The sequence below is a fragment of the Elephas maximus genome, chromosome 6, assembly GCF_024166365.1.
Source record: "Elephas maximus indicus isolate mEleMax1 chromosome 6, mEleMax1 primary haplotype, whole genome shotgun sequence".
Lineage (NCBI taxonomy): Eukaryota > Metazoa > Chordata > Mammalia > Proboscidea > Elephantidae > Elephas > Elephas maximus.
In genome coordinates, this window is record NC_064824.1 from 44285796 (window position 1) to 44357884 (window position 72089).

The following is a 72089-nucleotide window of genomic DNA, read 5'->3' on the forward strand; positions in this document are numbered from 1 at the left end:
ATATTATGTACACAATTAAGACCAGGGTAAATAACAAAAAATTATCAAGAAAAAGAAGAGTAGAAAGGTAAGAGTCTTTAAGTTACTTTGTAAACAAGCAAATAAAGGTTTAAATATGCAAACTCCAAGACAAAAAATGTGAATGTTTTAAAGTGGATTGACTTTTGCCCCAGTTCTGAACCATGTTGATACACAAAATAAAAGTGCTAATTAGCATGAGTCTTAACAGCACACCACCCTATGAGTCATTTTATGGTGTTTTTAACAAGCAAGGTCATTAATATATAATAACACAAAGCAAATAAATAATTTAGACATAAGCCTCCTGCACACGTTTGGGGGTTCCTTTGAATGACCTTTGAAAGAAATGACCTATTAGCATAATTGATTACCAACCATAGTGAAATCAGGTAGCAACTCTCTTCCCATTGTGTAAAGGGGGTAAGGCTATACGTCAGAACAGAGTCCAAGGTAAGGAGAAGGAGATTGACAACACCATAACTCACCTCCTCCCCCTTCCATTTCGTCACTCTTGGACTTCAGTGCAGAGCCCAAGAGCTAGTACCTGACTGGAAGGGGGGGCTTCTCTCTGCTCCTTGAATTGGGCATTGGCAGGTAAAATGTATCACTGTGCCTGTGAGGTTACAATGCAGCAGTCTGTCTGTTTACTGGCAGAACTTAGTGAGGAGTCTTGGGCCCAGTTTGAAATCTTCCCCAAAATAACAAGTGTGAATAAGTTAACTTTCCCTCTTTTGTACCATGACATGGAGGTTAAGTCACACTCTGGAGTTCAATAGATCTACGTTCAAATCCAAGTTACAACCATTCATCAGAAACTCTGGACCTCAGTTTCACATCTGTAAAGTGGATATAATAAGAACAGTTTCCTCATAGGGTTGTAAAAAAAAAAATTTTTTTTTTTTTTTTGAGGGTTAAATACAATAATGCTTCTAAAGCTACTTAGCCAAGACTGGCCTGACATATACTAAGTACTCAATATATACTGATTATTATTATTATTAAAAAACATAATTATTAAGGTTATCTTTACAGCTCTGGTGGTACAGTGGTTAAGAGCTACAGCTGCCAACCAAAAGGGTGGCAGTTCAAGCCCACAGCTGCTCCTTGGGAACTCTGTGGGGCAGTTCTAATCTGTCCTATAGGGTCGCTATGAGTCAGAATCAACTTGATGGTAACGAGTTTGGTTTTTTTGGTTATATTATTATTAATATTATCTTTATATTGTTACTACAAAAGCAGCAGACCGTCATGAAAATACACACCTTGGCTGCCAGCCACATCTTTCTACAATGGGGTAAAAAAGAAAAAATAACTAATACCTCCATTCCTAGAGTTGCCTTGATCAGAACATTTTTTAGTAGGACAAAGACCAATGGATGAAATAGTCAATAAAGCAAAGAGACCCAGGATTTTATCACAGATATTATTAGAGGCCAGCTTTCACTATCTTGTTTAAGCCTGGAAGGTAAACAGAACTGCCTGTGGAAAATGCCTCTGACATTTCATCCCTGTAAGTATAAAAAAGTTTGTATTAAAAGCTGCACAGTCACTCCAGCGTTGAAAGATATTACCATTCAGAGAAACTGGGTAAAGGGTTCACGGGAGATTTCTCTATTACTTCTTACAACTGCATGTTAATATACAATTATTCCCTCCTACCACCACTGCCGCCAAAAAAAAAAGTTAAAAAAAGAAAACTGCACAATTTCAAAATATTCTAGCCAGAGCATGGGATCATAGAACGTTTGAATCAGAAGGGACGTGGGAGACAAACCCTCTGATCCAATCCTTTCTTTGATGGATTAAAAAACTGAGAACTAGAGAGACACAGCTTGTTAGCTGGTTAGTAGCTTGGAAATCAGGGCCTGTTTCACAATCCACTGTTGCTTCCACTCCATTCGTGAACTCGTATTGTGAACCGTGCGGTGAGCTTACCCTCTTGACATAGGCCCAGAAAATGAGTGTCATCATCTTTAATTCACACATAAAAGAGGAAATGTGCAAAAGCTCCTCATTGCATAAAAAGTTTACAATTCTATATTTCTACCTGCTTTTTCTTCTAGTATACGGCACATAGTAGGTACACAATGGCTTCCTAACCAAAAAAACTCACTGTTGTTGAGTTGATTCCAACTCATTGCGACCCTATAGGACAGAGTAGAACTGCCCCACAGAGTTTCCAAGGAGTGCCTGGCAGATTCGAACTGCAGACCTCTTGGTTAGCAGCCGTAGTACTTAACCACTACACCACCAGGGTTTCCTAAGGGCTTCCTAGATGATGAAAACAGTTATCACTCTTAGCTACTAACCAGAAGGTTGGGGGTCCAAGTCCGCCCAGAGACACCTGGTGATATAATTCTGCAAAATCAGCCGCTGAAAACCCTATAAAGCACAGTTGTGCACTGACACACGTGGGGTCACCATGAGTCAGCATTGACTGAACAGCAACTGGCACTGGTAGATGCTATTAGCACTTTTATTTATTCACATGGTTCAGAACCGGAGCCAAAGTCAACACACTTCAAAACGTTTGTATTTGATAACAAACTAACTAATGAAGAAAGGAAAGCCATTGATATTACAAAGGAAACCACAGGTAACAAGTCAGAGAGACAGGGGGCAGATTATTGGATTCAGGGGTTTATGACAGAGTGGTTTGGAGGACACTTAAGATACAAAAGGACTCCCTGGGTGGCACAAACAGTTAAGCACTCAACCACTAACTGAAAGATTGGCAGTTCCAACTCATTCAGAGATGACTTTGAAGAAAGGCCTGGCAATCTACTTCCAAAAGGTCGCAGAACGCAATTCCACTCTGACACCCATGGGATGGTAACTGGTTTGTTTATTTATTGATTTTAATATTCAGAAGACAGGAGAAGAGGCTAGAAAAATAAGCAGGGGCCAGTTCCAGAAGAGCTGGGATGGGAACTTGGACTTTACCCAGCAGGCAGCTCACAGTTATTTACTAAAAGCTAAGTAAGACTGGGAAACCTGGTGGCGTAGTGGTTAAGAGCCATGGCTGCTAACCAAAAGGTCAGCAGTTTGATTCCATCAGGCACTCCTTGGAAACCCTGTGGGGCAATACTACTCTGTCCTATAGGGTCTCTATGAGTCCCAATCGACTCCACGGCAATGGGTTTTTTAAGTAAGACTAGTACCCTCCCTCAAGGGCTTCATTGCATGCAGGGAAGATCATCATCTAAGCAAATCATTTCAGTTCAGTGTGTATAATAACAAAAATAACAGAGGTGATAGGAACTATCATTGTGCGGCAAACACTGTGGTGATAGGAACTTGGGTGCTTTACTTCGTTTAATTCCCATCACAAAGCTGAGTGTTCTGTTGCTATCTTCTATAACTGAGGAAAGTGAAGGTTAGAGAATTGCCCAAGGACACAGATCTAGAAAGAAGCAGAGCTGGGACTTGAACCCAGATCCACAGGACTCCTAAAGCCCAATCTAAGCTAATACACTATGATGTTAAATTGGTGAGTTTTCCAGTTATCTTTTGTTTGTGTTTCAATTCCAGGGGGCTTTTAAATAATCATTATCCTTTCACCACAGGGGGTAAAGCTTATACAAATGCCGACTGAATGAAATTCAAGAACGGTGTGTTTGTCAATGGCCATTAATCAATCTATAGCCAACAAGTAAACTATTTGCAAAACAATTAACTTGTTGGAAAATGTGTAAACAAGACAATTCTAGCTATGGCAGACATTAGCCAAGAGGTAAGCTATGAAGAGCACAATATTAGGGCTCAAAAGACCTGTACACCACCTCCATTTAATTGTTTTTGTAACGTACCTATTGTATAACCAAAATCCACTGCCGTCAAGTAGATTCCAACTCATAGCGACCCTATAGGACCGGGTAGAACTGCCCAATAGGGTTTCCAAGGAGTACGTGGTGGATTCAAACTGCTGACCTCTTGGTTAGCAGCCATAGCACTTAACCACTATGCCACAAGGTTTCCTACCTATTGTATAGGTAACGAGAAACCAAAAAAGCCAAACCCTTTTCCACGAAGTTGATTCCTACTCATAGTGACCTTATAGTACAGGGTAGAACTGCCCCATAGGGCTTCCAAGGCTGCAAATCTTTATGGAAGCAGACTGTCACATCTTTCTCCCACAGAGCAGCTTGTGGATTCAAACTTTCAGTTAGTGCACTTAACCACTGCGTCACCAGAGCTCTGTACACGTAATGAACTTTCTTAGAAATTCAGTCCCCTGCAACCCTCAGGTAATTGGGAATTATTCCTTTCTTCCTGATTCACACACACAAAAAAATCAGTCTCACTAATAATAAATTGCAGGAGAGCAGGTTATATATAAACAATGAATAAAATTGTTTTTAGTTCAAATGTGTTATTTGTATTCCGTGACAGAGTGGTTTTGGAAGGCAGCAGAATGACCCACTCTGGAGAATCAAACTCAGAATCCTACTGGGCTTTGGGGACCTGTGAACCACCCCACGCCTGTTTGCCTATGCACATGTCAACACACATATTATGGGGGAAGGGTCCCTCCGTAACCCAAGCTGTTGCCATCGAGTCAATTCTAACTCACAGTGACCCTAAAGAACAGTAGAACTGCCCCTTAGGGTTTCCAATGAGCACCTGGTGGATTCAAACCATAGACCTTTTGGTTAGCAGCCGTAGCTCTCAACCACTAGGCCACCAGGGTTTCCGAGGGTCCACGGCTTCATCAAATTCTTACAGAGATCTATCCCTCAAGAAAAATTGAAAATAAAAATACCCTTATGCAAAGGAGTAAACTAAGGCTCAGGGGTGTTAAATCACTTACATGGGATCACACAGCCGTTTATGGAACACCCAGGACAAAAGCTGACTGTCTCCCAGCCCAGAGCTCTGTCTCCTCCATCAAAAGTTTAATCAACTCTGTCTCTGGCAACATGAATATGGCCCGTAGTTAATGCAGATAAAGACCAATGTCTAGAGAAAGCAAACATCTCCCTACAGCTCCATGGTGCAGCCTGATACCTCCAAGAATTCAGGAGATATGAAAGTGCCACTTTAGGCCATATGTTTTAAAGTCAATGTTTATAGTCTAACAAGCATTTATTTATTTATACTTTAAAAGAAATTCATCATTCAAATACTCTGGTGGTATTATATTTAAATAGAATGTAAAAGCCACTTGCCTTTTCTCCCTCCCTGCTGCCCTGATTGGCCACATTCTACAGCAGCAATAACACAATTCCTCTCCCCACCAAGAACCCTGCTGCTATTTGGAATGTAATTGCCCAGTACCCCGCAGAGATTGCATTCCCTACAGCACCAGCAAAGCTTTTCCCGTGGAGACAGGGCAAAGTACACTGAAGGCTAATCCGGGGGATGTTAAGGATCTGTTAAAATAATGAACTTTATTTTTTCAAGTGAAAAGGGAAATTAAGGGCCTGACTTTCAGCTTTATTTCCATATTATCACTGGACTAGATCTACATTTTTTAGCCAAGTTTATACAACCATGGGACTCTTAGCAGGAGCCAAATATGCGATCCAACCGATACATTGACAATCTTACTGACACATGACTGGAGTTTCTAATTCTCATTAAACCATAGAGATGCAACCCTTCTATGAAGCCTAAACCCATTGCCATAGAGTCGACTCCGACTCATGGCAACCCCGTGTGTCAGAGTATAACTGCTCCATAGGGTTTTCAATGACTACTTTTTCAGAAGCAGATCTTCAGTCCTTTCTTTCAAGGTACCTCTAGGTGGAATGGAACCTCCAACATTTCAATTAGCAGTCAAGTGCACTAATGGTTTGCACCATCCAGGGACTCCGTCCATGGAGCTTACACCCCCACTTTTACTTTCCCTGAAGTCAGAATTTGGTAATCTCAAAATGAGCTGGGGAACACAGAGGCCAGGTTTCCCCCACCTGGTTCTATTACTACCACCATTACCACCTTGTGTTGTCCTGAGGCATTAAAACAAGCGGGAATCAGGCAACAGCATTGGCCAGAGACCAACAATCTCATTAACCATGATGGTCTTTGCTCTAACTTGACCTATCCAGTCCGACTTTGTAGGTTTTACACATCTACAGGATTACTTTTATTTGGTGATTATATTGGACTAGTGCATAGAGAGATCTATGCTTGTGTATTAGTTTTCTAGGCTTCCTCTAACAAACTATCACAAACTGGGGGCCTATAAGAACAGAAATTTATTGTCTCACAGTTCTGGAGGTGTTATGGATTGAATTGTACCCCCTCCAAAAATATGTTGACGGGGGAGGAACAATTCAGGAAAGGAGGGTGAGAATGATTGCACAACTTGAAGAATGTAATCAATGTCACTGAATTGTACATGCAGAAATAATTAAACTGGTGTATTTTTGCTTGTGTATTTTTAAAAATAACAAAAATTTTAAAAATAAACAAATAAGTTATGTTGAAGTCTTAACCCCTGTACCTCCAAATATGGCACTTTTTGGAAATAGGGGTTTTCTTTTGTTACATTGATGAGGCTGTACCAGAGTAGAATGGATCCTACACCTAATCCCTTCTGAGTGGTTTTTTATAAAAACAGCAGAATAGACAGAGACACACACACACACACACACAAAGCAAAGACAGATGCCATGTGAAGATCCCTCTACAAGCCAGGGAATGCCAGGGAACCCCAGAGCTACCAACAAGGAAGGACACTACCCTAGAGTAAATGGCCTGATTTGGACTTCTAGCCTCCATAACTATGAGAGAATAAAGTCTTGTTCTTTGAAATCATCTATTTGTGGTATTTTTGTTATGGCAGCCCAAGACAACTAAGGCTAGTTCAGTGTCAACAGGGTCGTGTTACTCCAAAGATTCTAGGGAAAGATTCTTTCTTAACTTTCCCACCCTCTGGTAGCCCCGGACAGTCCTTGCCTTGCACCTGAAACATAATTCTGCTGTGGCATGACCATCCTCCCTCTGTGTGTCTCTCTTCTCTTTTGTAAGGACACCATTCATATAGGATTAGGGTCCACTCTAGTATGACCTCATGCTAACTTAGTTGGTAACATCGTCAAAGACCCTATTTCCAAACAAAGTCATGTTCACAGGTACTGGAGGTTAGGACTTCAACATATCTTTTTGGGGAACATAGTTCAATCCCTAACAGCTTGCTTCCAGGGTTGCCAAATACCTATGCGTATTGCTTAGACGCGGCAGATTGACAAGAGGATGTTCTATGCGTTTGTATTTTAAGTGATAAGGAAATATAAGTGTTGTTTGCTGCCATGACGGTCAGGGAGTTTTGGTGGCATAAATGTCTCCAGAAAGATGAGCAAATTGGCCCTTTCAGAGAGCAGGATTGCCAAGAAATCTGGAGCGGGGGGTCAGCTTCAGGGAAACACAGTCTGGCCTATAAATTAGGCAAATCACTTCCCCTTATAACTGCACTTTAGAAATTGATTTTTATATTAAAATGGACAGATAGATAAGACATTCAATGAGCATGTCTCACCTTTATCTCCTTTGGTTCAAATTAACCCCCTGTTTAAAATTCTGGGCACCACTGAAAAACAAATTTTACAAAACAATTGAAATTTCCTAATCCCTGATTAGAATCAAATCATCCTGCCTTTTCTACTGCAAGCATCAAAAAACTTTTTAAAAGATTTTTTTGAAGGAGGGAAGAATTTGTTAGAAAGTGTAATTCTCAGAATAATAGAAAAATCTTTAAACTTCTGGGCACAAAAATTTCACTTCGCAGTCACAAAACCAAAAACCAAACTTGGGATCTTCCAACCTCAAATCAATTATTTTGTTTTCTTGAACAATTTATAGGCAGTCTCCGGGTTATGAACAAGATCTGTTCCTAAGTCTGTCTTTAAGTCAAATTTGTAGGTAAGTTGAAACAGGTGCTTAGTCAAGTGCTTGTGTCAAGTGCTTGTCTTAGCATATAGTATATGTCATAGATTGAATCATGTCCCTCAAAAAGTGTGTGTATCAATTGGGCTGGGCCATGATTCCTGGTATTGTGTGATTTTCCCATATGTAGTAAATTCTGCCTCTATGATGTTAATGAGGGAGGATGGGTGGCAGCTGTGTTGGTGAGGCAGGTCTGTTGAGGATTAGACTGTGTCTTGAGGCAATCTCTTGAGATATAAAAGATAGAAGCAAGCAGAGAGACAGGGGGACCTCATACCACCAAGAATGCAGCACAGGGAGCAGAGCACATCCTTTGGACCTGGGGTCCCTGCACCTGAGAAGCTCCTCGACCATGGAATGATTGAGGACAAGGACCTTCCTCCAGAGCTGATAGAAAGAGAGAGCCTTCCCCTGGAGCTGACACCCTGAATTTGGACTAGTAACCTACTAGACAGTGAGAGAATAAATTTCTCTTTGTTAAAGCCATCCACTTGTGGGTATTTCTGTTATGGCAGCACTAGATGACTAACACAGTATATATTTTACCTTTTGTCATGGATTGAATTGTGTCCCACAAAAAATATATGTTAACTTGGTTAGGTCATGATTCCCAGTATTGTGTGGTTGTCCTCCATTTTGTGATTGTAATGTTATGTTAAAGAGGATTACTGTGGGATTGTAATACCCTTACTAAGGTCACATCACTGATCCAATGTAAAGGGAGTTTCCTTGGAATGTGGCCTGAACCACCTTTTATTTTACAAGAGATGAAAGGAAAAGGAAGCAAGCAGAGGGGGGAGACCTCATACCACCAAGAAACAGTGCCAGGAGCAGGGTGCATCCTTTGGACCCAGGGTTCCTGTGTGGAGAAGCTCCTTGTCCGGGGAGGATTAATGACAAGGACCTTCCTCCAGAGCTGACAGAGAAAGCCTTCCCCTGTAGCTGATGCCCTGAATTTGGACTTCTAGCCTACTAGGCTGCGAGAGAATAAATTTCTCTTTGTTGAAACTATCCACTTGTGGTACTTCTGTTATAGCAGCACTGGATGACTAACACACATTTCTATACATATAAAACACTTAAGAAACACTTCCAAATTCTACCATGTTTTCAAGAGTGTCACAGAGTAGTTCATGCATTCATTATTATGAACCATTGTAATTAACTCAAATGTTTAATATAATAGACTTTATGGCAGTCCATTCTTAAGTACGAGTTGTCCATAAGTCAGATGGTCATAACCCAGGGACTGCCTGTAACTGGCACTCACCCATTAAGAAATCAGTCAGTTTTCCACAAATAACTTATTGAATGCCTACCAAGCACCACATATAGTAGAAAATAAGCACAAAGTCTTCCTCATCGAGGTCATGTAAGAAATATAAAATACACAAATAATTATGAAACATACTATCATATATATTATCATGAAGAAATATAAAGACAGGTAAGGAGATAGTGACAGATGGTGTCAGTTAACATAGAATTATCAGACAAGTCCTCTCTGAAGAAGTAACTTTTGAGTAAAGACCTGTATGAGTGAGACAGCAATGCCACGTGAACATCTGGGGAAGAATATTCCAAGAAAACAGAAAAAATAGCAAGGACCAAGACCTTTGGACAAGAAGGCTATTTGTAAGAAGACCAATATGCTTGAGGCCAGTCATGTAGCTTCTTGTGCATGACTTACTAATACTATGTTCTAACTACTAGGTCCACACATTTTCATTCTAATATCTTTTTTTTTTTTTTACTACTACACTGTAGAGTGATCAGATGACCTCCACCAATTACCAAAATATAATTATGATTCTCAGTTGCAAATAAGAGAAACTACCTCTAAAGACTTTAGCAAAAGGAAACGTATTAGAAAGATATGAGGGGGCTGACAGAATTGATAGGAGGCTTAAGAACGGTGGGGAGCCACAGATGCTCCAGAGAGCCAGGAGGCCAACTCCATAGCCGTGCTCTCAGTACAGGGTGAGTCTGAGAAGCACAACAGGGCTCTGACGAATGATCCCCACTGTTCCTTCCATTGAGTTCTGCATGCTCAGGAGTCAAAAAGCCCCAAAAGGAGCATCAGATTGGTCAAATTTAAGGACCAGTAAGGTGCGAAGAGGAAGAATCTGGACACTTTTAGCTTCCATAACAGAACAAGAATCAGAAAGAACCTTTCCCCCAAGATTACTCACGAAAGAGATTAATAATGCAAAAAGAAATGTGTACTATCATGAAGGGGTAAACGACGGGAAGTCAAAGAAATCTCAAATGTCCTCTATACCAACCGTCTCTATGAGTATCAAAATAGTCAGCTATTCAACTCAATTCCTGCTTAGAATGATGGAATACGGTAGGGTTTGGTTGCACAGAGTGAGGGAGGGTGTGAGGGTAAGAGAAAAGCATGGAGTTTTTTGCTGCCTTGAAAGGAGATCAGCCACTTGTCTGAAATGGGTCAGGATCATTGCATCTCCCACGTTGTGCCAAACCATAGGTATAATTACTTCCAATTACCTCTGATTTTCACAAGGGAAAACCAACAATAATCAAAGGGAAGTTAAGAATCCTCCCAAGCAGTATATTTTAACGTAAATGATTATCATTCTATGCTGATTTCCTAGCCCTCGAGCACTTTAATTTGACTTGTTATTAATAATATAACAAAAGGTTATGTTGCCCCTACTGTAGGCTAGCGTTTTACCAAGTATTTTACATACATTATCCCACTTATTCCTTAGAAAAAATCGTATAAACTCAGTATTATTTTTCCACTTAACAAGCAGAATCACCGCGGCTCAGAAACTTAGAATTTGAACCTAGATTTATTTGACTCCAAAGCGTCTGTGCTTTCCACCACGCTATTGGAAAAATCAGGGGACCTGACATCAGAGTACTTGAATGCAAGTCCACAATTAACAGATGTAGGCCTGTGACTTTGGGCTAACTATTGTGATTTCTCTGTGCCTCAGTAGCCTGATCGAGAAAACGGGGATAATTAACAATTACTAGTGGTTTTTTTGCGTTAGGAGGACCACATGTGAAAATTATAAAATGCTATACAAATCAAACTTATTATCATTACCTCAGTATGTAACACAACTGAAGACAATCAGGAGACAGGCCTAGGCACAGAGAATAATCTGGTTGTACATGGAACAGGGGCTAACTAACCAATAATCAAGGTATGGGTGTGTTGCTGTGATACTGGAAGCTATGCCACTGGTATTCCAATACCAGCAGGGTCACCCATGGTGGACAGGTTTCAGCAGAGCTTCCAAACTAAGACTAGAAAGAAAGACCCGTTGGTCTACTCTGCAAAGAATTAGCTCCTGAAAACTTTAAGAATAGCAGTGGAATGTTGTCTGATACGGTGCCAGAAGATGAACCCTTCAGGTTGGAAGGCACTCAGAATATGACTGGGGAACACATAAAGATCAATATCCTATGGATTGACACAGTGGCTGCAACAATGGGCTCAAGCATAGCAACAATTGTGAGGATGGCACAGGACCGGGCAGTGTTTCGTTCTGCTGTGCATAGGGTCGCAATGAGTCGGAACCAACTCAATGGCACCTGACAACAACAACAACAACACAAGGTATTGGTGGGCTTCCAGTAAACAAGGTATGCATGGGCTTACTTGTGCTTACTTACTAATCTGTAGTACACAACTTCACCTGTTTACAGATTAGTATGTAAGCACAGGTAAGCCCATGCATACCTTGCTTATTGGGTTATTTGTTCCTGATGTGGAATGCTGGTAGGGGAGGGGAAGGGGTCCCAAACTGCAACGTTGCTCTGACCAGCTCTAGCTGAAGACAGGACGGAGGAGTAGGAAATATTTTGAAAAACTGTACCTAATAGCATCTGCAATTTAGGATATGATTTTGCGGCTGCCTTGCTGTTACAGGAATAAATGAAACAAAATTATTGAATTTAAAGACAATCTCGTTACTCTTGATAGGTTTGGCTGCCTGATAACATTTTGGAACTGCCAGAGGAGGCAAGGTTACATTTTTATAACTTTGAAACTGTCAGGAAAGTGGAGAGTAAAATTAAGTTTGTTCCCTTTTACAGCTACAGGTAGAGGGAAATTGCACTGTTAGATGAAGGAGAAAGCATATGACAGCTCTAATATTACAAATGAGTATCTCCGTGAGCACTGAAAGTTTGTATACAGAGGACGATTTTTTTCTCTCCTTTGGTAGGATTATAGAAAACTGATATATTGCAGATCAGAACCAAAAGAGAAAAGTGGAACCAACAACAATATACTAACCACTCAACAGAAGTACAGATGCAAGAGGTGGTGTATTTTTCTCATTTAAAGACACTTTGGTTTGAAGGAGACGTGAAAATAGAAGCGCCCGAATTGATGTTTACATAGAATTACTTCCAATTTACACTTTACCAAATCTTCCTCTTTTTTATTGGAGTTTGTGAATCATGATCTTAACATGAGTATTTATTTAGAAGTATTGCACACTAAGTATTTACATACACCCTTCTAACACCAAAACAAGGAGCCCTAGTGGTGCAATGGTTGAAGAGCTCAGCTGCTAACCAAAAGGTCGGTGGTCCGAACCCACCTGTTGCTTTGTGGGAGAAAGATGTGGCAATCTGCTTCTGTAAAGAATATAGCCTTGGGATTCCCATAAGGAAGTTCTAGCCTGCCCTATACGGTTGCAATGAGTCGGAATCGACTCAATGGCACACAACAACAATAACACCACCAAAAGCTATGTTTAAAACGATACACCCCTTCTCTCCAATTACAACGAAGAAATGTCCCTCTTCCCTTCGGAGGGCAAGACTTACACATGAGCCCTGGATCTCAAACCCCCCAAACCTCCCAGAAGCCCTATCTGCAAGCCCTTCTTTCTCTAGCATCTTCAACAGAGAATATGGATTCTATGCTGTCTTTTAGCTACTGTATTTCCCTTCTAATAATCTTCATAGCCAAGAGTTTCAAAAGATGGTCTCAGCTTCCTTATCTCTCATGTACTCTACAGTCTATTTCTATCAGGCATCTTCCCACACCAAAGGCATCCTCTTGCTAAAAATTATTCACATTGCCTGATTGAATGAGACATTCTTCATCATTCTCAACTCCTGAGCAGCATTTGATACTTGTGACCATCCCCTCCTTGAAACTTTTTTCTTTCTCTTGGCTTCCTTCACAGCAGACCGCCCGGGTTTTGCTATCATCTCTCTGGCTATTCGTTAATCTCTGTTGCTGGATCCTCCCCTTCCACAAGATATAATTGTCCTGTCCACTGTTTTCTTCTCACGTTATTTTCTCTCCATATGCAATCTCATCTACTTCTATCGCTTTAAATACCAAATACATAAAATGGCTCCAAATTTTGTATCTCCAGCCCAGCCTCTGCTTTAAGACATAAGATCTGCATATCCAACTAACTATTTGGTGTTTCTACTTGGCTGTCTCACAGGTAACTCATCATTATCATGCCCAAATGCAACTTTCAATAGCCTCTCTCACCTTGTATTGGCTACTCTTTCAATTCATCCCATTCCAGTACTTGACTTCATTATGTATGTCCTGTTGTCCATGCCAATAACCTCAGAGTAACTCTTGACTTTAGAGGCTCCACATCTACTCTGTGGACTCTATTTCAAGAATATATCTCACTCCTCTCAACTCCACTGTTGTTGTTTGCCATCGAGTTGCTTCCGACTCATAGCGACCCTATGAGACAGAGTAGAACTGCCTCATAGGGTTTCCTAGGCTGAAATCTTTATGGGAACAGATCACCAGGTCTTTCCTTTTGCAGAGTAGCTGGTGGGTTTTAATCTCTGACCTTTCGGTTAGCAGCCTAGCACTTAACCATTGCACCACCAGAGTTCCTTTCCTCAACTCCACTACTAGCATTCAAATTATTAGTATCCTGGGCAGCTACAATGACCTGACAGTTGGTTGCCCCACCTCCACTTCCTCCAAAACTTTCTACACATGGAGGACAAGTGCTTTTAATAGCAACTCAAATCATGACACTGCCCCACTTAAACAGTTTCTGTGGTTAAATTATACTTAGGATAAAATTGTTCACACACCTAAGAGGCCCTGTATGCTCTGGTGACTGCTACCTCTTAGTGTTCACCTTAAGCCGTTCTCATCCTCCTCTGCTCCTACTACTCTGACTTCTCTTACTTTCCCACCCAGGACTTTCACGCATGTGTTCCAACTTCCTGAAATACTTCTCACCCAGTTTACCATACTCATCCTTCAAGTTGTAAGTCAAAACTAACATGCATAGGGACGACTTCTCTGAGTCCACCCACCACCTATTAGATTTCCTGAGACAGTCTTCTATTCCACCCTTTACATTTCCTTCATAGCATGCAGCCCTGTTTGCCATTATGTATTTGGCCAAGTATTTAAGTTTCTTCTCACTGTCTCTTTGTTCAGCAGGGGCAAAGGCTGCATTTCGTTCATCACTGTATCTTCATTGCCAGCACAGGGTCCCACCCAGAATTAAGCAAGGTTTAAAAGTCCCAGGAATTTTTAAAAACTCAGTTACCACTGTAGGGTTAAATCTTGGTCCTAACTGCCTTTTAACATCTATGAAAAGGTTTCAGACCCGGAAGAATAAATACTGATTGAAAAGTATGTAATAAAATAAATTACAAAATTTAAATCTATGTGCTCAATTAAATTTCTATGAAACACAATATTACATCTATACATTGACTACAGTTTCATTCAACTCTGACATAATTTACATATAAATTATATTTAATATGGAAAACCTTGTGGCATAGTGGTTAAGAGCTATGGCTGCTAGCCAAAAGGTCAGCAGTTTGAATCTACCAGGCACTCCTTGTATACCCACCTGGGCGGTTCTACTCTGTCCTATATGGTCGCTATGAGTCAGAATTGACTCGAAGGCAATGGATATACTTAATATAGAAAATGAGTGCATTTGATATGATGTAAGGTAGAGCCTCCAAAATTAAGATGCCTCAGGCCTACATCATTCTTAAAATAACCCTGGACTGTCCACACTACTGAACATCCAAATGAAAAGGGAGAGAAAAAAATCCACATTTTATTGATACCATATCAAGCAAGTAAATACTTGAAAACACTTCAGGTTCAGTGCTTCAGTTTTCCTTTGAATGTTTGAGAGGATATTGACAAAGCCTAATTCTAAAATAATATCAAATTAAGAAATAATCATGTTATATGCAGACAACCAGAGAGAAGGCCTTTGCAAATTTATTTGACCCAGTCTGATCCCAGAACCCACGCTCTTAACCACTCTGCTTCTCTGAGATACATTAGGTGAGCGTTAAAAGAGATACTGTAAAATAGTAACTCACAATGGCATTAATAAATGTGAGGTCCTTCCCTGGGTCTCTTACATGAGAATGTGCGAAGCACTGGTTATGGAACCCCAGTGCCTCTCTACTATGTCATCGTTACTATCAGCACTCTCTTCTTCCATATCTACTGACAGCTACACTATGGGAAGGCACTACCTGGTCTTTAGCTATCATAGTATAGATCATGCAAAGAGGTTACAACATGCAAACCTCATAGAGAGCCAACCTGAGACAGCTCTGTCTTCAGTGGGCTTGGAAGAATACGTGTTATGTGAATAATATTAAAGTGAGTCTTCTAAAAAATTGAGAAATTACATTTTAATCATATTTTCAAGTGAATATAATTCATAATTATTTTATTAATATAACTTCTCACTCACTATATAACTCTACTCTTCCACGCAATGATCCAAAAGTATACTGAATTACTTGTCACCTTTTTAAGAATCTTAATCTTTTAAAAGACTAAAAATCATTGAAAACAGAATTATTCTTTCTACAATAGGCAACACGTATTTTTGTTAATCTTAGAGTACACGATGCATAAAGAAGAAAAGGAAATACAAATTTTATTTTACCTTTACTAAAACCTTCCAAAAACCTTTGGAAATGTTTGTCATTCCAAAATATGTATTTTCGACATAATGTAAGCTTTGATTTTCTTATCTTCAAAATTATTGCTATAGGAAAACAATACACATGGACATATTTATAATTTGCATTATTGTCAAGCAAAAATGTGCCAAACATTAATTCTTTAAAATCAAACTCATCTAAGATCTCCGTACAATAATTACACAGGCACAATGAGTGGATAGGTTAGGGTGACATCATTCACAGGTTTTGAGCTCAAGAATAACTTTCTAAAGATGACTTTTGCAGCTGTTAGTAACCATATAAATTCAAGTGATATTCATTACTGCCATCATTACTCTTCATTCGTCTATTTTACTGCTCCTCCTCCTGTAGGATATAAAAAATTGCTCTAGTACCCATCTCTACTACCCACCATGATGTAGAGATGAGCTGGTCAGCTAGACAGGCAAAAATGTGAGTGACTTCTCTGTTTTCACCCCAGAATGAGAGTTTTGCCTCCTGCCTGTACAGCAGTCATGCCTATGCATCACTCTTTGGTCATCAGCCCAGAATACCTTCATTTCCGGCTTTCATTGGAACTCTACCCATAATTGGCTAGTATCCAGGGCCTACCAAAGCCAACTAATGTTCCTGTGGAGGAGCATGTTAACTCTGCAATTCTCTGAGTTCTCCAAGCTCTATTCCAAAACAAGCAGTGCATTAAAATCCAATATCCCTGGACTATACTAACCTACTTCTTGAATTGCAATTTAGTATAATGAAAACTAGCCATCTCAATACATTGGCTAGATCTTTTCCAAAACTGCAGTTGAATATGTTGTCCACTATGTCTCTCAGAGACAATTCAACAGATTCTTTCTTGTTTTTAGCATTAGGAAGTGCACTTGCATATGGGTTCGCTTCCACGTTAGTCAAAGAGAGCTGTGTAACTTTTCATATTTGTTTGTTTGCTTGCTGGCTGGCTTTAGCAGCTAGGAACCAAAGAACTAAATTTACTGCTCAATTCCCATAACTAACTCACTGAATGCTCCTAGTATAATTATTTTCCCCCTCTGTCTAAATTGGGAAACCCTGGTGGTATACTGGTTAAGTGCTATAGCTGCAAACCAAAGGGTTGGCAGTTTGAATCTGCCAGGTGCTCCTTGGAAACTCTATGGGATGGTTCTACTCTGTCCTATAGGGTTGCAATGAGTCGGAATCGACTTGACGGCACTGGGTTTGGTTTTTTGGCTCTCTAAATTGACTTTTTTTTTTCCATCTTTTTCCTCCCTACCACACCAGAAGGATATGGCGCACTCATCAGTAACACTGATTCACTGCAAAACTAGGGAAATGACTAAAAAGGCCTTTGGATTGAGTAAGGATGTCACCTTGAGAGAACAGCAGATTTTCATCAGTAACAGTCATTCCCTACAAAAGTAAGAATTTTCATCTCACCCAAGATTATCCTGACATTTTTCCCTCCAGTCCATTGCTCCCTCTCTCACCTCACTTCAGTTAAAAATTGTTGGTCTAAATCAGGAGTTAACAAATTTTTCTGTGAAGGACTCCAAAAAACCCATTGCCATTGAGTCAATTCTGACTCATAGCGACACGATAGGACAGAGTAGAACTGCCCAAAGAGCTTCCAAGGCTGTAAATCTTTACGGAAGCAGACTGCCACATCTTGGTGGGTTTGATCAGAACAACCTTTTGGGTAGAAGCTGAGCATTTAACCACTGTGCCACCAGGGCTCCTTGTGAAGGACCAGAGAGTATATATTTCAGGCTTTATAGGCCATACAGTCTTTATCACAGCTACTCATCTGTGCCACTCTGGCATGGAAGCAGCCACAGACAATATACAAGAAATGAGCATGGCTGCATTCCAATAATAATTTTATTTATAAAAGCTTGTCATGGATTGAAGTGGGCTTGTGGCCATAGTTTTACTGACCCCTGAACTAAACAGTTTCTAAGATTGCTTTTTAAGTTTTATTTTAATGTTCTATTTTGTTTATGTTTGATATGGTAAGCCACTTAAAAATATTTTATTCAATTAGAAGAGGGTTATAAATAAGGACTGAAACAAAATTCAGGCGTTCTCTATTATAGGTGGAGCCCTGGTGGTGCAGTGGTTAAGAGCTACGGCTACTAACCAAAAGGCTGGCAGTTTGAATCTACCAGCCACTCCTTGGAAACCCAATTGGGCAGTTCTACTCTGTCCTATAGGTTCACTATGAGATGGAATTGATTCGAGGATAATGGGTTTGATTTTCTTGGTTTATATTACAGGTGGCCAAAATATAATTCACTGCAGTCCTAGAAATTTACACTCTATGATGGGAGAAAAGAAGCCTATACAAATAAGTATCAACCACGCATCTCTCAGTTTGTCATACTGTGGTGGCTTGTATGTTGCTATGATGCTGGAAGTTATGCGACTGGTATTTCAAATATCAACAGGATCACCCATGAGGGACATGTTTTAGTAGAGCTTCTAGACTAAGATAGACTAGGAAGAAAAGCCTGGTTATCTACTTCCAAAAACTAAAAAAAAACTAGCCAATGAAAATCCTATGGATCACAACCAGAACATTGTCCAGGTTGGAAGGCACTCAAGATACACAATGGCTGCAGCAATGACTTGAGCTCACCAACAACCATGAAGATGATGCAACACTGGGCAATATTTCATTCTGTTGTATATAAGGTCACCATTATTTGGAGTCAACTCAATGTCAACAACAAATAAGTATAACGCAAGTGCTAAAAGAGAGCTACACACAATGTTCTGTGAGAGTTCACAAGACAGCAGTCCTTCAAGCCCTAAAAGCAGAGAGACATCCTGCTAGAAGTGATACTGGATCAAAGCCTTTTAAAACACATGGAAATTGACCAGGCAGACGTAAAGGGAGTAGGTTTTCCAAAGGGCCATGTGGTCCAACCAGAGGTGAGGAAGCCTGGGGATATTCATTTATAATACACGGTTCACATAGAAGACAACTGAGAGGTCATAATGATAAGATTTGTCAAAGACGCAAGGTTAAAAAGTTTGAAATAATTACTAGACCATAGAGAATCACTGAAGGCTTTTGGGCAAGGAGAGGATTGTATCTTAATCTTTATTAGTTTGTTAGCAACAGATAGGAAAAAAGAGAAACTGAACATAAAACCTTTACAAGAATGATGTTCAAAGGCAGGGAGGGGATGTATGCCTTTCCTTTGGGGAATATACAAATCACCTACAGGGATTTTTCAGCCTATATAACTTGAGTTCAATGATTCTGATCAAACTCGTAGCTGTTGAGTTGATTCCAACTCGTAGCGACCCTGCAGGACAGAGCAGAACTGCCCCACAGGGTTTCCAAGGCAGTAATCTTTACAGAAACAGACTGCCACACCTTTCACCTGTGAAGAGTGCTAGTGAGTTCAAACCACCAACTTTTCAGTTAGCAGACAAACACTTAACCACTGTGCCAGTAAAGCAGCACAGTCAAGAAATCAAATGACATATTGCATTGGGCAAATCTGCTGCAAAACACCTCTTTAAAGTGTTAAAAAGCAAAGATGTCACTTTGAGGACTAAGGTGTGCTTGACCCAAGCCATAGTGTTTTCAATCACCTCATATGCACAGTGAAAAAGGAAGACCGAAGAAGAATTGATACATTTGAATTATAGTGTTGGTGAAGAATATTGACTATACCATGGACTGCCAGAAGAGCAAATAAATCTGTCTTGGAAAAAGTATAGCCAGAATTCTCCTTAGAAGCAAGGATGGTGAGACTTTGTCTCACTTACTTTGGATGTATTGTCAGGAGGGACCAGTCCCTGCAGAAGGACATCATGCTTGATAAAGAAGAGAGTCAAAGAAAAGGAGGAAGACCTTCAACAAGATGGATTGACATGGTAGCTGCAACAATGGACTCAAACATACCTAATGATGGCACAGGACTGGGCAACTTTTCATTCTGTTATGCTAGGGTCGATGGAACCTAACAACAACAACAACGATTCTGATATTAGGGAATACTCCCCACTGATCACTGTTAATAGGGAATCATTGCGTTGGCAAGCCTCTGTTAGAGCACTACATGTCTCAGGCATGTTGAGTTGGGGAATAAAAATTGAAAAATCCTGGATTAGAAGGCTGTTGCAAAAATCCAGTCAAGAAGCAAAAAGGAGGTGAAATGTGCTGATAAGAAAAAAAAAATTTTTTTTTTTTTCTAAGAGTGAGAATAAATATGAGGGTTTAAGACTTTGCCCAAACCAGAATTGCTTCCCACATGGCAAGACCACCCTGAAATACCTGGAAGCTGGAGCGGAATCAACAGAAGGGGGCTGTCAGGAGGAACACAGTCAGGGGAAAAGATAAGTTCAGTCTGAACTTTCAAAAAGATCATACAGGTGAAGAGCAAGTAAAAGGTAGAGTATGTGTGTCTGAAGCTTGAAGGATAATTCAAAGCTGGAAGTGGCAAAAAGGCCATTATCCAAAGAGATAGTCATGGCTGAGGTTCTGCATCAGGTCACAGAGAAAGCATATTCAGAAATGAATAAGCTTGCAGATCACTTCTACATGGTGGCACAAGAAGAGAGTTCCCAGAAGAAGCAGTTAGGAAAAGGAAGGAGAGAAAACACATTGTCCCAGAAGCCAAGAGTCAGCATGAAGGGAATCACTAAGCCAAACAGGTCAAGAAAACCAAGGGCGGGGAATCGGGCCTTTGGACTGAGCAAGGAAGTCACTGGCCACTTTTGGGAGAACAGCAGATGGGTTACAGCAGAACACAGGCTGCAAAGGATGGAGGCGTGAGCTGGGTGAGGAATTGCAAGCAGCAACTGTAAATCCTCTTGAGAAATCTGGGAGTGGTTTGTTCCTGGGATACTATAAATAACAAGAATGCAGGAAGTCAGGAGATGAAAGGGACGTTTTAGTAACAGGAGAGGAGTTTGCAACCGACAGTGGATTAACCAGCCCCAAGGTTACAATCTGCCTATGGTGTAATGGTGCAGGCCTTGAGATGTTTGCCACTCAGAGGATAGTGGATTCTGGCTTCCAGTAATGGGACAGTTGGCCAGGGATCACCATCACCATCATCAAAAGCAGTTAGAAAGCCGAGTGAAAGTTGCATGGTAGGGCATTACATAAAGCATCTTACGCAAATGAGGTTTACATTATGGAGAAGCTAAGAATCTCAGCATGATAACCCAGCTTTGACATGAATATGAAAAAGAGGCACTTGGGAAAACATTTGAGCTAATCGAAATAAAAAAAAAAAATGACTATATATTATGGGCAAATGATGGAAACCATTCATTTTGTGTAGCAGAATGTGAGAACAAAGTTACAATTGGTACATGACTGAGTGTTCCTGAGGGGTGTCTCCAATCCCTTCAGGTTCCAGACAGTGTCATAACCACCAGCCACCCACCAATTAGCCACAGGGCTGCACAGGCCAGCTCACCTCTGCAGCTATGTCAGATTTCTGGGTGCCTTGCTGGCCCTGCTGAACTCTGCTCCAGCCAATTCAACTTCCTATTAATTTCCTTTTCTACAAACTCAACTTTTCAACCTTAACAACAACGACAACATGCCTTTCGCATCATTATAGGCTGAACATAGAAAGATGTCATCACTCATTACCTTTATACTTATTTCAACTTTCTCTTTATAGAAGGTTCCTGTGCCTTTGTGACTTTCTGTGATCAGGGCCCAGCCCCACAGTGTGAACAGAGTTATGGAAGGAAAACTGCACACATGAGAAGGATATTTCTACTCAGATGCCACTTGTTCAAAAGCCCCTGGTCCTTGAAGCACCTGAGAAAGGGAATGCTTGGGGCCCTGGGAATTCCATCCTGTCCAAGATCAAACAATAGTCATCACTCTTTCCTGAAAAGATGAAGAAATAGCTGTCATTTCTGGTCATAAACAACATCTTTTGAAAGCCAAGAGCACGTTTTCAGACTTGCCACAGTGTCTGCAAAGCTAAGTTGGGCAGAACTTAACAGCCCAGGCAATCTTGGCTGCAAGCCTGACTTTCTAGGGTTCACTCTTCCCCTGCTGAAAAGGTTTCTCCTGGTTATTTTCTGGATTGAGCCTCCTAGATGGGGAGGCTGCTGGGTCTTCCCATCCTGAGAGGCCCAGGCCTGGGAGAAGACGTCATGCTGTTTGACAGCTGGAATGGAGTCAGTTGCATAAGGAGGCAGACCAGATTGGGTAATGTGCTGGAATATTCCAAATAGCCATGCAGCATATAGCCCTTTTGCCTTAGGAGGAGACCTTCACAATTCCTCTCTTCCCAAACACAACCTCTGGCACTGCTGTTCCCACCCTAATCCAAACCATCCATTTCTAGACCATCCACTGAAAAACTTCAAGACAACATAGTCAGATCCCTAGCTGGCGCAGAGTTTGTACTCGACTACTAACCTAAAGGTTGGTGGTTCAAATCCACCTAGCAGTGCTGCACAGAAGAAAAGTCTGGTGATCTGCTTCTGTAAAGATTACAGCCGAGAAAACTCCATGGAACAGTTCTGCTCCATAACATACGGGGTCACCATGAGTTGGTAATGACTAGATAGCAAAGGGCTTTGTTGTGGTTTAACAACATAGCTACAATCTCTTAATATCTCCACCCATTTCTATTGGATTCTGTCTTTAGTCTGAATGGAAAGAATACTGACCTCAACATCTAATCACGTCATCTGTACTGGAAACTAGCCACATATCCTTCTGGTCCTACTGAAAGTACCAATAGTCTTCTATGTGGCCTGCGATGGGGCCTTTTATACTCTTTGGCAGAAGTGGATAAAGAAGTAATCTGGTGACCACACAGAAACCACTCAGAGACCACCCAGCAAGTAGCTTAGGAATACAGCTCATCCACAGTTCGTCTCTAACAGGCTCGTAGCACTTTCCCATCCTGTGTGAAGCCTTCAGAGAGACTGGGAGATGTCTTCAATTGTGAATTCATTTGCAGATGATCTACAATCAGCTCTGTCCCTTGGCTTCTTCTGATCCTCACTGACCTGGTCTTGGTACCTAAAATGAAGTAGAAGCTGAGGCCCAATTTACCAGCCCAGTATCTCTCAAATCTATCAGTTCATGGGAAAATTTTAAGCTTCTGCAGAGCAAAAAATAGTATAATTTCAGAAAAAAGAAAACAACAGATTGTCATCCATATTTGCTGAAAATATTTTCCTCAAAGAGTTAATATTTATATTACATAAAAACTTGTATAAAATGATAAGAAAAATATCTAACTACTGCCATTTACCAGCAATTCAACTTTGGGCATGAAACCTAACTTCTCCAAGCCTCAGCCTTCTCACCTATAAAGTGAGGATAGGAATACCAACCTTGCTGAGTGCTGTGTAGATTAAATTATATAACGCATTCAGAGTGCCAAGAAGAGTCTGAACATAATAGCTCCCTTCTTTTCTCCTCGAGTGTTCCAACATCAAATGCGGAAAGGCCAGAACAAACAAATTTTGCATTAGAGAGAACACGATTAGGAAATAAAACATGAGAAAATATTCACTCTTACTAGCTATCTAAGAAATACAGATTAAAAGATACCTTACACATTGCTATAGGGTTGCTATGAGTCAGAATCAACTCAATGGCAATAGGTTCCCCCCCCCACCTTTGGTATACATATTAAGGAGCTATGGTGGTGCAGTGGTTAAGTGCTCAGCTGCTAATCAAAAAGTCAGTGGTTTGAACTCACCGGCCTCTCTGCAGGGGAAAGATGTGGCAGTCTGCTTCCATAAAGTTTTACACCCTTAGAAATCCTATAGGGCAGTTCTATTCTGTCCTATAGGGTCTCTATGAGTCAAAATTGATTCAAAGGAAATGGGTTATATATATCACAGAGTAAAAATTAAACTTAATAATACTACCTCACCATTGTCACTGAGGTTTTCAGGAGGGCTGTGCATCCATTCACTACTAGTGGTGGTACTAACTGAAATCTTTTGGAAAGTCATTTGGCAATACATTTAAAGAAATAAAATGTTTATATCCTTCGACCTGGTGTTATGGATTGAATTATGTCCCCCAGAAATATGTGTTGTAAATCCTAGCCTCCATGCCTTTGTTTTGTTAATGAGAGGACTAGTGTAGAGTATATCTTGAATCAACATCTTTTAGACATAAAAGAGATTAAATAAGAAAGTTAGCAAGAAGAGATGGGGTAAAATAGATGCCAAGACACATGGAGATCTCCAAGGAACCAGAAAGCAGAAGCTGAAGAAACAGGGACCTTCTTCCAGTGCCCTGAATTCTGACTTCTAGCCTCCTAAGCTGTGAGAAAATAAGTATCTGTTTGTTAAAGTCATCCATTTGTGGTATTTCTGTTATAGCACCACTACATAACTGAGACAGAATTTGGTACCAAGAACAGGGTGCTGCTCTATCAGATACCTAAAATGTGGAAGGAATTTTGGAATTGGGTAATTGGTAGAGGCTGGAAGAGTTTTCAGGTGCCTACTACTAGTTAATAGTAAAAGCTTAGATTGCCTTGAAGAGATTGTTGGTAGAATTGTGTACATCAAAGGCAATTCTGGTGAGGGTTCAGAAGAAAGCAAGGAGGGTTATAGAGAAAGTCTCCATTATCTTAGACAATCTATATGTCCCTATCAACAGAATGTTACTAGCAATATGGACATTAAATATGCTTCTGGTGAGGCTTTAAAAGAAAGTGATGAGATTTCTAAGCAAGAGCTTAAAGGGGTCACATGGTTTACCCTTATAGTAAAATGTGAGAGGAAAGAGATGGACTTAAAAATGAACTCTGCAAAATGAAAACAGAACTTAAAGATTTGGAAAACTCTGTTACACAAACTAAGAACATGTGTCCTAGAATGTTCACCAAGGACGTGGTTACACAAAATTTGTTAAAGCGATTAAGTCTATGATTGATGTATCTAACCAACTACCACAGCAGAAAATTCATCAGCTTAGACCAAAGAGGACAGAGAAAGAACAAAAGGAAAGAATGCTGTCTGCCTCTTGGAATTCTATAGGCAGGAAACAGGCCAAAAGGGTTACATCTTTTGGCCTCCAAGAAAAAAAAAAGGACCATCCCTGGAGCAGCTTGCAGATTGGCAGAACTGTTGGAAAGAGTATGGGAAGCAGGGCTTTCTCGGTTTCAAAGGGTGGGGCCTTGGACCTCAAAGGATGAAGCCACAGCCTCCTAGGTTTCAAAGAGTTGACTCTTCACCGGTTGGGTTCCAGAGTGTAGGGCTGCCATTAATGTGCCAGGGGGATAGTACTGCTGCCCAAAGCTGAGGGGGTAGGGCTACCATGCCTAAGGGCAGAAGAACAGGGATTACCAGGGCCAAGAGGGTGGGGTCACCACTTGGATGACAAAAATGGGGCCACCCAAATTAGAGGGAGCAGAGTTGCCATCTCAGTGGCCCTGGAAGGCACTGCTGAAGCTTAGTGCCAAGGGGCCTCCACCTAGAATCCTGAGGGCATGGCCAACACCCAGAGTTTGAAAGGTGGAGCCCTTGCCCAAATGGTCTCAGAGAGCAGGGGATTATTTCAAGCCTTGAACCCTAATGTCAATTGCTCTGCTGGGCTTGGGACTTACTTGATGCCCATTATCTGATATTTCCCTCCAATGTTTCCCACTATAATGGAAATGTCTACCTTGTGCCTGTTACACTATTGTATTTTGGAAACAGATAACTTATATTCTAGATTTCTCAGGTTCACAGATGAAGAGAAATTTTGCTCCAGGATTGACTATGCCTAAAGTCTCACCCATATTTGATTTAGATGATTCAGAAAATGAGATTTTGAACTGGGTGTTGATTTAAGACCTTTGGAATGATGTGACAGGGTGAATGTGTTCTACATGTGGCAAAGACATGAATTTGGGGGGGCCAAAGGGTAGAATTTTTTTTTTTTTAAAGGGTAGAATGTTACAGTTTGAATTATGTCCCCCCAAAATATGTGTTATAAATCCTAGCTTCCATGCCTGTGGTTATAATCCCATTTGGGAATGGGTTATCTTTGTTATGTTAATAAGACAGGATGTATTTTGAGTCAATCTCTTTTGGATTATAACAGAGATTAATCAAGAAAGCTAGCAAGCAGAAATGGGGTAAGATAGTTGACAACACACGTGGAGATTTCCAAGGAACCAGGAAGCAGAAACTGAAGAGACAAGGAACTTCCTCCAGAGCTGACAGAGAGAGAAAGCCTTCCCCTAGAGCTGGTGGCCTGAATTCTGACTTCTAGCCTCCTAAACTGTGAGAAAATAAATTTCTGTTTCTTAAAGCCATGCATTTGTGGTATTTCTATTATAGCAGCACTAATAACTAAGGCTCCCAATATCCTATCCTAGAAATTCCTTCTAAGGAACCAGCCCAAAAAATGGACAAAATAACAAGCACAAAGATTCTCATTGCTACAAAATTCTTTAGAGTGAAAAGACCTAGAAACAAATTAGTATACAATATCAAGTAAATGAATAATTTAATTACATCATGGAAAAAGAGCACACAAAGTCCTATCTATAAAATACGTTATTACGTGTGTTCATAAATAGAGAGTAGATAAGAGCATAAACAACATTTTAAGGGATAGTTATCTGAGATAGCAATTGTACTGAAGTAATTTTTGCTTTGGTTTAATTTCTGTACTGTTGTTATAGTATTCTTTGTACAATAAGTAATCCTAGTTTTATAAAACATTGCTCCCATTTCCACAGACTTCACCTCAACTAGGACCACTTCATCCTCCTGCTAGATCAAGTGCTACCTTCCTAATGTTTCTTCTCTCATTGTGTTTCTCCCACCGCCAGTGTAAACAACGACAATGTCCATCACTTAATAGGAGTGTCCTTGTTTGTCCTAGGCGTAGTATGAAACACTTATATGAATTTTTGTCTTATGTGATCCTCATAATGATCCCATGAGGAGAGTACAACAACAATTCTCATTGTTCAGATGAGGAAAGAGGGGCTTAAATCCTCTGCCTGATATCTAGGAGTCCTTATGCCCCGGAATCTGAAATAGAACCTATATGTGTCCAGTCTCAGCTTGAATGTAGATTTTAATTTATAAAATTAAGTTAGTTTAACTAGAAGTGACCACATAGGGTTATCTTCTCATTTCTAAAACAGGATCTACACACTTCAAGGAGCTAAAGAAAAGGTAGTTTTCACAGGTTATTATTATCCCTTGAATCCCATTCTACTCTACAGTCTACGAAGTCCAATTAAAGAGAAAATGGGAAATAATTTTAAGCATAGGTATTTAATAAATATTTGCTGATGGAATAAAAGAGCCCTGGTAGTACAGTGATTAAAGCGTTCGCTTGCTAACTGAAAGCTTGGTGGTTCGAACCTGCCAGCTGCTCCATAGGAGAAAGATGTGCCAGTCTGCTTGCATAAAGATGATAGCCTTGGAAGCTCGATGGGGCAGTTCTGCTCTGTCTTATAGGGTCGCTACAAGTCAGAATTGACTCAACGGTAATGGGTTTTGTTTTGTTTTTTATGTAATTAATGATTTCAATGACCTGCTTAAAGACTGAGCAGCCTTCCTTTTTCCCCTTTTATTGCTCAATCCTTTCCATCCATTCCATCCCACCACCACCCTTGCTAAAACCCATTATTCACATACTTTATCCTCCACCCATCAGGATCTACCTTAAGAAAAAGATAAACTGCTAAGTGTTTGTTAGTGACTTATTTTGAGGCCATTATCACTTGAGGAGGAAAGCTTCAAGTCAAAGAAGCAAATCCCTAATTGGAGAAGTCAGATTTCCAGGTACCAGTCACTGGAGAAAGAAATAGCTAGGGAAATGTGGTCATCAATGAATCCTTGAGATGATAGCTGAAAGAATTCTCCTAATTTGTTAACAACAAAAGGCAGACAACAGGCCTACCTATCATCACATGCATATTTTAAATCATTCTTTTAATGCCATAGGTAAATACAGTGCCTCACTATACTTCGCTATTTTGAATATAGTTTGTTGTTTGTTTGTTTCGTTTTTTTTTAAAGTCTGTGTACGTGTTCATTTTTTAATTTAAAAGCTTCCGATGCATTAGGAAGCTTTGGAATCATAACATTCAGACAAATAAAACTGATAAGTAAAAACTGCCTTGATTATATAACGTCTACAAAGGATAACTACACCTGTGCAAAACAAGGTGGTGGGACAGCTGAAAACAATGTTAAGATGTAAAAAGCGTTATTTTCCAAAGTCATTAAGGTCTCCAGATTGATTAAACTTGACATCCGTCTAACTTAATAGAACTGATCTTAAGGAATTCCGCTCTTCTGTTCTTATCCATTGTTGTTCCAGTTGGACCTTATTAACAGCTTTATTAGTGTCAGACTAGATAAGAGAGATTGGTCTTTCCACCTTTATTCGCAGGGTTTCCTGGTATGTAGATACAGGTGATGAAAAAGATAAGAACTTTAGGATTCTCTCTCTTTCTGATGAATTTTCCTGAGATCATTCTTGAACCTTGATTGGAAACACTGATTTAATTTGACCAGGAGAGTAGCCAATTGCATGGAGTAAAATCTATTTTCTGAATAAAGAGGTTCACCTGGCCCAGGATGGCATTCACATTTCTTGCAGAGGATGATGGAATAGACAGGGGCTCCAGCTGTGACTCAGTTATCTTGAGACAACAGCCTGTTTAACAGGATGGGCAGTAATTGACCATCGTGTTACACTAGCAGAACAATCCATACCAATGGATCGAGCCAGCTCTCCTCCCAGGGAGCTCCATGCGTGAAGCAGATGCCGTAATTATCCACAGGCAGCTGAAACCATACATGCTGGGGTTTTCCTTTGGCTTCTTGGCCAGGAGAGGCACAGAGAAGCATACAATGATATTTTATCTGCATTATCAACACCCAAAGAATATGTAGCCCCCTTTAAACAATGTTAGTCCAGTAGCCATAGAGTCTTTGGGTCAATTTAAATACTGAAATTGAAAAACATTGCCAAAAATTCTTTCCAAAACAAATTCATTAGCAAATACTGTCAGTATTCTCTGCTCACCAACCCCCCCCCCCCACACACACACACCCTACTCCTTCCCTTTCTCTCTCTCTCTCTCTATTTCTCTGTCTTTAGAGGCAGACATTTTGAACTACGTGTGAATGATACGGAAGTCAGAGTAATAGATACTAATCATAGGTTGATCTTGAAAAATAAAATGGGAACCTGAGCTTCCCACATAAAATATCAGTTATGCCCACGAAGCAGAATTGTCACGATGTACCAAAAACCAAAACAAAATGCATTGCTCAAGAGTTGATTGCAACTCATAGTGACCCTATAGGAGAGAAGAACTGCCCCACAGGGTTTCCAAGGATGTAAATCCTTATGGAAGCCGACTGGATTCTTTCTCCTGTGGAATAGCTGGTGGGCTGGAACCACTGACCTCTTGGTTAGCAGCTGAGTGCTTATCCATTGTGCCACCAGGGCTTCCACAATGTACCAGATTTCTCAAATCCTCATTAACGAGAAATATCTAATAAGTACTCTGAATTTCTTCCCCTGAGCCTATTGGAATCTGGTCCCCATTTTTCTCTCCTGCCCCACCTCTGCCTTTACTTCCCCGGCCCGGAGACAGGCAGAGGGAGGGAAGAGCCCCAACTCACACGTGAGCAATGTTCTTCCTCCATCCCTAGCTACTTAACTGCCCACTCATCCTTCACATTGCCTTCCCTCCAGGAAGTACTTCCTGACACCCTATTTGCATTTGGGTTTCTTCTGTGTGTTCCCACAATGCCCTGTGTGTGCCTCTATCATAGTACCGACCATGTTTATGAGAGTAATAGGACTAAATTGTTTGTTTACACACAAGACTGTACCTGAAAAATGTATCACTGGTGCTCAGTTCTATGCCTGGCACATGCTAGACGCTCAGTAATTGTTGAAAGAATGAATGAACAAACGAAACCCAGCCCTTCTGCCTATAATATCCTTTCCCCTCTTCCTTTATCTAGTTACCGAAACTCTACTTATAAACAAGCAGGTAATGAACATAATAAAATTAAATTAAAATAAAAAACAGAAACATTAAACAAGGCAACAATGGTACATGAATAACAAGTAAACAAATGTTGTTAGATGCCTTCCAGTCGATTTTTGACTCAACTCATAGTGGCCTTATGTGACAGAGTAAAACTGCCCTATAGGGTTTTCCAGTCTGTAATCTTTAAGGGAGCAGATCGCCAGGTGGGTTCGAACTGCCAACCTTTGGGTTAGCAGCCAAGTGCTTAATCATTATGCCACCATGGCTCCTTGTAAACATGAAGAGTTCTAAAACTGAATAGTGGTGATAGATGCACAACTCTGTAAATTTACTAAAAGTCATTGACTTTTACGGGCGAATTTTATATTATGGAGATTGTACTCAATACAGCTGTTAAAAATAAGAATAGAAAATAAAATATTTGCACTATAAGATGGTCCAAGGTGAGAGTATCTCAGAAGTGGAAAATTGTCACAAAATGACGTGATAGATGAGAGAAGTAACTTATGGAAATTCCTTACTGAGTTTTTGTTAGTGAAATTGTTTTTTGTCTGGACAGGAAGTTGCTAGAAACCCTCCGTTAAATGTATTTAATGAGAGTGTGAGAGTTCACATGCTGAAACAGGCCTATTCCTAAACTGGCAGAAAGGGGCACCAAGTCTGATTTGTGGTTTAAAGAAACAACACATTATTTTATTAATTCTACTATTATTGAATTAAATGAATTCAAATTAAATAATTTAGCTCCAAAAATTTTGTGTTGACAATAAATAAAACCAATATTTTTTAGATGCAATTTATTGACTTGATTCTTGTAGTTTTCTATTTCTAAGCAAATAAAAGTTTTATCTGTTTTTTTGTTTTTAATCAACTTTATTGTCTTAATTTTGCCAGGTCTTTTCTGCCAGATTGCAGATGAAGTCATTTCTTCACATAGTTTCAAACATCTAAATTACAGAAAAGTAGCCTTGTTTTTCTTTTCGGTTCTTACCTACATTGTGTTGAAAAGGGGCCAATTTTAAACAGATCCTCCTTTATAAATAATAATAAATGCTTTCATTTGTCAGTCAGAATCATGCTGAAAATTCCTTTCCAACCTTATTTTTATGTTATCGCTACCTTTTCTGATAGAATTTATTATTAAGAAAGAAAATCCCAGCACAATAGTCACTTTAGACCTCTCTCTTTTTTGTAGAAATAGCCTGAGGTATAAATTCAACATGCAAATGATTCTTTTCATTACCTACCTGTTAAAACATAGAATAAAAAAAGTTAAAGACAAGGAATTCCTGTCGGAAGCATCAAAGTTAAGTATACTCCTTGACAGACATTTCATAAAATCAGATATGAAGAACAGGAAGGCTAAGTTGTTATAAACATCAGTTGACAATGCCTTGCAGTTCTTGGTGGTCTAAGATCACTGCTTTATATTTCAAAGGATGTGAATAAAGACAGCTTCACAGTTGCTCTTAAGTCTTCATGTCTGAAAGAATTCTTTTAGAGATGTAAAATGGGCCAACTTGATATTTATTACTGAGCCGTCATGGTTTTACAAGACTTCAGTGATTTCCATTAGTAACCATATTTCCAATGAGAATATCTTCTTTATGTTGGGGGGTGAGGAGATGAGAGAGGCACATAGATCATTCACAGCTGTCCTTGTCAGTTGCTTTTTATTTGTGTCCATTGTTGGATTCAATACTATACTGGTATTTCCATACTTGTTACTAGTTGTGTGTGTGTATGTGTGTGTGCGCGTGTGTGTGTGTGTGCTTTCTGATTAAAAGCATGCATTGCATTCTTTCTAAATTATGTGTCACTTTGTTGTGATTGTTATTTCTGGCAATTTAATAATCTGTGAACAGGAAAGCTTTGAAATGACTGTCCACGGTCCTTTGGCACAAACCAATTACCAGGATTCAAACTTCTCTGACAAAAGCTGTAGTGACAGATTTGAGAACAAAGTGGTTTTAAATTGTTATTTTTGAATACTTAACCTTTCCTGTTTTCCATAACTAGATGTTTTCAAGTACAGTATGTGATCATAAAAATAGCATCAGCTTTTCTTCATTCCTTAATACAAAGTGTTTCTTCTAGACATTCTTGTAACTTTTACTAATGAGCAATAGCTTAAATTCGTTTAAATTAACTAGTTCCCATTGTTACAGTAACCTTAGAGATGTACAGGAAAACCTTGGAACCAAGACTGAGTCCTAAAAATAGAAATTCATTCTTGAAGAAACATGTGCAATTGGCTCCGGTCCATGGAAGTTGATTTGGTTCTTTGAGTTTTCTTTAAGGTAAAAAAGGAAAAAGCAGAAATACATTTTCTCAACTTGAGACTGTATCTGGGCGGTGTCCAAACCAGGTTTGCAATGTGATGCTCCCAGGTTTTCCTGCACAAAGCCAGAGTGTTTAGTTAGCTGTGGAAAATTATTATTCATTATACACCTATAGGAGAAGCCTTATGGCTCTACTTAGTACTGGACAGAACATGGAGAAGATGGAGTACGTACTCACTAGAAGCCCTGTCAGGCAAAGAAGCACCTGAGCAATTTGACACAGTAACAAGAGTAGCCAAATTCCTTCCCAACCACTAATTGCCCAAAAGTTGACATCACTTTCCCAAGCCATGAGAGAACTGAAACACTAAATGATATGTCTGACTAATAGGATACAAAGTAAAATAATGAAAAGCACTTTTCTTTGGTTATTCTCAAACAGGCAATAAATATTTACATCCATTATAAAACACCTCAACAGCTCAGTGAGATTGAATGCAATAGAGCTTAATGCAATATAACTCCAAACACTTTACAACTCCAATAGACTTTATAACTGCACCTTGTAGAGTTTACCATGCAAGAGAATCTGTGAGTTGCTGGGTTTAAAAACATGCAAAAGAAACACTGTATAGACAGTTATTTATTAAAATAACATTTATATCCAGCTTCATCCAGATGCCCTCGAGAGATCAGAAAAAGGGACTAGGTGTGTTTCCTGAGGGTTATTGGGCCAGTGACCCACATACCTTATAAAAAGGAATATGCCTGTACTTAAAGCAAAACACCTTATGTCTCATGAACCTTAAGTTTAAATAGCTCTTTATGGTTCACCAAGCATTTTCTCATTATTTTCATACTTGATTGTCAAACAATTAGACAAGTAAAAATGGAGGAGGGAGGAAACCAGTACAAAAGGGAAGGGATAGACCTTTTGTGAATACCTACTATGTACCAAACACCACAGGAACATTGGTTGAATTCTGATAATCATGTGGGGTGCATGTTTTCACCTACAGCTTACAGATGAGGAAACTGAGGTTCACAGAGGTTAATTATCTTGACCAATGTCATATTGGTAATAACCAGCAGGATTGGGACTTAAGTAGTTATACTTATTCAAGTAGTTATACCATTGTATTGGTTCTTGAACAAATACAAAGTTTTCATGGGAGCAGCAAAATGAGAAAAATAAAGACAATCTAGCAGATCTTTCAGTAAATCAAATGTACTCTTTTTTTATCCTGAGATTTTAGCCTTCCTAATATATTATTGCTAACATGTCTTTTCTTTTATGAAGTGTTGAAGCTTTTTTGAAGAATCCTTTAGTGGTTGATTTTTTAAGTACCCTTCTTTGGCAGAATAGAATGTTGGAAAACCCATGTAAGTCTTCCATATTGTTTGTTAATTCCATGGGTCCATGCAATACAGAACTCTGCAAACCAGTGTTACTGTGGTTTTCTCCATGCAGTGATCCAGTGCAGCCCTATCAAGTATGATCGATCACAGACTTGAGTCCTCTACATTGTAAACAAATGATGGGTAAAAGAGTCAAATTCTCTTTGATTCTTGGATTATATTTGAATGATTCACAAGTGGGTGAGCAAAGGGAGACTTTATCTGCAGATCCATTTACTACTTGCCCAGCTGCTGCCATTGACATGTGAATGGAGGACTGAAAACACTGTATGAAGGAGTTGTTGAGTGTCTTTCTTCACTTTTTATTTCCTAACCCTAATGGATTTCAGACTAAGTTCCTTAGAGCCCAAGAGTTCTGTTGAGGCACTTTAAGACCCCCTAGGTTTGCAGAATATACACACATACATATGTGAATGTGCGTGCGTGCGTGTATGTGTGTGTGTGTGTGTAGTAAAACCCACCAATCTTAGCCAAGTGCTTATCAGTCTGCAGTGCCCAGATGCCAAAAAATCTACAAACCTAGTTACAAGATTTGGGAAACTATTTTTAATATTTTAATATTACAAAAATGCTAACAGTCAATTTTAGCACAAAAAAAATTGATGTTTTAAAAAGGTTACTTGTTCCTGAACGTTTGATTAACTAATCTGCATTAAAGAAAGGAAGCATGTGATTTATGTTGCACGAAATATCTGACCAGCAATTACACAGGCCTTTGATGACAAAAAAGAATAAAGACATTCATATTTGAAATAATGAGGTTAGTTTGAAAGACCAAATTTATTCAAAACACAGGATCTATAGCGAAAGAAAGACCATGGAAAAGTTGGCAGATTCTCTCCATCAGGCTCTGTTCCTTCCCAGTACTCATTTCTGCCATCTCTCATGATCCTCACTAAACTTTAGAAGTTATGCAGAGCAAGTAGACTGCAGATGTGAAACTGACATTCAGAGAGTGTTCTGACTGGGACCCTGAGCTAACATTTGGTAGATCCAGGAATCTGATGGTTCTTAGAAACCTCCCCTTTTGGAGAAGTAAACATGCATCTAAGAGCACTGTGTAACTGTAAAATGGGACTAGAGGTTAATATTAATAAACTTGTTAACAGAGCCCCTGGTGGCATAGTGTTTAGGAGCTATGTCTGTTAACCAAAAGGTTGGCAGTTTGAATCCACCAGGTGCTCCTTGGAAACCCTATGGGGCAGTTCTGCTCTGTCCTATAGGGTCGCTATGAGCCTGAATTGATTGATGGCAATGGGTGATGGAGCCAATAGTAACTATACTACTTGACAGAAATTTAATACAAGTATCACAAGTCGTATGTGAAGAATATTATTAAAATAATTGCATTAGGATTTCATAGAATCCACCAGCAGATTTTCCCCTACTCTGACAACAAAAGAAGAAAACTTTTCTACCGTGAGCCAGGTAAACGTCACAAAAGGGCTTGTTCTCTGAACTTGATTTCTATATGGGACGCCCATGATTTGAGTAGCTTACAAGCATTTTTATAATGTTTCCCGCTTCAGGAAAGAGAAGGAAACTCACATTTTTTAACTTATGACTATGTATTAACCTATAGGGTCACTATGAGTTGGAATCGACTCGACAGCAGTGGGTTTAACCGAATTTGGAGCTCTGGTGGCACAGTGGTTAAGAGCTATGGCTGCTAACTAAAAAGCTCAGCAGTTCAAATCAATCAGCACCACCTTGGAAACCAATGGGGCAGTTCTACTCTGTCCTATGGGGTCACTATGAGTCAGAATTGATTTGACGGCAACAGGTTTGTTTTATTGTTTGTTCGTTTTTTAACCTAGTTTAATCTTTACGAACTGGAATATGCAGGGGAAATGGTTAAGTTATTAATTTATGGTTATTTTTCTGTTACTGTTGTGGTTGTTATTTCAACATGGTTGGCCAGTTGTGCTGTTTCAAAGCAGCCATTGACTGAAGACACCTTTTTATTTTTGGAAAAGTAGCACTACCTGCCATCTTGTCTGAGAGGACACTTACCCAACCAACTTGAATGAGACTTTTTCGTACGACATTGCATTGATCCTTACAACCATATGATGAAGTAAGGAGTGTCCAAATCCCTTTTGCCTGAGAGGTGGGCCAGAGTCAATCATTGGGGGTTTCGTGTGGCTGGAGTAGAGACTCAGAGAAATTAAGAACACATTCAGAACCCAAAGTCAAGAAGATTAGAAAGCCAGAAAAGGACGTACAAATCGGTCTCCCAACCAAGAGAAATCAGAAAGCCAGCAGAAATCAGAAACAAGGATCAGTGGGCCAGGACGATGGCAACAGGGAAGATGACCCGCCTGATATCGGGGACACTGTGATGGACAAAGTAAAAGAACACAATTAAAGTATAAATAGACTTTCCACCCCATCTCCAAGGCCCATCCCACTACTTTGGCCCCTACCCCATTCCTTACTCTCATCCTTTTAAGGGTATGATGTTGAAAAATAGGATCTGTTTACGTAGATGTTGCTCTGGGTTGGAAGCAAAAAATACCATTGACAGCCTTTTCCTGAGGATCAAAAATAAGGTAGGAATCTCTTTTGCATTAATCTCTAAATAATGTTTTGAAGCAGAAAGTCGAATGTTTTATTTCTTAAGGTCATAAAATAATGTGAAGCTTTTGGCCACTTTCTGCTGTTACAATGTGGCCTGATTATATTATTTGCACTTTACACTTCAAAGTGAGCCCAGCACTGCAATGGACACTTCAGGGAGCCACGGGTGGAGGGAGTTAGTTAGAAGTTTCCAGGCAAAACCTGGGGCACTGGCCCCTTCCTTTTTGCTCTATAAGTTGTGCCTCTGGTAATCTCTTGCCCAAGGAAATTCAGAAGGATTGATTGGTCTTACTGTTTCTCCAGCTTGGAAAACTAGACATATTCCCAGCCCCCAGGTCTGTTTTTTCATCTTGTAAATTCCACAGTTTTACATATATGCTAAATGTCAATGGCTTTCTGCTCTATTTTGCTGGCTTTGTTGAATAGTGGTTCTACCAGGGGTAAAATTGAACTTTGGTACAGAAAAAAAGATGGTGGGTTCCATGCTAGCTATGGTTGGTTTTCGTCTAAGCTAGCCTGCTACCACATAAATTCACTCATTTCCAGAGACCACCTGTCTGGACTACATGGCAAAGTCCTGCTCCTCCCATTTATATCACTGGATTCCTAGTCTCATCATGAGGTTCCTGGGTGACACACTGTATGCTCGGCTACTAACCAAAAAGTTTGAGATTCGAACTCCCCCAGCGATGCCACGAAAAAAAGTCCTGGTGATTTGCTTTCGTAAAGATTACAGCCAAGAAAATCCTGTTGAGCTCAATTGTACTCTATAGTACATGGAGTCACTGTGAGTTGGAATTGACTCAACAGTAAAAAATTAGTCTTTTCATACTCAACACACAAATCACCGACCCCCCTGCCCTGGGTTTTATTACTTAGCTTTCTATATACCAAGCATTTTAGAATTCATCGAAACTTCCCTCTCAATTGCTTTACCTGGAATAGGAATTGTCTCTATTGTTTGCTTGTATGTACTTCCCACCAAGACGAATGTGGGAGAAGCCACGCTATTTAAATAGCAAAGGACAAGTCCATAGATGGGGCAACTAATTGAACCTCCACTATACAAATTCAAAAATGAGGGTCAGAGAAGTGCAGTTACTTACCGAAGCCAAACAATTGCTGAAGAGAAGGATTTGGGCCTAGAACCCAGATTTCCTAAACAAGTAATGCAGCCCTCTCTATCCATGATAGAGTGCTGGTTAAGAGTTCAGCTGCTAACCACAAGGTCAGCAGTTCAAATCCACCAGATGCTCCTTGGAAACCCTATGGGGCAGTTCTACCCTGTCCTATAGGGTCACTATAAGTCAGAATGGACTCAATTGCAGTGAGTTTATCCATGATAGTACCCAGGCCTATGTTCACTTTGCAGAATTTCCTCGAATTTTCAGTGTTTTTCACAGAATAATTTAATAGAGTGGAGAGAGTGGAAGCCAGAAAATAAGTTTTTTTGAGACAGTTAAACCCTTACAAAGGGCAGATGCCTCTGCCTCATCTGCTCCAGTAGTACAACATGATCCTATGAACTTTCTTTGAGAAATTAAAGAATCTTCTTCTATCTACAATTTGGAGAAAAGGAATCTCACTGGGCCTGGAGGAAGTGGGCCCTCTCCCCAGTCCCAAGGTCAGGCTCCCCAGCAAATCAGCCTAAGCCCAATACTAGTTCTTGGGATAAAGTTTCACACATGCCACCTCTCAGTTTAAAGGTGTTGCTGTCAAATCAAGAACTGAAATAAAAACATTTATCCTACTGTAAATGGCTTAGAATATTCCCTCTTCCATTACAGAGGAACCACAATGATGAAAACCAAGAATAAGCTTAGATGCTAATCAAAAGGTCAGCAGTTCGAACCCACCAGCAGTTCTGCTGGAGAAGATGTGGTAGTCAGCTTCTGTAAAGACTACAGACTTGGAAACCCTACGGGGCAGTTTTACCCTGTCCTATAGGTTGGCTATGAGTCAGAACTGACTTGAAGGCAATGGGTTTGGTTTGGGTTTTTGTGATTTAATTCTTAGCTATTGGCGGCTACAGGAAAGGTCATTGATCACAAAAATACACACCAAGAGTCTGGAAAAATCACTTGACATGCACAGAATCTTTTGGCGGCTGAGATTTACAGTTTTTCGTTGTTGTTGCTGTTTTTAAATTCAAAGGTCATGAATGCAGATAGCTTTTCAGTTGTCCTTGTGTTTCTCGCCTGAAAGAACCTTTTAAGTGCTCTTGAAATGGTTAGATGAGTAGCAGAAGCAATTGCAGCTTTTCAACCCTGATCACAGCCATTCTAAGATTTTGATGAGTAAAAAACATTGGGCAGATTGTAAGTCAATAGTGGCCCTCCAATTTCTAAAGTTCTTTCAGAGTACAAACTATGTTGCTTGTACTCTTCTGGCATGGTTTTGCTCATTTGCAGGAAAACCATATTTTGCACCACATCCTCACATATTGATATGTTGAGGAAATAAACAGCAAACATCACTTCCCATCCATCTGCTAAGCTTGTTAGAAAGATGAACACCCAGCGTTCAGATGTTTTTCACTCAGGTTTGAAATTTCACGTTCAGCAAAATTTGCTTTTACTTTTCAAGACAAGTTTTAATCTAAGACAAGAGGAAATTCTGCTCCTTTGTTGATAACAAATGATACCAATAAAGTAGCAAGGCCAGCCACACTGGACACTGTCAGTATATATTTACAATTGGATTTCTATTGAGACTCTAGAAACATAGGCAACAATTTTGACAAAAGACAATTTTCTCCACTTTCTTATAAGCAAGTCCAGCAGTTATTGTTCATGTGGTGATAATGTTAAGTCAAAGCCCCAGATGAAAGGCTAAAACCAAAGGCAAGGCAATTAATCTACCTTTTCTAACAAACTGTTTTCAGAAGATCTTTACACTCATGCATCAGTACCCAGAATTACAAAAGCTCTTCCTGGGTCCCAAATATTTTAAAAGCTTGAAGCAAAGCGATAAAAGTCAATTGAACAAGCAAAAACCTGGCAGTCTCGTGCCAACTGGAAAGTGAGCCAAATGCTCCTGAGTAAAAAGCAATGAGAACGGAAGGTTCGTGCATCACCAGGTTGGTCTCTTCCAATGTTTTTGCTTCCTTTTCTTTTTGGAATTCCAGCTCTTCACAGGAAGTTTGCCCTTCTCTCCTGCTTTTGATCTTACCCTTCACATGGGAAAAGGTGGAGCCCGGTGATTTTGCAAATTAGATGTCAACAGGAGAGAAAACAGCAGGAAAGCAGATGTTCAACTGAGCATGTCTAAGTTACACCCAACACAAACCATTGGAGTCCAAGGCAACATAATACTTTGAGAATATCAGTGTTGGTTTTCTTTGTGTAATTAATTATACAATGAATATATTGTGTATAGTTTTCTATATTGACATGAAGAACCTCAGTAGAGTACAACCTCACCTGCTATTTTACAAAATTCAATCTATCAAAACCCTATCAAGGGGCAACAATTCCTGAAAGCAACAAAATGACAATGTAAAAAAGCCATAGTGGGTTCTAATGAAGAAGCAAAGAATACAAAAAAACAGAATTACAAACAAGAAAGATTTCAGAAAGGGGTCTAACCCAGTGACCCTTAAACTGTAACGTGCACCCAGATCACCTGGGAATCTTGTTATAATGCAGATTCGGATTCAGTAGATCTGGGTTTCTAGATACATTCACATATTTATGTTCGTCTATCCTCACAGCCTTCTCCCTTTCTTGCCTGTTTACTCAGAGGAATCAGTATCCACCCTCTGCTGCTATGACTTCAATTGCCAGCGGTTCCCAGTTTTCCACTGAGGGATTTCTATAAAGCTTCCATGTGATGCAGATGCTGCTGGTCCACATTTTGAGCATCCCATCCCTCAGGGACCAAGAAATTCAGACCATACAACTGTCTAAATGTAATTGTTTAACAAATAATTTGTATGAAATAAACCCAGTAAGTATTGGTATTGTGAGAATACAGATGAAGTATAACAAAGATTAGCAGGCAAGGTTTATATAAAATGTGTAAACTTTTATAATCAACAGCCATTTATTGTGGTCCTAGTATGTACAAGGCAATGTCGTATGAGCAATAAAGGATAAAAGCATTTCAAAAGACATAGTCCCTATTCTTGAGCTGTTTATGGTCTAGAACTCTAGTTCATCAATTTTCCTCACCTCTTCCCAAACATGTTGCACCTCTTTAGGGAGAAACCCTTTAAACTAGTTATTGGGTTCCATCCTTTCCTGCCTCTTCTGAGATCTTGTTCTACCATTCTTCCTCATGCTCCTGTATTGTTCAGCTGTCCTCTCAGCCTCCTTCCTATTTTGTCTATTTACCCTCCTTAAAGTAATTGTATCCACTCTCTACTGTCATGGCATCAATTTTCAGGGTCCTAGTTCTCCACTGAGGCCAGGGTTTACTCCTAAAATAAGGTCCTTATTGCTACTTGACTACATGGCTTGTACAATTTAATCATTGTCATATCCCCAGAAGGTCCTTCTTTTCTTTTCCCATTTTCCAGTATCCAATCCTTCGTCTCCATCTCCCAGTCACAATTCAGGCCTTATTACCTCTTCGTCTCCTAACTGGTCTCTCCGTCCCCAGTCTTTCTCTACTCTGGTCCATAATCCATAATCTGTACCAGAGTTCTCTTCCCATGAAGTAAGTCTAACTGTATCAGTTCTTAGAAATTTAAACATGCCAAGAGCAAGAAGTACAAACTTCTTTGTTCCACATCACAGATAAGGATCCTGGCAAGCTGGTCCCAGTCTACCTCTTTCATCTCATTTCCCACATCCCCCAAGCCACATGCACGCAATCTGTGCTCAGCCCCACTACCCAGTTCACCAGTCACCAACGACATCATGCCTTTCATGACAATGCCTCTGCACATCTCATTCCTTCTTCTTGGAACAACCGTCCTCCTTCCCTGCCAGCAAAATTTCAACCATCCTTTAAGACCCAGCCCAGTCCTTGTGAATCCTTTTCTGTTGGAGTTAGGTATCCCCTCCTCTAAGACACCTACGGCATTCTTTTCTTACCTCCCTTAGGACACATACCCAGTCGAAGAATGCTGTTAACATCTGTTTTCCCCACTAACACAAGAACTTGTTGAGATCAAACACAATGGTTTACTTTTCTTGTTACCATTACCAGGCCCAGTACTTGGAGCAAAGCAGATATTCAATAAATAGTTATTGAACGACTGAATAGACATAAAAGAGAATCTAATAATGGGAAACGGCAGATGACAAAAGACTTAGACGCATTAAAATGCTTATAGCCATGCAAGAGAAGGCATGTTTACTGTGTTACAATTCAGTGCTAAAACGCACGCATCATGACATTCAGAGCAGACATTCAAGGACACCTTCATGCGAGAAAAGTGAGTTTGAGCTGGGCCTTGAAGGATACATCACTCTTGGGCAGGTGTAGGAACTGGCATTGTCTGTAAGGGAGTCTATCGGGGTGGGGCAGAGATAGAATTATATTCCATAGGTAATCAGGAGACCATACTGACTAGGAAGGACAGTATTTTTAAAAGAGAAATAAGAGACAAAGTTGATTAAGGTGTACAGAGGTGGGAGGATGGGGTTGGGATAGATTGGCTAAGCTGTGGTAGGATATAGAACTGTGGGCAGCATGTCACACCCTCCTGTGACGCTAACTCACATTTACTATCAGGAGTCATTGCTAGTTTCTGAATATCATTTTGGGGCAATATGAATTTATTATTTTGATTTCTACATCTGCATACCTGTAATCATAAGCTTTCTTAGTAATCAACTTCATAAGAGTTGAAATTCATTTGAAGTTACAGTCAGGTTTCCTTTCTCTAAATGAATCATCCATGGGTACAACAGTTCCTCTTTGGGTCTTTTCTCCCCTGCTCTCTTTCCAATTTTTCATTCTCTCCCTAGAACATAGAAGCCCAATGGAGATTTGCACAGGACTGAAGAATGCTGATTCTCTCAGGAGCCACATTTCCAGATACTTGATTGCTCCAAATGGTAGGCAGAGAAAGAAGACTATCTATATGAACTGAGCCTTGCCGAGAGCCCCAGCCCTACCCCACCTCTGTCTCAATGCCCTCTCAGGCCATGCTGGTCCAACCCTGGGCTGAAAATCCCCACACAACCACTCCACTGGGTTAGAGCACTGAAGGCAGCTTCCAAATGGCTAAGGACACCTGAGAAGACAAACAACGTACAGCTTTATCAGTTATTGTTGTATTCCTGATAATTTGTTTCTTAGGTTAGTCACAAGAGAAAGAAAGCCCTGTAGAAAGGTGGCAAAGGAAAAGCCAGCTTTAATGCATAAGTGAGCAACACTCAATGGTGTAAAAGGGAATCCAGATTAAAAGTCCATCCTCAGATTTTTCTCTCTCTTTCCTTTTTCTTAATTAGAAAACTTTGATATGTAGAGGCCGGAAAACTCCCATCTCAAAATCGAAGTAATTTCCTCTCAAAAGAAGTAGAGGACTGTATTCATCTTTGGGGTAGACTGTTCCTTTGATTTGGGATGATTGCATCAAATAAGCCCCTTCGGTGACACAAATGTAAAGAAAGTTCCCACCCATTATTGTTCTTGGGGGGAACTGTGAAGCAAGCTGAGTGCAAGTGTTTTCAACAGAGAAAATAATTATTCTGTTTGGTAAGTGGTGACAGATTTTAGCCAGATTTTCATACTTGTTTCTTTCAGGGAAATGTTTCTTTCATGGTACTGTTTGATAGAGACAACCTGTTGCTTGGTCTTGTGGATATTCAGGGTGAGTGTGTGTGAAAGTGAGTGCGTGAGTATGTGATTTTGTAGGTGTGAATGTGTGTGTGTGTGTGTGTGTACATTGTGTGAGTGTATGTGTTCTCTTGATGGCTCAAAAGGAGACAAGCTGGGTAGGATGAGAGAAAGTTCCTCCCGCTGAATAAGAGACCGTAAAAAAAACTAAACTAAGAAATCACAGAGAAACCTGGGCTGGACCATTGAGGTCCTGTATATGTAAAAGTGTTTAAGTCTGAAAACCCCAGAAAGAACTGATGTAATCTATGTGGAATCATTTTTCTGTTGGCATAAGAGGACCTGGTCACACTCCCTTGGGGGTAGGGGCTTGAGTTTCTCTCTAAGGAAGAAGATATTCTTTGTCAATCATCCCGGGAAGGGACCATTTGAGACCAGAAATGAGGTGCGAGTAGGTGAACCTTAGTTGAGCACTTTGTTCTCCTTGGGATGCCTGCAGGTATGAACGCTGAGACCTAAATAACTCTGAGCATTCAGGACATGTGAACTGACCCTTCCTCCCAAGTGGAGGGAGACTATGGGATTGGCATTAAAACATTATGAAGGGAATTTTGAGGATAGGTATGGATCTTCACTGGGTTTTGGAATGGGTCTTTGAGGGCAACATAGGTGCCTGGGTGGTGCAAACAGTTTGTGCTCAACTACTAACCTAAAGGTTAGTGGTTCAAACCCACCCAGTGGCACCATGGATGAGAGTCCTGGCGATCTGCTCCTGAAAGATTACAGCCAAGAAAACCTTATGGAGCAGTTCTACTCTAACACATGGAGTCACCATGAGTCGAAAATGACTCAACAGCAACAGGTTACGGCTATAAGTTAATGTCTAGAATGTGTTTGCCTTTGATTGCACCATTGCTATAGTTAAGTCTTGTTAAATTTTCTAGCTTACTCTCAGCTGTGCTTTGGGGGAATCTGAGCAGTGTTCCTAGGACATGCTTAGGAAAGAGCGTAAAGGAAGGAGCAGCTCCCCTCTCCCTGGCTAAGGCCTTTGTGCAAGTGAGCAATATTACTCAAGGAAGGCCAGTGGCTCTGCACAATGTGAGTACCAGTACACTGTGTCTGACACCTTGACAAAGTACTCAGAATGGATGAAATCCATGTGCATGAAGAAAGCACCCAGGCTCATAGTCACTTGGAGAGCAGTTTGAAGAGCCTAGTTCTTTCATTGGCAAGTGGGGGCAAACTCATTATTATTTGGATATTAACAAAAATGTGACCTAGTTTTGACGACAGAGGCTAATGAGGACAAGATATACAGAAAATTAGATGGTCAGATCGTTATTTTTTCTGATTATAAAATTGAAGCACGTTCATATCTGAAAAGTTAGAAAATAAAGGTACCAAAGAGACATCTCTACCAACAAGAGGTAAGCACAGTCACTGGTAACGGTTTTGTAATCTGCTTCTTTGATCAGTCATTTACTCTTGGTTAAAGGAAATACAAAACTCTTTTAAAAGACTATTTTGACCCTGCCCATAGACATCCTTTGATTGACCTCTAAGCCAAAGCGAGAAGGTCTTTTATTTAGGCATTCATCCTAATAAGGCTCCTTAATTTTTAAACAAAGATGTCAACCAACGCTATTTTTACTTTTACTCGAAAATAACACTCTAACAAACAACATAGGAAGACTGCATTCCAGGTGTTTGTGAAAGACAGTGTGAGCTTGAACTCACTACCCTCGAATATTTCTTAAAAACTCCACTGAGAGAAATATTACTGACCAAGAATGTCCTCAAGAAAGTATAGCCCAATGATTCATCTTTATGCTCCAAAGTCTATCCTAATGTGCCCACAGAACCATCTAAACTGTATCCTGTTCTTCTCATTCGACACGGTGACACAAACATTTTCTTGAGTTGTTAAATAGTTTTTGACAATACCACTTGTAATGGGTGCATGATACCCATTTGCGGAATATCTCGATTTATTTGGACATTTAGTTTAATTTTAGTTTTTCATTATTATATATAAAACAGGAATTAGCACTTTTATATACAAATCTTATACCAAGACAATTAGAGAGTGAAACAGAGACAAATGCCAGAGAATGGTTGCTACAGTGAAGGGCCCTTATCACCCAGAAGCCATATGAGAAGTGAAGCCCTTACCAAGGGGGAGCAGAGCTGCAAAAGGGAGAGGAAAGAGAAACAAGAGGAACCAAATTTTGCCCACGTCTCAAATTCTTCCAAGATCAATGTTTCCTTCAACTTATGAGGTGTCGAATACCCACTCACAGTGTCAACAAATTCTATAATCCACTGTTATTCGGTATGTTCAGGAACTACTATATTTATCTTGATTAATCATATATTCTGGCTAATGGAGAATTGCCATATGTGTTATACGCTTGTTCCTACTCTTACAAGAGTTAGAATACAATAAAGTTTACTAACACTAAAGCTAGGCTGAACCAAATTTAAGTTTTTGTCAGTAATTCTAAAGGATCATCAGAATCTGCCCATTAATTCATTCATTTCCCAAATATTCACTGAAGAACTGTAATTACGCATGACATTATATGAGGTGTTATTACGTCAACTACCTATGTCTGGCATGGGCTGCCAGAAGAACAAACAAATCTGTCCTGGAAGAAGTACAGCCAGAATCCTCCTTAGAAGCAAGGATGGCAAAACTTACCTCATGTTCTTTGGACAGGTTGTCAGGAGGGACAAGCCCCGGAGAAGGACATCATGCTTAGTAGAGGGTCAGCGAAAAAGAGGGAGATCCTCAATGAGATGAATTGACACAGTGGCTGCAACAATGAGCTCAAGTATAACAATAATTATGAGGATGGCACAGGACTGGGCAGTGTTTAGTTCTGTTGTACATAGGGTCACTCAGAGTCAGAATCAACTCGACAGCACCTAACAACAACTCATGTCCAATCACTCATATCAGGATGCATTTCATTTTGTCTGACTTTACACAGGATTTAAGAAGCCATGTCATGTAGGAGGGCAAAAGTCACAATTAATAGGCATTCCAGTCCATAAAAAAAATATTTTTAAAAAAGCTGACAGCCTACTTCATAAAATTACCAAACTTATAATCTGATTGTACTTTGTCACACTATTTAAAGAATTCATCCTTCCTCAAGCCCCTCAATTATGCTGAAATAGAGTCAATGTCTAAGTGACATTCAATATGCATTACATCAATATAGCCTATGGCAATTAATATTTTTAATGACATTATAGATATAGATATACATAAAGACACAGATATAGATATATCTCAGTTCACAAGTCCAAGCATGTAAGAAATACCACATTTCTTTATTTTTTGTAAATCAACATAATTTTGAGTCTGAGTTTCCCTTGTGAGTGGTGGGAACTGCACCTTCAGCCATTCTGGGGGTCCGCAATGTTGGCTGAGGTTCAAGGTCTTTCACAATTCCAAAGCATATGGTGTCCATTTGGGTCATTGGTCAGTAGCGGGTACTGAGACACCTTTTGTCCCGGCAGCATAGTCTCCAGACTTGCTACTGTGGTGCTTCCAAGGAGCATTTGGGTCCCGAAATATTGGGCAAAACCAGGAGCCCAAGGCCTATAATCTGTTCTTCTACCAAGTACTGACCATTTTCCCAAAGATTGCTTTTGACCTCAGGATATCGCCAGGGAGCAAGATTTAAAAAAACCCAGTTGCTATTACGTCAACTCCAAATCATGGCGACTCCATGTATGTTAGAGTAGAACTTTGCTCCATAGGGTTTTCAGTGGTTGATTTTCTGGAAGCATATCACCAGGTCTTTCTTCTGAGGTGCCTCTGGTGGACTTAAATCTCCAAACTTTCAGTTAACAGCCTAGCACGTTCACCATTTGCACCATCCTTGGTCCCTTCTTCTGGGACCCAGAGACCCTGCCCTCCTTTCCCCAAGTTCAGAGAGATTCCCTTTGGAGTCTCAGATTTCCCATGTTTTCTCAAAAATAAATTGATCCTCCTCCATGGAGCTTATTGGGTACTTGCTAAGTATAGGCACTGTTCCAAAAATTATGTGTGCATCATCTCTTTGGATTTGATCCAATCTTCACTGCAACAAATTAAACCTTATCGCCAATTTACAGATGAGGAAACAGAAGGAAGCTTACAAAGCCCAGCAAAGGTGCCTAAGATCACACAGCCAGTGAACAACCACTACAGCAGTCACTCCCTATTATTCTCAATCTTACATTTCTATACCTTCATATAACTTTCATACACGTTTTAAAGACAGAAAGATTGACAAACCAAGAATTTTTAAGTGATTTACTAAAGGACACACAATCCAATATTCTTTCTGGTTGAACACCAAAATAATTACAGGATTTAGGCTGTTTAGCACTCAAAACATAAGTGAGAGCATCACAGCAGCGGTAAGACTGTAAATTTAGAGAGATTCATTGGAAGAATAGGGACTTATGAAAAGGACCAAAAAGCTTTACTTTTAAGAAAAATTATTTGTATTTAGCAAATATCTACCAAGTGGTTCCGATGTGCAAAATTCTGTACTAAATGCTCTGAGAGATAAGAAAAAGGTACCACCCCTGTGTTACTGAGCTTACCACCCAGTGGAGGACACATACGTGAACAAGTAAATCAAGGAAATGAATAAAAACTGGGAGGAGGCATGCTGAGAGTGGCAGAGTGTGGGCTGACCGTGGACACAGGGAGCCTCAAGTTTCCAAACTGGCTTGGAGGAGTGTGGGACTCGCGGCAAACAGTGTGGGTGACCCCGCCTTCCTCCTCCTCCACCCAGGGGATGAGAATGCCGGAAGCTCCGCTGTTGCAGAAAGTAAACCTTACGGATTGCCCAGAGTTAGTGACTTGCCTAAGCCATTAAAAGCCAAAAAAAAAAAAAAAAATTATGAGTTATTTTTCATTCTTTTTCTTCCAGGATCAAGTATCAGCATTGTTACATTCAGAAACATGCCACTGTTATACACACTAAAGAAGAGCTGACCCAGCCCGGGTAGGCATAAAACAGTTGTCAGAAGCAGGAAGTCTCCCAGACTCCAGCCCCAAGCTACAGCAGAGTAAATGTGAGACACTGAACAGATTTCTAATGCATTGAGATGCCTGAACTAGCCTTCATATTTACTAGAAAAGAGACAAAGAATGTTGTCTTGACAGAGCCAAAAAGAGATTTCAGGCAGATTTTGAATACTCAGATGAGCTTTTCAAATGACATCTGAAATTTTTAAAAATCATTCCTCAGAACCTTAAAACGACTGCAAGGATTTCTTCCTCATTGCTGACTTCTTTGAGCTCCTTTCGGTTAGACCCAACAGTGCCAGGGGCTTTCCACTGCTCTAACAATTATACTGCTTATGTTCCCCCACCATTTGTTGAATTCCTTACCAAAGAGAAACAATGCAAAGAGCCCCCAGTTGCTTGGGTTTTAGGTTCTGACTGACTCCTACCGCATCTGGGCCAGGATCTGCATTTTCTTTGACTTTTCAGGAGATCCAGCAAATGAAATCCAATACTTTTGTCTGCATCTGCTGCTAAAAGCCTTTTTTCCCTGGCCATGCCACAGCTCCCCGGAGGCTCATTAACCACATTTACATTTGGCTCTTAAAATCCTAAATAGCCCATTTCACGCCTAGCAATGGTGTATTGACGAAAGAAACACTCAGCCTCAGCCAACGGTCTGTAGGAAGGCAATGAGGACTCCTTTGACTCCAGATAGCTCCCACAAAGGATTGTACATGCTGTTAAGGACTTAAAACAGAATCATGCCTGCAACAGACTCTTGTTAGAACAATACATGCACCCCAACACCATAGCTATGTACTGTCTAATGTACCCTCTCATGTGCAGAGGAATGGCAAGGGTCTAAATTTTAGTGAAAATGCACAAGAGATGTTTAAAAAAGAGAAGGAAAGGCTAAGGAGAGAAACTGGAAAGTAGAACAGAAAGGAGCACGAGTGGAAAGAAGAATCAGCACTAGATTTTAGCGTAAATCTTTACCTAAAAGTTTATGGGAAAACGTGAGGAAATAGGGTAGGAGGACTAAGAAAAGTATGTAAATAGTGTTTAGACTAGATGGAAATGAACAAACTAAGCCTAGATTATGGAAAGGTAATGAAGATACAATGGATGCTAGCAGAAATGTTGGCAGTTGGAGTTCACACAGAGAAAGAAAGGCCTGGCAGTCTATGTCCTAAACATCAGCGGTTGAAAATCCTATGGAGCACAGCTTTACAATGATATGGGGTCTCCATGAGTCAGAGACAACTCATGGCAACCAATTGTTTCTTTGTTTTTTGTTTTTTAATGAGGGAACAAAGGGCTCAAATCACCATAAGATTCAGATGGAGAAATTGAGAAAGAAACAGGAGGCCCAATGGTTAAGACTTTCTCTTTGGCACCTATACCTCACATTTAGCACCCAGAGTAAATAATATTTATTTCTGTGACTACATACCCTCACAGGGAACTCGGCACATGGAACAAAGTGTCTCCTAACTCCTTCTAAAAAAAACTCAGTACTCCGTAAGCAATAAACCCTTTTCCTCCTCCCTCTACCCCTAGTAACCACTAATAAATTTTGGTCTCTCTACATTTACCTTTTCTTATCTTTTTATATAAGTGAGATTATACAATATTTGTCCTTTTGTGATTGATTTATTTTACTCAGAGTAATATCTTCAAGCTCCATCCATATTGTAGCTTGTATCAAAACATCACTTCTCATACTGGCTGAGTAGCATTCCAGTGTATGTATGTACTACATTTTGTTTATCCATTCATCTATCGATGGGGCTTTAGGTTGTTCCCCTTTTTGGCTATTGTGAGTAGTGTTGCAATGAACACTGGCATACAAGCCTGTTTGAGTCTCTGCTTTTTAGTCTTTTGTGTACATACCTAGGAGTAGAATTGCTGGGTCATAATTTTTTTTTTTTTTATGGTAGTTCCAGGAAACCCTGGGGCATAGTGGTTAAGTGCTATGGTTTCTAACCAAAGGGTCAGCAGTTCGAATCCACCAGGCACTCCTTGGAAACTCTACGGGGCAGTTCTACTCTGTCCTGTAGGGTCACTATGAGTTGGAATCAACTTGACAGCTCTTGGTTTGGTTTTTTATGGTAGTTCCATTTTTATTTTTGAGAAACAACCACGTTGTTTTCCACAAGGGCTGTACAATTTTCCATTCCCACCAGCAATGGGTAAGCTTTCCAATTTCTCCACATCCTCACCAACTTTTGCTATTTTTCTATTTTTTTGTTTGTTTGTTTTATCTCAGCCATCATCAAATCAAAAAAACCAAACCCATTGCCATCGAGTAGATTCAAACCCATAGGGACCCTATAGGATAGAGTAGAACTGCCCCATAGAGTTTCCAAGGAGCACCTGGTGGGTTTTTTAGCAGCCGTAGCACTTAAACACTGTGCCACCAGGCTTTCCTTAGCCATCATAGTGGGAATGAAATGGTTTCTCACTGTGGTTTTGATTTGCATCTCTATGATGGTTAATGATGTTGAGCATCTTTTCATACATTTAGTGGCCATTTACAAGTCCTCTTTGGTGAAATGTCTATTCAAGTCCTTGGCCCATCTCACTATTGTGTTACAGGTAGTCCTGGACTTGCCATGGAGTTCCGTTCTGAGGACTCTGTCATAAGTTCTAACATAAGTCGAATACCTTTTTTTTGTTTGTTTTCATTATTATTGAATTTTATTACCAATATATTTATAAATTCAATCTTTAACTCTCTTTGGGGGTTGGACCATTACATATAAACTTACAGCTATATTTTACATTGTATGTAGTATGTATTACTAATGATAAGATGTACAAAAAAACCAGATGGTTGTAACTCAAATACTTCGTAAATCGGGCACTACTTAACATTTTGTCTTTTTGTTGTTCTCAAAGTTTATATATATTTTGGTTATTGGATTTTTGTTGGATATATGGTTTCCAAAGGTATTCTCCCAGTCCATAGCTTGTGTTTTCACTTTTTTTTTAAAGTCCTTTGATGAGCAAACATTTTTAATGTTTATGAGGTTACGTTTATTTATTTTGTCTTTCACCATTTGTGCTTTTGTTACTATGTTAGATAATCCATTGTTAAAAGCTAGGCCTGACAGTGTTGCCCCTGCATTTTCTTCTAAGAATTTTTTAAGACACTTTTATTATAAAGAAAGGGGGTTATGGTGGAAAAGAGACCTTTTTACTTTTCATTTTATACCTTTATGTATTTTTTAAAAAATAAGAATAATAGATGTACATGATTAAATTTCAAAGTCAATAAAGGTTATCTAGGCAGGGAGGTCATTTACATTTATCATTTCCTTCATTATGTTTTTCTGTATTAAAAAAAGGAAAACAGCAATAAAAATTTTTTCAGTGACGCCATGAGTGGAATCAGGGAAAGGGGTGTTCACTGCACCACCTTTACCTCCCTCTGCTATACGTAAGCTGATTAAAATTTTATATCCACATAACCAGGTAAACTTCACATTACAGGATAGATATGTTGCTGAAGACAAAAGCATAAATCAACCTTTTGCCCACTGAACATTATTTTGAATGTATCAAGAGCGTTTGCTATTTACAGAAACATTTCACGGAATCCTCCCGTAAAGGTGAATGATCTGGTTTTGCGTATGTAAAGCTGTGGTTTGTGACTCTGTTTAAAACGAAGCTCGCGTGTGGAGTATAGAGAATTGATTATGAACCAGACCAGCTAGCTTGTAATCATAGTTTTGCCGCTTATGACATATATGTGCTTGGCCAAGGTATTCAACTTTTGTGACACTGTTTCTCATCTATAAAATGGACATAATAATAGCAACTGTGAGTCGGAATCAACTCGATGGCAATGGGTTTGGTTTTTGGTTTTTCATCAAATTCATGTGAGGATTAAATAACATAATCTAGTTAAATCACTTGCTAGCCTGGCACACAATCAATCACACAAACAATCGGTGTTAGCTATTATCATTAGTATTACTATTACTGTCAAGCTTACAATAGCTATTAGTATTACAGCAACGTGAAGACTACAAATCAGCCTTCTTCCTCCAGCTGGAAGGCAAGCTTTTGAGGGTAAGACTGGTCTCAATCTCAGCTCTATGTCAACTCCATTGCCAAAACGAAGATACTGGCAATTGAATGACACAACTGCATTAAAAATGACCACAGAAAATCTTAATTAGATTTAACTAACACCTCTGATACCCAACACTGTGCCTGACATTGAGTAAGGGCCTAATAATGAATGAATGAATGAGTGAATGAATCCACATAAATGTGGGGTACTCCCATGGGTGCCTAAGAGATGAACGTCTGACTTACGGACAACCAGTACTTAAGAACCGACGGCCATAAAGCCTATTCGATTACAAATTTAAGTAAAATACCATGGTTTGTAATAATGCATGCACACACTACATTGTGACACTCATGAAAACACTGCGCTGTTTGGAAGTGTTTCTTAAGTGTTTTAAATATATAGAAAGGTAAAATATATACTATATACTAAGACAAACATTTGACTAACTGACTCTAAATAAGGACTGTAAGTGCCTAAACAAATAATTTCTTTTGTAAGGATCAGCACAAAGCTAGTTCCTACTAGGTGGAGGTTAAAGATGTCCCAAATGTCCAACTTTTCCAAACTGCTGTACCACTCCATCATCTCTCCTGAGCACTCTCCCTCCCATCTTTGGGTTCCCTAATTCTCTGCATCGTCTCACAGAACTGACCAACTGTATAAAGGAAATGGTGGTTGTGGAGGCTGGCAACTCCAAAATTCATGGGTCAGGTATAGGTTTCTCCCAACCTGTGTGGCTGCAGGAGCTAATGAACCCAAGCTGGCAGTTCGGTCCACAGGCTGCTGGCTCACAAGGCTGTGGAAGCTGACAAATCAAGTCAGATGATACGGCTCCGGTCCAAGGGGCTGTGGAGGCCAGTTAATCCCAGAATCAGCAGGTCAGGCAGCAGGCCTCTGAGGAGGTCAATTGATTACAAACCGGATGTGGAATCCAGATGCAGAGAGAGAGAGCCTTGCCAGGACATACACATATATCTTAGATGCAGGCCACACCCCAGGAAAGAGTATAAGGGTAAGGCTTGAGTCAGCTCTCCTACAAGGCTGTGACCCAAGACACACCTTATATCAGTCCTGCCCCATCAACATGCAGAGGTCAGGATCCACAACACATAAAATGGAGGACGACAACACAATACGGGGAATCATGGCCCAGCCAAGTTGACACATGACCCCAACCATCCCAGGTTCCATATACCTTTTTCACATAGTCCCACTCAATCTTTGTGTGTAAGCCACGAAGACCATGGCTAGAAGGGCCAAATAAAGTAATTCTTTGCACCACAGTACCTGTTCCAACTTATCTACAAATTCAACTTAAACACAGACTTAGGAATGGACCTCGTTCATAACCCAGGACTGCCTGTATATTCATATAATTAAGTCCTAATTTTATCTTTCTTAACAAGGCCTTTAGGAAATTGGGGGCCATCAAAGCTCTGGCTAAGGGAAGAAAGGCAAAAGCATAATTAGCAAGCCAAAAAGGGTTGATGTTTTCAGTGAGGTTTATGTCTTGTTAAAAGGAAACAATTTGTAAAATCCTCACTAAACACACCTCATCCGTCACTCTCGCAAGCCCTGCTCTCCCCAGAGCTCTCAGAGTGGCTGCCCCCCCCCTTAATTTTTCCACATTGAGCTAATAGACTTTAAGTGTTCTCCAACTGAGAGTGAAACCAGGCCTTTGAAATTGACCTCCCCCACTGATATCTGCTACCAAGGGGTCTCTCCACCCAAAGCATGTGTTTTACAAGATATGCCCCCAAATCTAGCAATTCCCACAGCAATAAAGGCTTGAGCTGCCAAGGCCACAATTTCCACATTAGTTGAAATTACCAGGCCCTTGTTACTTTTATTGAGGCTGATTGCTACTGCCCTGGGCATGGGGGTTGGAAGAATGGGTGTGAATGGGTGTGTGTGGGTGTGGGTGTGTGTATATGTAAATCAGTAAGATTTCTAGTTACCATTCTTCTTAAGGTATATTCTTCATGTGGTTAATTTTTAACTGAAAACAATGCCACTAGTTAGAGAGTATCTGGGTTTTGGAGCAGATGGGGAGTAGAACTTGAGTGGGAAGAACCAGGCTCAGCGCAGACCACAGCCCCTCCCATTGAGGTAGAGAACTGTGGGAGGCAAATGACACGGGTTAGTTCATGGACCCTCTCTCAATCCTTGTGATATACCCATTTTACAGAGGAGGCAGCTGAAGCTTAGAAGGGGGCAAAAACTTCTCCACAGACTCACAACCTATGACAACCAGGGTTTGACCCCAACCCTTGCTCCCTCTTCTTCTCCTCATTACGATATCAGTGTTTTTGTTGTTGTTGTTGTTGTTGTTAGTTGCCATGGAGTCATCTCTGACTCTGGGCCACCTTATGTACGACAAAATGAAACATTGCCCAGTCCTGCACCATTCTCACAATTGTTGGTATGTCTGAGCCGGGAGTTGCAGCTGCCATGTCAGTCCACCTCATGGAGGATTTCCCTGTTTTCGCTGACACTCCACTTTACCAAACATGATGTCCTTTTCTAGTGATTGCTCCTTCCTGATGATGTGTCCAAAGTAAGTGAGAAGAAATCTTGCCAACCTGTCTTCTAAGGAGCACTCTGGCTTATTCCTTTGATACTTATTTGGTCCTCCTTCTGGCAGTCCACGGTATATTCAATATTCTTTGCCAACACCACAATTCCAATGTGTCAATTGTCCAGCTTTCACATGCATAAGAGGCAATTGAAAAGATCATGGCTTGGGTCAGTCTCACCTTCTCACCTTATGTTCCCTACCTTCAAAGACCATGAAATGCAGCCTCCATGTTAAGATGCAAAAACAAAAAGATAATCTGAGTTTACGTTAGAAACCTGTTTCTTTGACTTACTAGCTGTGTGACTTTGGGGCAAATTACTTAACTGTGCTGAGTCTCAGTTTCCTCATCTGTAAAACAGGGATGTAATTATACCCACTTCATAGCAATATTGAGAGGATTAAATGAGGTAATCCTTGAAAAAAAGCTAGAGCTGTCGTTGTTGTATAGATTTTGATAAATGTAAACTACGGTCATATTTTTGCTTTTGCATCTCAACCTGGAAGCTGCGTGTTATGTCCTTTGAAGGTAGGGTGAAGGAGCCCTGGTGTTACAGTGGTTAAAGCACCCAGCTGCTAACAGAAAAGTCAGCGGTTTGAACCCACCAGCTGCTCTGCAGACGAAAGATGTGGCAGTCTGCTTCCATAAAGATTTATAGCTTTGGAAAACCTATGGGGCAATTCTACCCTGTCCGATACGGTCACTATGAGTGGGAATCGACTAGACGGCGGTGGGTTTGGTTTTTTGGTTTAATGTTGGAACCAATACTCTTAACCACTATACCATGCTGCCTGCCATAACCCAACTGTGAAAGATATCCTCCAGCAAACTCTCTCAAAGACATATTTTTTATTGTTTGTTCATTCTTTTTTCTTTAACAAACACAAAATCATACCCTACTGTCTATACCAGCAACTAAGCAATTTTGGACCAAAAAAATAAAACCCCAAAACAAAAAGTCCCCTTTGGCACAGACCACTAGGATCCAATTCCTGATTATGGTAATGATTATCTGCACATACATTATCTGAGAAGCCTGAACTTGCTGTTACACCAAGTTGACATTCTGAAGTAGAAGCCATCCAAAGCTCCTATAAAATATCTGGAAGCAAGTCATACATAGAATTATCAAATGTCCCAGCAGAAAAAGTCCTGATGGGTCCAACCACCACATTTTATAGTGATTAACTGAAGGCTCAGCGTCAACGACTCAGCTGAAGTCACGTGGCTAATTATGGCAGAAGCAAGAGGAGAGCACAGGGCTCGTGGTCCATAGCCCGCAGCCTGCTGGTCTTCTGTCTGTCTGTGCCAGATATGCACAGGGGTGTTCCTGATAATTTGCATTAGTTTGGACACAAAAAGTTGGTGGGTACATCCATTCAGGGGCATAGACATGCTCCAAGACAAGTGGCCTCCCACCTCACATGCTTTCTGAAATATCTTGGTTAATGGGCAAAGCCAAGAAACATCAGACTGGGTAGCTCCAACATTCCAGTGCCAGCATTTTACGCTCAGTCCCAGGAGACTACTTTCACTCTAGAATCCTCGTCTATAAATGACACCTTAACAGCACTTCCTTTCTTCGTTCCTTTCAGTTTGACAATTCAGATATGAAAACATTTGCCAATGATAAGTGTAAAGTAAAAGACTCCAAAGAGAAAAATTACATAGGTTCACCTCGGAGAATATTGTTCTCTTCAATTAGACCCAGTTGGCAGCGTCTGATCAGGAGACTGAGCTGAGCAAATACTCTTAAGCATCACGCTCGGAGATTTCCCAGGTCAGGGCAGGGGGAAGAAGCAGACTGCTTCTTCCTTGATTATCCATAGCAAGTAGGTTGTGGCCTGTAGCAATTTCAATGTCCACCTTTATGACGAATTCTCTTACCCTAGTGGCTTTTCCATCAAGAATTGAGCTTGTTTAAACAAATCAATAATTGAAAGCTCTAGTGTGGAATACAATAGAACTCTACTTAATGGTCACTTGATAGATTAATTTAGATAAAAAGGCCTTTCTGTACAGTTCTCTTCTGAGAAGCTAAAATCACAATCTCATCTAACCTAACTTTCTGAATTCAATCCTGTTGGAGCCAGGATGACAGGTATATTTACGTTCAGGTAGTAAACTGGGAAGATTCAGGCAACTAGGGTCAGCCTGAGTTTTAATCTTCTGACACCAGCTTATTAATGCTTTTTCTACTTTCCCACTTGAGAGTGAGCAACTTATTCCTGGGTAGATAGGATGTATTTACCTATCACCTGTGGGGCACTGGTGGTTTAGTGGCAGAATTCTCACCATCCATGCAGGAGATCTGGGTTCAAATTCTGACCAATGCACCTCATGTGCAGCCACCTTCCGTCTGTCATGCCTTGCATGTTGCTGTGATGCGGAACAGGTTTCAGCAGAGCTTCCAGACTAGAGAGGCTAGGAAGAAAGGCCTGGCAATTTACTTTCAAAAATCAGCCAATGAAAACTCAATGGATCACAATGTCCTAGTCTCCAACCAATTATGGAGATGGCACAAGACCAGGCACAGTTTAGTTCCATCGTGCTTCAGGTCCCCAAGAGTCAGGGGCTAACTAGATGGCAGCTAACAACAACTTATCCCCTGGCTGTCCAAAAGTGCTCTCCGTGTCAGAAATTCTCTCCTTGACCTCCTCCCTCTGAAGAATTCTTTTGAGCTCCAAAGCGTAGCCTCCCAAGGCAGCCTGACACTCCCATGACTCTCAAATCATTCCTCTAGCACTGATGGGTCCATCCTGCCCCCAGTAGGATGACGATGGGGAGAAGGTGTGAGGGGAAGCCAGGGACTGATTGGGTAGGAGCAGCTAAAAATACTAGGAATAGGGATAGTGCCCAAAGACAGTACCTGGAGTGAAAAACCAAATCTGCATTTGTCCAAGGGGCCAGCACAGGATTAAAAACAGAGCTACAATCAAAGATCAAGAACCAGGTCAATGGAGAAAAATAAAAAGCAGAAAAGAGCAGCAAGTGGAAACAAAGGGGTAAGCCAAGCTGGGGGTTGGTGCTAGTGCCTGTACACAGGCTGTGCAGGGTAAAGCTCAGTTTAATAGTGTTAGCTGCAGGTGTGAGGGGGGCTTTTTGGTGGAGCGAGATGGGGCATTGGGCTTGTGTTAAGGGCAAGAGATTGTCTTAGCTTAAAGGTACAGCAAACAATACCAAAAAAAAAAAAAAACCAAACCCACTGCCGTCAAGTCAATGCCAACTCATAGCGACCCTATAGGACAGAGTAGAACTCCCCATAGAGTCAGCAAACAATAGGGAGTGTTTTTCCTATTGCATCATGTTTTTCCCTGCCACTTAAAATGAGGGAGTGCTCTTGTTTACTTCTCTGTTCCTCACATCTGAACAATGTTGTTATGGATTAAATTGTACTCCTGCTCCCCCCAAAAAAATATGTGTTGAAATCCTGACCTCTGTACCTGTGGTCGCTATGAGTCGGAATCGACTCGATGGCAGTGGGTTTTTGGTATCTGTGGATGTAACCCTGTTTGGAAATGGAGTTTTCTTTATGTTAATAAGATCATACCCTAGCGGATCCCAAATCTAATCACTTATGAGTTATAAAAAGAGCAGATTAGACATAGAGATACACACACGGGGAAGATAGACACCATAGGAAGATTGGCTACAAGCCAAGGAACCAAGGAATGCCCAGGAGTACCTGCAAAGAAAGAATCAACACATTCAAGAGCCTGATTTGGACTTTTAGCCTTCAGAACTGTGAGAAAATAAATTTCTGTTCTTTAAAGCCACCCACTTATGGTATTTCTAGTACAGCAGCACTAAGTAACTAAGACAAATGCCTACCAGGTAGTAGGTGCTCAGAAAATGTATTAGTGTGTTTTGTCCAACTTCCCAATACAAGAGCTCTTTCCAAACAAGGTAACCCTGAAAGGTGCTCCTAGGTCTCCACCTGAGGCTTTTGCATGAATTCAGGTAAGGCAACTCTTTTCTCCCAAGTAGTCCTTTCCATTGTTGGGCAGCTCTAGCTATCAGAAGAGCCTTTCATACGTTGTGCATCCCTGTAGCATTCACACTTGAGTTTTTGCTCTGTCCTCTGGAGCCATACAACATAATTCTCCCCCTTATCCTTTTCCACATGGCAATGCCCACCTCACAGACAGATGCCTGTGGGATGTACCTAGAGAAATCCTCTGAAGCTGACATGATCTTGTAATCTCCTTTCTTCAAAGAGATGAATTTGGAATAATGTATGTTCCTTAGATGCAAGGATGGGGAGACATTGACTTGCTTACTTTGGACATATCATCAGGAAAGACCAATTGCTAGAAAAGAACATCATCTTTAGTAAATTGGAGGACCAACAAAAAAGACAGAAAACCTCAGTGAGCTGGACTGACACAACAGCTACAACAATGGACTCAAGCATAGCAAAGATCATGAAGACAGCACAGGAATGGGCAACGTTACAGGAATGGGCAATGTCACAGGAATGGGCAATGTTACAGGAATGGGCAATGTTACAGGAATGGGCAATGTCACAGGAATGGGCAATGTCACAGGAATGGGCAACGTTACAGGAATGGGCAATGTTACGGGAATGGGCAATGTCACAGGAATGGGCAACGTTTCATTCTGTTATACGTAAGGTTGCCCTGAGGCGGAGCTGACTGGACAACTAATAACAATCTGTGAAAACCATGATGGAACCTTATCTCCTGCTGGTACTGTCCTCCTCAGACCCTGCCCTTCACCTAGGCTGACCATCCCTGCCAGGCCCTCTCTCAGGGTCCATTCAAAAGCTGCTCTCTCTCCCTGGAGTCCTTCTGCCAAGTAAATTTTTTTCCAGTAGCAGTACAAATGTCATTTCCCTCAGGAAGCCCTTCCTGAGGCCCCATGCTTCAGTAGGTCCCCCTGATTTGTCTAACATCACCTCTTTTGTAATATGTTTCACAATGCAATTTAAATAATCAATTGTGGAAGCAGTTATTTAACACCGTATCCTCCACTATAATTGACAATGGGTTTGGTTTTTTTGGTTCCTCCACTATAATGTAAACTTTATGTCTGTCTTAGTCATCTTTGTACGTCCATCTAATCCCTGGCTTGTTTTATTAGGTACTTAAACATTTTTTATTGAATTGAATTGAAAATTTCTCAGATTTTTCCAAAAGATCAACATCAGGTTCATAGTTCTATAGTTTATGACTTCCAATAAATGATATTGGCCCCAAAGCAATTTATCAAATGCTCAGCTTTCAGCAGAAGAAAAGGTCAGCGGTGGAATTTGCCCACAACACTGCCATGTATAGCCTCCGCATCAGTTACTACAGCAGCATTCACACTTTTCACCTGGCTGGGCTACTTACAGTAACCTGCCCCTCCACCCCCCAAATCACTTGTGTTTGCTCTCCTTTTATGTTCAGTAATGTTCCCACTGCCTTTATATGCTTCGATTATGTAGATGTCCATACATATCTGAAGCTTTGAAGCATGCCCATTGTCATGGATTGAATTATGTCCCCCCCCCAAAAATGTGTGTATCAGTTTGGCTGGGCCATGATTCCCAGTATTGTGTGATTTTCCTGTGTTGTGAATCTGGCCTCTATGATGATAATGAGGGAGGATGGGTGGCAGTTGTGTTAGTGAGGCAGGACTCAATCTACAAGGCTGGATTGTGTCTTGAGGCAATCTCTTGATATATAAAAGAAAGAAGCAAGCAGAGAGACTGGTGGACCTCATACCACCAAGAAAATTATGCCAAGAGCAGAGCGTGTCCTTTGGACGCGGGGTCTCTTTGCAGAGAAGCTCCTATTCTGGGGGAAGATTGATGAGAAGGCCAACAGAGAGAGAGAAAGCCTTCTCCTGGAGCTGACACTCTGAACTTGGACTTTTAGCCTACTTTACTGTGAGAAAATAAACTTCTCTTTGTTAAAGCCATCCATCTGTGGTATTTCTGTTACAGCAGCATTAGATAAGTAAGACACTCATCATTTCTATTTTACGTGCTTCCTCTGAACAAGACAAATCTTTGCCTGTTGTTCTAAAGTCTAGCTCACAAAGTCCCAGTGTTTTCTGTATCATTGGATTTAGTTCCCAGTGTTAAAACTCCAGGTTGACTTTATTTATTACCTACAATCTGTATATAATCTGAGATCATAAACATAGTTCTCAAACATCTCCCCTGTTATTTTCTTCAGTAAATTACTAGGCACCTTCCTCATTACTGTTGTTTCTCTGCCATACTGGCTGTCTTCCATAATGTCTTGTTTATAGGCCTTTTCCTAACTCCCCCTCAAATTTCAGTTTCAAGCTTTCTTAATTAGATTGGTTGAATCTTCTTGCCTTTTTACCTTATTCTTTACATTTTTGAGTATTTTTAATGCATACTTTGCCCCCGGTCATTTTGCTTTCATGAGCCACATTCTAGAAAACTCAATATTTGATAACTATCTCTGGAGTTAGATGACTTCTTCTCAGATTTTCATAATTATGACCATTCCCTTAGAAGAATTGAAAATGCCATCCATGTTTAGGAGTTCTTGATATTCCTGATCCTGATTTTTATACACATTGGAGAAATTTTTGGATGGAGAAGTGCACAAAAGTGTGGGTGGAGGCCACCAGCACAGAGATGGAGGCTTGTTGAGTCTCTTGAGCTCTGCTTCTCATCTCAGACACTTGTGAAGGAAGAATGATAATATTTAAAGTAGTAGACACTTACTGAAAGGCCACCATGTACCAAACATAGCTTTAAACGTTGTCATGCATTAATCTGCTTGATGCAAGTCATGGGAGAAATGCAACTCTCTACTAACAATGTTAGTTTTCTGTAATCATGTTCCATATTCCTTTTGGGACCAGTAAAGGGAGTGCTCAAGCTTGCTACTTGATATGAATTGTCTGTATTGCTCTGTGAGGCATAAGGTATGGGTTCTTTGTTTCATTTTGCAATTTATTTTATTTTTATTGTTGTTGTTGAGAACGTGTACAGCAGAACATAAGCTAATTCAACGGTTTCCACATGTACAATTCAGTGACACTGATTACGTTCTTCAAGTTGTGCAGCCATTCTCACTCTCCTTTTCTGAGTTGTTTCTCCCCATTAACATAAACTTGCTGCCCCCTAAAGTTCTTATCTAATCTTTCAAATTGCTAGTGTCAATTTGATCCCATATGGATAGATCTTAAAAGAGCATAATGCTCAAGGCAGACATTCTTAAGAAGGCTTCAGGGGATATTTTTGATTTAAGGTTTAAAGACTATCTCAGGATGATAGTTTTGGGGGGTTCATCCAGCCTCCATGGCCCCAGAAAGTCTGGAGAAAGTGCTGGTTCTTATAGGGAACATCCAACTTTCTCCCAAAAAGGACAATCTCAGCCTTTCCCCAGGTTTTCAAGGATACATAGTTTAAGCTCCTTCATCTTTCTTCTCTGTGCCGTGTTCTCCTAATCATCAACTTCTTAGACTGCTTTTACTTCCCTTTAATATCTTTGTCCTCCTTGGATAAAACTTCTTGCCTGTCCAGTAAAGGTTTCTTCAGTCTTTCCAATAAGCCAAGTTGCAGAGTAACTTTTTTCTTATCTTTTCATCTTACTTCCAAGCAGGTGATCAGCCTGCATCGATAGCACAAGAATGCCCATGCCTAAACCCACAGAGATGCAAAGAGTTAATGCAATTTCTCATACCCAGGGAGGAGGTACCATTCTTTCAGTTCGATCCTCTGCAACAAAGCTAGAAAGTCAGGAAGGAGAAAGAGACAGAAAGCTTCCAGATTTAAAAGTCATATTTCTTCTATTTCTACGAGCAGAAAAATGTCTTGCCTTAGTTCTTCAACCAACAAAGTCAATCCCCCAGACACATATGTACCTCATTGCCACTTCCCCAGACCATTCCTGGAACCACCTCTTTTAACATTTACAATACTTAGACACATTCAAAAGAGCCCTAGTGGTGCAATGGTTAAGTGCATGGCTGCTAACTAAAAGGCCAGATGTTAGAACCCACCAGCTTATCTGTAAAAGACCTGAGGAACTGCTACCCTAAAGATTTCCTAGGAAACCTAATAGGCCAGTTCTACTCTGCCCTATAGGTCACTATGCATTGAAATCTACAGCACATAACAGACACATTCATAGTCAAAGACCTTCCAGAGGCCTTGTTGACAGCCTCCTGCATTTCCATCCTTAAGGATTACTAGGAGGGAAGAAGTGTGGCCTCTGAGATGCAAAGAGGTAGCAGGTGCCAAGGGGGCTCCCTGCTCCTATACTAGCCTAGCTCATTCCCCATTACCTTTACTATTGCACAGTAGGGTGACACTTGATAACCAAGTTATTCAACAAACATTTCTTACAAGCCTGCTCTGTACCAGACTGTGTCTAGGTACTGGATGCAAGAATGGATATCACAGGTGTGTAAAGTCATCAGCAAATGGGTCTTGAATTTGAAGGATTTTAGCTGAAGATCAATACTCTAAATACGCAACATTTAAAAAAAAATTGGAGAGCTTCAACACTGCAGCTCCTCAATCAGTATTTGTTAACTGAATGAATGAATGAACAAATGAATTGCTATTGTAAACGTTGAGGTGTGAATCTCTTCAGCCTCTGGAAAAATACTGCATGTGTGGTATAATACTAGTGATATTACTCTAAAACCTGATGCTGTCAGGTTGATTCCAACTCATACCTACCCTATAGCACAGAGTAGAGCTGCCCCATGCACTTTCCAAGGCTATAAATCTTTACGGAAGCAGACTGCCACGTCTTCTTTCCATGGAGCTGCTGGTGGGTTGGAATGCTGACCTTTCAGTTAGCAGCCAAGCCCTCAACCACTGTGTCACCAGGGCTCCAACATTACTCTACCAAACCAAACCTGTTGCTGTTGAGTCAATTCCAATTCATAGCGGCCCTATAGGACAGAGTAGAACCACCCCACAGGGACTCCAAGGAGCAGCTGGTGGATTCAAACCACCGATCTCTTGGTTAGTAGCCAAATGCTTAACCACCACACCGCCAAAGCTCCAACATTGCTCTAGGAGGACTAAATTGAATTTCACACTAATATGCTTCTAGATGCTTACTGTGTTTGCAGATCTCCACCCTTGTCAGGGAAGTATCTCCTCAAAGCTCAATAATAGTTTTCTTATTTTCACCTATACCACCACTGACCTAGCTAAGCCCTGATTTGCACTACTACCCACATCTGATTATGTTATTTCTTGTTCATGTCCTCGTTCATCTGCCCTTCAGCCCACCACAAGTACACATCAACCCTATAACTTTCAGGGTAGGGTCCAAAATCCTCAACAAGGTGCCTAGGGCCTATGGTGGTAGGCTGCTGCGTCCCCCTCAAGCTTCATTTCTTGCTTCCCCTTTCAATCTTTCTACACTTGTAATCAGTGGGGGAAAAAAATGTGCTCACTTCTTATCTCTGTGTCTTTGCATGAGCTGTTCCCTATCCCTGAAGTGGGTTTTTTTCCTGGGTAACACCCACTGACCATTGAAGATTCAACTGTAGCGTCTTTCCACTTAGGAAGCTTTTCCAGAAAAATCCAGACTGACTTAGATGCCCTTTCTCAGGTTCCCATAGCATCCTGCACACGTTGTAGAGTAATTGTCATCTTTTTTATACATCTCACTAATTACACCAGGTGCTTGAGGGCGAGAACTATGCCTTATTCTTCACTGTACCTCTAATGCCCATCCCAGTGCCTGGAACACAGTAGGTGAGGTACACACACACGCGCGCACACACACAAACACAGACTAGGGATCGTAAAAATTAAAAAGAAAAGAAAACAAAAAGCACCTGGCTCTGAAATCTTCACCTCCCAGAGGTAGCTGGCAGGCAGGCAGGAAATTGCCAATGTTGACTGAGTTCTCTCTCTAAATGCTGGAAGGAAGCCAAAGGATTAGAATATTCTAGCAGTTACAGACTTTGCAGCCTAAGAAAGAAAAAAAAAAATGCAGACATTTATAGAAGTCATAAGCCTTTGGAGCATTGTAAGGGTGGAGAAGTACAAATTAACAAAGTACAAATTGCATTATTATTATGTTACTAGGTTTGGCCACTGCAACTTTTTGGCCTAATTCCCATGTTTTGGGAATAAGGGTCTGTAAGGAATATAGACCATCACCAGAGTCCAACACAGGCATCATTAAGAGATAAGCAAAGTCTATTTTCAGAGTCCCCAGCTGCCTTCTGCCTACATCCTTTCCCCTCACTCCTGGGGTTGGTTTGGGCAGCAGGGAATGTATGTAGCCAGTGCTTCTCTTGGTCACCCCTGGTCAAGGCTGTCCAAGTGATGCTCCCCTGATGGAGAAAGCTCTCCTATGCCACCATCTTCCTGATCCCGAGGCCTTTCCTGCCCATAAAATAACAGACAGGCTCTGCTCTCTGAAGGGAAAGGGGACATTTGCTGAGCACTTTCTATGTGCCATGTATGTCTAACAATCTGCAGACATCTGCAGGTCTGTAAGAACGTGGCCATTTTATGAGGATGAAACTTAGAATCTGAAATATGAATAACCTGTCCATGATCACATGCTTAGTAAGTGGTAAAGTCAGAATTCAAATCCCAGACTGCTTCATTCTAAGGACTGTCCTCCTTTCATTAACACACACTATTTATGCTAAGAGTCCTTGAGTGACACAAACAGTTAAGTCCTCGACTACCAACTGAAAGGTTGCTGGCTCAAACCCACCCAGAAGAGCCTCAGAAAACAGCCGTGGCAATCTGCTTCCAAAAGGTCTCAGCCTTGACAACCCTATGGAGCAGTTCTGCTCTGCACTCATGGGGTCACTATGAGTCGGAATCAATTCCACGGAAACTAACAACGTTTGTGCTAGGACACCCCTGCCTTTGTGTGTCTCTTACCCCAGTTAAAATTTACACTTTAGCTGGAAACTTACCTTAAAAGAGTGCCCTCTGAGACCATGCTAGAAACCAGGCCTGGCAGATGGGAGAATTTTGGACACATGGGTCTTTCAGACTCCCCTCCAGTTACATCAGGCTGGGTACCATGTGATTCTCCTAGAACTTTCCTAACAATCACTGTAACGAGTTTTTTTTAAAATTGCTCAGCATGTGCAATCCAAAGCAGAATTACATGGAAATTCAGAGTGAAGTAAAATAGAACACCTCATATATCTACAAAACTGCCTTTGTATTTATAATTTCATCAGGAAGGGCAAACTCAGAGATAATGGCACCATTTATCCTCAAAAGCAGGTTTATACCTGTGACTACATGTGAGTAAAGGTTAGTTTAAACACTGTAATCTCTTTTCATGCATTTTTAAAATTTTAATTTGTGTTTAAAATATTTAGATGGTTTCTTTGTACCCATGAATAAATAATCCTATATACGCTTTTTTTTGGCCCACTTAGCAGAAAATGACTGATCTATATTTTAATCCTTTCTTAGAGGATCACTGAAATCTCAGCTTTCCTAGGACCTAAGGAGGGGAAATGTGGGCTCTGCGCTTTGCTTCTGGCCTTCTCATTACCCTGTCTCCAAGCCAGGGAAGAAATAGAAGATGCTCCTTCTGGAAGTGGAAGGGAGCTTGGTATCGTGGGAGCCTCTGGAAGAATGATGTCCTGTAAAGGGAAGAGCTGCTTCCGGGTGTCCTATGCACAGGAGTCGGTTCCCGTGAGGGGCTTACCATGCAACATCCAAAGAAACATTACCTCAGCTCCCTCCCCTAAGGCTGGAGTCTAAACTGCTATGAAGAGTCTTCTAGGCTGTGTGTATAAGTGCTGTGCTAAGGGCTGAGCTGGCTCATTGAGGCTGAGAGTCCAGAAAGAGCATGAAAGAAGAGTGAGGTATGGAGAGAGGTGTTAATGTAAGGCCTGGTGCTGGCATGGGGTTGAGAAAAGCAGTCAGAGTTCAGTGCCAAGCCAGGCTTAATTTGCACATGGTTAACTTGGTTAACTTAAATCAGATGACCTGAAGCTGGTCCTCCACACTTCCATCCCTGAATCCAAAACTTGAAATTTTCAGAATAGCAATAAAAAAATTACTTCATAGACATGTTAAACGAACTATCCCTTTCTTCTGAGATTCTTTACGTCCCAGTGCAGAATAAAGCTCTATGGCAATATGTGCAGCCTAAACTGTGTGTTCAGGGAATCTGTCAATATTAAGTGCTTTTGATCACAGATGGGCCCTACGATGTTCACAATTTTCCCTTTATAGAAATTAAAAATTCTAAGTCTGGCACTTAAAAAAATCCCATTGCCATCGAGTCAAATTCTGACTCATAGTGACTTCAGAGTAGAACTGCCCCATAGGGTTTCCAAGGGTGTAAATCTTTACAGGAGCAGACTGGCATATTTTCCTCCCACGGAGTTGCTGGTGAGTTCAAACCACTTTGCAACCAGGCCTCCTTAAGTCTGCTGCTAAAGAGGTCTTTTTTGCTAGGGGGGAGAGTCACATTGCCACTACTAGGGGAAGAACCCTCCCATGGGGAGTAGGGTACCTTTGCTAAGAAGTCTGTGGTTTGATGACAAAGCCCAAGAGCCAGATAATCAATTCTCCTCTCAATTAAAAAAACAAACCAGTTGTAGTCAATTTCGACTTACGGAGACCCATGTGGTTCGGCGTAGAACTGTGCTCCATAGGGTTTCAGTGACTGATTTTTCAGAAGAAGATCACCAGGCCTTTCTTCCAGGGTGCCTCTGGGTGGACTAGAATCTCCAACCTTTCAGTTAGAAGTTGAGTGTATTAGCCATTTGTACCTCTCAGGTACTCCACACAATACTTTTTGTCAAAATAAAAATCTTTATTAAAGCAGGTAAGTTCAGTGATATTAAAGAGAACCTTAATAAAACAACACATGATTAGAGGAAAATATAAAGTAATATTTTTAATTCTAGAACAATTTACTTTTCTCTCTGATACTTCACCATTGTTAAACAAAAAGCAACAGAGATTTACACAGTTTCAATAAAAGCCCATGACCCCTGCCTCCCCCCAAAAAAGTCAGACAAGGTCCTGAGGGAATGTGTTCCATGTAAGTAGGAATTATAATTAAAATTGACAATATGCTTGGCAGCATTGATCTCAGGCTAATAATAGCTGATATTTACATAAAATAAATGTTATCAAAGCACATTGGCTTTGATAAAAATATCTGCTATTTCTTTATATCTTCACAAAATTCTCATGTGATACACTACATATTATCTTTTTCAATTTTACAAATAAGAGTTATAAAGGACTGAGAAGAAAAATTTGAAATGTGTAACCTTGTTAAGATGAAAATGCCTGCACAATATTACCAACAGTTATTACAAGAGCTGGGACAAGATTGCAGATCTCCTAATTCTCATTCACTCAACCCTCCATCAGACCAGTGCAACTGCTCATACTCCTGTTTAGCGCCATCACCACCATCGCAGGCCCTGGTGAAATATTAGTGAGATGAGATTGAATACTGTTAATGTTTGTGTGTATAGACACTTGCACACTAAAATTGCATTTGACATGAGGCACAAAGGAAATAATTGAGAAAGGATGATGGAACCATAATCCAAAAAGATCCTGATAGGCAAGGATATGGAACAAGTTGGAAACTCACTCCCTACTGAAGTGGTTCATTCCATTGTTGGATCGCTCCAATATTTTCAGCTAGTGATTCATAGTCATTCCTTCATGTACATCTCTATTCAAAAAACATGTATTTGTGATTGCTCTGTGGCAGGTAGGCATTTGTTCTACCCCTAGAATTACAATGGTGCATCAGTTAGCTACTGCGGTATAAAAACAGCCCAAAAACTCATTGGTTTAAAGCAATAAGCACTTACTATTGATCACGAGTCCACAGGTCAGCTGGGTGGTTCTACTGATCTGAGCCAGGCTCATTCATGTGTCTGGTCAGCTAGGGAGTTGGCTGGGAGCATCCTAGTCTAAGATGGCCTAATTCACATGTCTGCAGTTGGCTAACTCTTGGCTGGAGCAACAGAATGACTGGACCACATACTTTTTATCCTCCAGCAGAAGGTTCTAGGGCAACCAAGAAAGCAAGCTGAAGCATGAATGCTTCTTGAGGACTAGTCACAGAAGTTTCACATTGTCACTTCCACTGCTTTCTGTTAACCAAAGCAAGCACAGGTCCAGCTCAGAAATAAGAGATGAGATCATAGAATCCATATCTTGATGGGAGGAGCTAAAAGTCACATTGCAAAGGGCATAGATTTGGAAGGCATAACAACTGGGGCCATTTTTGTAATCAGCCTCCTACAAATGGTGATTCAGACAGACATTGACCCTACCAACTCAGAACTCAGAAGAACTGCACCTTTGAATTGTGGTGTTGGAGAAGAATATTGAATATACCATGGGCTGCCAAAAGAACGAACAAATCTGTCTTGGAAGGAGTACAACCAGAAAGCTCCTTATAAGCAAGGATGGCAAGACTACTTCTCACATGCTTTGAACATGTTGTCAGGAGGGATCGGTCCCTGGAGAACATCATGCTTGGAAAAGTAGAGGGTCAGCGAGAAAAAGGAAGACCCTCAATGAGATGGATTGACGCGGTGGCTGCAACAATGGGCTTAAGCATAACAATGATTGTGAGGCTGGCCCAGGACTAGACACTATTTCGTTCAGTTGTACATAGGGTCACTATGAGTCGGAACTGACTCGATAGCACCTAACAACAACTCATAACTCAAGAATTTTGTTGCTGAAAATTTCACCCATAAATTCTAATCTCTAGAACAAATCTAAACTCTTTCCACGTGACCAGTCCTTTGAATGTTGACGTCATCTCTCATCTCTCATGTGAATTTTCTTTTAATTATGTCAAGTTCCTTCTAACCTTCATGATGCAATATGTATATAAGATAAAAAAGAAAAAAAGAAAAAAAACCAGTGCCGCTGAGTATATAAGACAGGACTCTGCAATAGTGAGAAAATTTATCTTACACAGCTTCTGAAAGTAAAAAGGAAGAAATTATGGCAAGGATGTGTTGTAACTTGTCTCAGCTTAGGGTTACACACTCAAAGTAACAGAGTTGACTGGCAGAATAGTGATGGTACAAACATCTGCATGATTGTGCATTTTTTAGTGAAAAGTGTTAATGTCCAATGTGGGATACAATTACACAAATCTGAAAGTAAGCCAGCAGAAATTGTCCAAACCAAGGAAGAAAAACAAAACAAAACATGAGAATGAAGTAAACATCAAGAGAAAAAAAATTTCATGCCACAAAAGCAAGGAAGATGTTCATGTCACTGGTCGAAGTTATCCTTTGTCCACAGGACTTACGAAAAATGGGAAAGATGGTCAGAGATTTTGGGTCATTCAAATAGGGTGCTGACCATGAGCATCCAGGTTGACTAGGTAATAGTAATAGTAGGTAAAGAAATAGGGTCCATGTCAGAAATGAGTCAAATCTTACTAAAGGTTTTACCACATATTTATAAGAATAGTCAGAGATGACAGCACGTGTTTTTGTCAACAAAAGGAAATTAAGAAAATCCTATTTTTAAAGGTAGGAACAGACAGTGAGGAAACATTGAGTTTCCCACATGACCAGAAAATAAATCACAAAAATATCCAGGAGGAAACCCTAAACCCGAACGACAACAACAACAAAAAACATTGCCGTCAAGTCAATTCTGACTCACAACGACCCTGTTGTATAGAGTAGAATTGCCCCATACAGTTTCCAAGGTGCAGCTGGTGGATTCAAACTGCAGACCTTCTGGTTAGCAGCCGAGCCCTTAAACACTGTACCACCAGGGCTCCAGGAAATCCTCGGATCGCTCAAAATAAAGGAAACAACAAAAATAACAACAGAAAGGTATTCCTTTTTTTTTTTCTGATATTACTAGAATTATTTGGGGAAAATCCATCCCTAAGGCCAAACTGACTATCAATTTAGCATGAAAATATTTGAAAGATTCAAAGGTGTCTACCGATAAAAGGAGTGAGCAGGAGCCTATTACGGGGTTCTGGTTTACCATGGGCTTTTTTTTTTTTTTTTTCTTCCTGAGGATGCTTTTGACCAAAAACACTATCATCCACTTTGATCACCCATCTATTTATGAACCTTGGCTCTAAATGACTAATACCAAAACTGAAATTCAATTTTTAAAAGGCAAAAGCGTTCCACCACTGCCACCTCATCTCTGAAGGCAATTCCAAAAGATAGAATTTTCAAAGCATTTTGAACAATAAAACATCATTTGAATAAGTGGGTGGCCTCTTCTAGAAGACCACCAGGAGACACTAGGACAACGTGCCAGACAGCATCCATTCTGATTGGCAACTAAATATTTAGATTAGGGTTGGCAAACCATGGCCTGAGGGCCAAATCCAGCCCACAGTCTATCTTTATAAAGCTGTATTGTAGCACAGCCATACCCATTGTTTATCGGATTGTACTTGGCTGCTTTCACCTACAATGGTAGAGTTCAGTAGTTGACACAGAGCCTAAAATATTTATTATTTAACCCTTTGCAGAAAAAATTTTCCAAGTCCTGATTTAGATAATCACTAGTGCAAGTAGCTACTGATATGTTTTGAGAGTTTGTAGCCATCTCTTTTCTTTAATAGTAACAGCTCTGTGTTGTTATTATTTGCTGTTTGGTTGGGTTACTTATTTGTATTGTTTTTAGCTGACTTTTTAAACCGTTCTAATGAAAAATAGAGATACAGAAAACTAAATAAACAAATGTATAATTTAATTAATTATTATAAGACTAATAAAACTCATTGTCATCCAGTTGATTCTGACTCATGGTGACTCTGTAGGACAGAGTAAAACTGCCCCATAGGGTTTCCGAGGAGCACCTGGTGGATTTGAACTACCGACCTTTTGGTTAGCAGCTGTAGCTCTTAACCACTGTGCCACCAGGGTTGCCATAAGACTAATAATAGTCAAGAAATAGAACTGTGCCAGTCACATCAGAAACCCCTGCATGTGTCCCATCATAATCAGAGGGCTGTCTCCCCAAATGCATAATCAATATCAGGACTTTTATGGTAACCATTTCCTTGCATTTTTTTTTTTATAGGCTTATTACCCACAATTTTGTCTTGCTCATTTGAAAAAAAATGATATGTCTTTTGAGTCACTTTATAGCTCCGCATCCCCACCCCTTTTCTTTTTGTTTTTCTTACAATTTGTCTGTTAAAGGCCCCAGGTTGTTTGAGCTGGAATGTTTCCCGCAGCGTGGAATCTTCTCACTGCATACTCATCTCACAGTGCAACACATTCCTCTGTCCTAGGTATTTCCTGCAAATGGGAAGCTGGATCCAAAGGCTTGATCAGACTATTTTGGTTTATTTTTTTATGCAACTTTCTTAAGAACAGGCCTCAGAAAGCAGATGGAGTTAAATATGCCATTTTACTAAACACATGAAAAAATCCTACCAACCAATAAAAACTTAAAGTGGTCTCATGAGCAGAGGCCCCTCCCCCACCTCCCCACCCCTGTCCCTTTACGTTTGGCCTTCACAATACCTTTTAGGGTGGCTGGCAGCTGTTTGGACCTCCATTTTATAAATGAGGAAAGGGAGGCTCAAAAGGTTAAGAGGCTTGCCCAATATTATTCAG